General features: G+C 42.5%; 1 protein-coding gene across 2 annotated transcripts; it reads left to right on the top strand.

Moving 5' to 3' along the window:
- The first annotated feature begins 34385 nt into the window (after positions 1-34385).
- On the top strand, positions 34386-43105 carry Slc35g1 (solute carrier family 35 member G1). 2 transcript variants are annotated; one of them, XM_035441862.1, is made up of 3 exons: positions 34386-34667; positions 38292-38469; positions 40361-43105. In XM_035441862.1, exons 1-3 carry the CDS (start codon positions 34478-34480, stop codon positions 41106-41108), a joined length of 1116 nt encoding a protein of 371 aa, XP_035297753.1. In that variant the 5' UTR covers positions 34386-34477; the 3' UTR covers positions 41109-43105. The 2 variants fall into 2 exon arrangements, with proteins under 2 accessions (XP_035297753.1, XP_027263232.1); XM_027407431.2 differs by having other exon boundaries at positions 38289-38469.
- Positions 43106-72089: the final 28984 nt, after the last annotated feature.

The following is a 72089-nucleotide window of genomic DNA, read 5'->3' as shown; positions in this document are numbered from 1 at the left end:
CTTCCTTAACTAGACTTTTGAGCCACTAAACACTCAGTCCTCCTTCTGTCCTCTCCCAGCCCTTGTCCACCACTACCTTGCTTTCTGTTTGATTTTCACACAATCATGGTTATTTTTTGCTGTTCAGAAGAATAACCTTGGATGAGATGAAATGTTACAGGATGTCCTGTGTCAGTGGCTGAACCCATTCATTCGTGGATGGACCCATTACTGCTGGGCAGTGAGCTGCATCCTGTAGCTATTTTGTGGTGAGGCTGAATCCCCCTTTGTAAGGATGCCAAGAAGGAGGGACACTGCATCGGGGGGGGGGGCATTCTCACCTCTGCTCCCACAAGCTGTCTTCTGGCTGTTGAGTCTTTCGTCCGTGAAAAGGAAATTTGGACCAAAGAATACAAACTGTTTTCATTGAAAACAAGTTGGTCAAGCTATTCAGCCAGTCTGCCCAGACATGAATCACTGGCAGTTAAAGGCAGGTTAAAGGTAATAATATTGCTGAAATGTAGCCTTTTAAGGCAAGTGTTCAACAAAGGCAGGAATGACTAGCACTGGATGGCAGTGACGGTGGGTGGTCCCTACAGCAAGAATTACAGATGGGAAACCTGGAGGCCAGACTCAGTCCAGACAAATCTTATTGGACCTGTGTGCACTATTTTTAAATATGATTAGCTGGTGGATTTTAAAATCAAATTTCTGGTTTAGGTTGAAAAATTTTGCAGCATGGCCTGAAATTCTGCCTAGTAAAAGAAATAAGGCTTCCCACTCCTCCCCAGCCCCACCCCTGTATCCTGGCACAAGGGGCATTGGCTTGCAACTCTTGTCCCTTAGTGTTTTAGTGCCATCTTTTAGGATACATTTAATAAGATATTAGAGAAATGATTAATTATAGCTCAAAAATAATTTCTAGACAAGTAAAGGAAACCTTTGAAGATGAACAGATTCTTTGGGTGTCATAAAAAGATAGTTAAGCTTCAAGTAAATGTGAAAAGTTGATAATGTAAATCATATCTGAGATGAAAAGGTCAGTCAATGTGTATTTGGGGACACTTGTAATATCCCAGCACTTTCAGTGTGCACCCTGAATTTCCCCACAAGCGCTGGTGATCACTAATTGTGCTGCAGGTTACTTCATGCTTTAGTTGTGGTTTAGATTTGTCTCTTTATATGTGGTTATCATTACAGCTGAATAAATGTGATTATGTTCTTAGTTATAGCTATTCACGACAGCTTGGTTTCTGTTTTGGTTCCACTAGAATATCAATTCACAAAGAGTAGACCTCTCCAGTTTATCTCCAGAGCTGAGATGATTCCTGGTACAATGGCAGATACCCAGTGACTGTGGGCTGCACAGATGGATCCCTGCATGTATGTGTGTGTGTATGGAGTCAAGTATCGAACCGTCCATCTGAGGGCTGTTAGCTGAATAAGCCACTCTCTTCATACTCAGAGAGAGCTCACTATAATTATAAAGCAAGATACAAGCTGGGCATAGTGATGCATGCCTTTAACCCCAGCAGTCAGAAGGCAGAGTAAGATGGATCTCTGTGAGTCTGAGGTCAGCTGGTCTACCTAGCGGGTTCCAGGACAACCAGAGCTACATAGTGAGACCCTGTCTTAAAAAATAAAATAAACATATAAAGAAGACGATAATGTAAGAGTTTGTGTATGTGTGAGTGTGTTTAAATTGACAAATGACTAAAGAAAACAAAATACTTCAAGAGAAAAAGAAAAAGAGCACTGAAGAAAACATCACGAAGAAGGTGGATTTGACACAGACCTAGGAAGAAGGATAGGATTTGTGGGGCGGCAGGGAGAAGTCCATTTAGAGCAGGGCAGAATCTGTGACAGAAAATATTAGTGAAATAGTTTGACAGCATCCTAGAAAGCCTTCCTGCCAGAACAAAAGTCTAATTTGATGGGCGTGTGTATTTGTCTTATTAGAGGTTGCTGTGCAAGGCCCTTATACTTTGGAAGTTCAGTGTCATAACCAGGTGAAAGACAAGTCCTTAGGCTGGAGTTGCAGAGGTAAGGAAGAGTCTGGGAGGTTCCATAGCTTAATAGTTAGGAGTATCAACTACAGGAATGGAGAAGTCAGGACAAGTTTGATTGCAAGAGCGGGAACTCAGTTTGAATTCCTTTGAGCAAAAGAACTTTATTAGACCATAAAACCAAAGTGCAGGGGGGAGGGGGAGGGAGGATGACAGAAACACTTGGCAGCAGAAACTCAAGTCTACCTGGTCTCCATCTGCTCTTGCTGCTTCTCTACGAATCCACCTCCTTTATAAAGGAAGCTAGAGCCATATCTGCCCACCTTTCCCAGACCCTCATCCTCGCACTCTGACCCCAGCGGTGACAAAAATTTGCTTGCTTCATGCCAAATAGCAGTCACACTGTTTTACAGGTGCATTAACATTGAGTAAATAGCACACTTCTAAAGTCACAGGATCACCTCATCTCAGAGCTCCATAAATGCCTTCGGGTCTCACAACCTGATCCAATGTATTAGTCACTTCTGGCAATATTCCCAACAAGCGATCTTTCAACAAGCACTTAAAACACTTACGTCCCCTTCAGGAACTCCATGTCACTGTAAAAATGCTCCAAGCTGTTACAGTGCTGTTCGTTACAGTCAGTTAAGATCTACCACCAGTTGACTGCGGTCCTCCCCTTTGTACATCTCAGTACCTCAGATGCTTGAAGAGTTCATTCGCCAGTGAGTCTTCTCAGGCTAAACTTCAATTTACTCTCATTATTTCTTATGTGTCATGGATTTTAAGTCCTTTTGGACTTTTTCAATGGCCTCTTCCAACCTCCAAGAAGTACTTATTGCGTACTCTTTTCAGTTAACTAGGTGTGAGGAAGGAGATGGCCAGGAAAGCAGGTTCTTGGCCTAATAGAATGTAGACTCCTAAAGAGGGGTAATCCCACTAAAGGGCGACCTACATGTTTTCAGTGTCACAATTAAATGTGAAAGGCTTCATGTGTGGTCTCACCGGTATGGTTTGTATCTGGAATGTCTTTGTAGGGCTTGGTCCCAGGTGATGGTACTATGGAGAAATGGTGGCAACTCTAGGAGAGTGGAGCTGGGAGAGTGGATCAATGGGGTGTGGCTTGAATACACTAGGAAGCTGGCCCATGCGCACTCAGGTTCTCCCCCTCCTCTCTCTCCTCTCCCCTCTTCCCTTTGCCCTCTCCCCTTCTCCCTCATCCTTCTCAGGTGCAGGAGATAAGCCACTGTCCTCTACCATCCTCTTCTGTCACAGTGTTCTGCTTTCCCACAGTCCCTAAACAAAGGCACCAGCCAACCAAGGACAAAAGTCTCTGAAGCCAGGAGCCAAAATAAAGCTTTCTTCTTTTAAGTTGATTGTCTGGGTATTTTGTCACAGAAATGGAAAGCTGACTCACCCACATGGGAACAGTGGGTGGCTAAACACACCCCCAGATTGATTTGCAAAAGGTGCAGTCCTACTTTTGAGTAAGAACTGAATTTGTGACCGGCTTTTCACAAATAGCCAAGAAGGAAATGCTACCTCACAGACACTGTGTAGCCTTCCTCTGGTCTGGCTCCATTCACTGCCTATATCATCCTGGCTCTCTTTTCTCCAGATTCTGTGGGAAAAGATTTCTCTTTCCTTTTTAGGGGAGGTGTTGTTTTGTTGTTGTTGTTAGCCTATGCTAACTATACATAACAATAGCTTCATTATGACATTTTCATCCATGTATATGACATGTTTTGATCATATTTACCACCCCTTGTTACCCTCTCTCCTTCTCAAGTAGCTCCCCTTCTATTTTCATGTCTTTCTCATGTTTGTTTGTTTTTGTGACTTATGAGTTGATTTGGGTGGTTTCTGGGAGCATGGAAGAGAGTTTGTTTACAAGAGCATGGGCACCAGATCAATGGCTACACCACTGAAGAAAATGTCTCTCTCTCATCAACCCTTGATTGAAGAGCCTTGAAGTGGATTCCCTATGTTTTTTATCTAGAATCATAGACATTTCATGTTTTAAATTAAGATCTTTGATTAATTTAGAATTGATTCTGTGAAATATATTTACCTAATTTCATTTTTCTCCAAATAGAGAACCAGTTTTCCCGGCACCTTTAGTTGAACAGGTTGTCTTTTTCCCAGTGTATGTTTTTGTCTCCTTTTGTCAAAAATTAGATGGAGTTGTGGTTGGAGTGATGTTTCAATTACTAAGAGCACTTGCTGCTCTCGCAGAGGACTTGGTTTGGATTCTCATCACCCACATGGTATCTTACAACCTGCTATTATTACTCCAGTTCTAGGGGATCCAATGCCCTCTTCTGACCTCTGAAGGTATCAGGCATACACATATACATGCAGCCAAAACACTTACTAGCATAAAATAAAAATAAATGAATGTTTTGAAAAATAAACCTCTGCTGTCAGTTAACTTCTGAGTTCTCTAGTCGACCTCACTATTCATCCAGTCTGTTCTTATGCCCGTACCGGGATGTCTTTATCACTACAGTTCAGTTGTATAGTTTGAGGTTGGGTATTTTAATACTCCCAGCTGTGTATTGTTCAGACACTTGTGGTCTTTTGGTCCATATGAATTCTTGCATTTATTATCTGTAAAACATAATACCAGAGTTTTGATGAGTATCACATTAAATTTGTAGATTAGTTCTGGTGTCAGACTAAGAGTGATTTAATAGGACGAATTTGGTATTGTTTCTTAGCTATTGTAGAATAATTTAAGAAGAATTGGTGTGCAGTCTTCTTGAAAACTTGCTAGAACTCAGCAGTGAGTCCATCTGGTCCCGGGGAGGCTTTTGATTACAGCTTCTAGCTCATTGCTTGCAATCATCTACCTAAATTATTTCTATCTTCTGCCTTTAATTTTCAGAGATGATATGCATTTAGAAATCCTTCTGTTCTAGATTTTTAGAGTATATGTTTCATGGTTATCCCTATAAGAGCTTCCGGACAACAAGGGGAACCATCAGAAAAGCACACAGATTCTCCACAAAACAGGGGAAAAACCCGTTATCAGCTATATTTTTGACTAACAATTGACTAACAATTCAGAACTCACAAAGAATTGCAGAAATTAAATAAGGAAGTAAAACTGCCAATCAACAAATGATAAAATGAATTAAATAGGCAGTTTTCTAAAAAGAAAACAAAACTCTTATAGCAAAAAACTACTTTTAGAAAGTATTCAACATCCCTAGCCATCAGGAAAATGCAATTCAAACTAATTTGAGATACCACCTCACCCCCAGTGAGTGGCTATCATCAAGAAATCTGACAACAAATATTGGAGAGAATGTGGGAACAAAAGGAACCCTTATTCACTGATGGCTGGGATGCAAATTAAAATAGCCATTATGGAAACCAATTTGGACGTTTGTCAAAAAATTAAAAATAGAAATGCCATATGACCTAGCTATTCCACTCTTGGCATATCCAGAGAACTCCACACCCAGCCACAGAAATAGTTGCACCCTCATGTTTAAAGCTACTCTATTCACTATAGAGGGATATGGAAACAAGGGAGTGCAAACAACCTAGATACCCATCAACATCTATGTTGAATGGATAATGAAAACATACATAAAATAGAATACTATTCAGCTCTAAAGAAAAATGAAATCACAAAACTTTCAGGAAAATGGATGCCTCCACTTCTAATCCCCCAGTGCTAGATATCCAAACTTTTGTACAACCCTGGGAATACAGGGAACCCTGAATTGACCAAGACTTAGTGGCTCCCACCCAAATTCAAAGAGGCATGCTCCCAACAGAAACTTAGTCTGTAGAAAACTGTTTTCCTGCCTGAGTGTGTGTGTCAAGCTAAGATCTGAAAAATGAATAGCAATTAGATAGTAATCCAAGTAAAAGGAAAGGAAGAGAATTCTAAAGAGAAGAACATGCCATCGTTTATTTTTAGGGAATTGTGCAGTTCATTTAAAATGAAATTCTACCAAAAGACCTCTAGTTTGTATGTTTGTAATGCCTCAAGGAAACAGCTCTCAATCTATTGAAGCCAGTGGTTTCTGGCTAACTAAGATGCACTCTATATCTTATTAGCAGAAAAACAATTGAAAGTATGTTCTTCAAAGAATAATGGCATTTACAGTACTTGGTTACAGCAAGCATTGCACCACTTATACCCATGGCACAGTAAATGATAGGTGCATTCCAAGAGGATGAAGAAGGAAAGGGCTTCAAAGGCAAAAGAGGAGAAAGCTATACAGATCCTTCAACACTAACACCACTGATTTTGGAGGACTCAGGTAGAAGTTGGTGTCAGCTCATGCATGGAAGTGCCACCCCTGGACAAGCACTCAGTCCAGAGCGTCTTGTTTGAGTGGTGACAGTCTTACCACATGCTGAAGATGATAAACTCTGTTACAAAAACTGTCCTTAGCTATCGGTGAGCAAAGCCTGGGGTGTCTGAGAATTTGAAAGAGTCTTTTGTGCTGCCTGTAAAAAGGTCTTGAAACAGTGCTTACCTTAGACAGTGCTCCCCACTTATGACTGTATTCAGATTTGGCAAGAATGATTTATTTCATTTGACTGTCATCCACTGAGTCAACTGAGCATTCATAGCATTAGGGGCCATCATGACTTATGCTGTTCATGTATGCCCTTGCTAGTGTGTCACTGCTGTGACAAATGCCTGAGAGAAACAATTCTAAAGGAGCAAATATTTCTTTTGGCTTATGATTAAGTAGTTACCTGGGAGGCAGGGGAGGGGGTGGGGAAGCTGTAAGGCAGGGTACCATGGCAGGTAGGTGAGGTAGGTCAGGGCTGTTACCTCGGGGCAGCCAGAAAGAAGCCAGGACAAAGAGACAAGAAGGAACAGGGTATTTTTTCAAAGGCATATCCCCAATGATGCATTTCTTCCTTGGGAGGTCATAGAACTATGCCTCTATCTGTGGATTAAAGATTGGCCAAGACCCTCAGGATATAATTAGCTTCCAGTGATTGGAAACACAGGTCTTCACCACAGTGGCCTTTAGCAGGACCCTTCACATCCAAACTGTAGCAGAGAGTGGCTGCCCTATTCCACAGTGGCCCTTTTCTGAGTGAATTGATAATTCAACAACCATGCTTATAATAAACAATTAGAGATTATAAATTAGATCGATAGAAACATCTGGTGACATTTGGAACAATCAGATTCTCTCCTGGAAGTTAACTCTGATGGCTACCAAATTAGTAATTCTCAGGGTACAGCTGGAACTGAGCTCTCTCTCTCTCTCTCTCTCTCTCTCTCTCTCTCTCTCTCTCTCTCACTCTCTCTCTGTCTCTCGCTCTCGCTCTCTCTCTCCTCACAGATTAGATAGATAGATAGATAGATAGATAGATAGATAGATAGATTAGATAGGTAGACGGCCGGACCGACAGGTAGGAGAACCAAGAATAGAGCAGCAAAGACAAACAGCCTGAAGAGTTGGAGAGTTAGGAAGAGCTAGTGTTGTCCAGGAACCATATGGACCTGAGAGGAGTCCAAGGTCACCTTACTCATGCCATTTCCTCAGACACCCAGCTGTGTTTCTGACCTATGATTCTGAGATACATTCTGCATGTCCCTAAACCCCACCTTACCTCTTTTCTTTTGACACTAGCTCAAGTGAATCTCCTTAATGGGCAATCAGAGCTGAAGGACTATACAATGAATAGTTGAGGTTGTTTGCTTCCTGATAAGGCAGCTGGTAGCAGCTACACGCCCAAGCAGTGAGATTACAAGTCGCCAGGCCAGTTAAGATTATCTGCTCTTTACCAGGCTTGCTGTGACTCAGCAGTTTTCTCCTACAAACTCTCTCTGTAAAGTCCTGGGAAACCTCAGAAAATTACTTCCCTCTCCACATTCCCCAGGAAATTAGGGTGGCCTCTTGTACAGTCTCAGGGCACATGCAAGCAAGTCTTCTGACACCAGGATTTGCTGGAAGAACTACCAAGCCTCTGCCTGCACCGGACTGGTGGGATGGGAAGGGGGAGGCGGACATAGGCCATTAAAAAAAAAAAAAAACTTCTAATTCCCTTTCAATGCTGTTTAGACCTGAGGTGGACCGAACATTACAGAGGCACATGGCTGGAATACCTCTACTCAAGGGAGTAGAAAAGAAAGTCATCTTTCAATAGAGAACACGATCCATCAAAGTCATCACGTATGTGGTGTTTACTATGTGCCATATATTGTTTAAAGATATATATATATATGTATGTGTGTGTGTGTGTGTGTGTGTGTGTGTGTGTGTGTGTATACACACACACACACACACACACACATATATAATATCATATATACTCGCACACACACACTAATTTAACCCTCAAAGGCTAAATACATTGTTGTTCTAACATAACAAATGTCTTCAAATATTGGTGAAGCTGATCTTCACACCCATATTAATAATGAATATTTATTGATTGCACAGCTGCACAGTGGGTAAAGTGCACACTGCTTATCTGCCCCCACTTCCCCTTGGAGGTTATATCTTTTAGACTTTGAAATGTGCATCCAGTATGACCCAACTGTGTGCACAGAGTCAATGTCAAGAGGGCAAAAAGGAGTATTTCCAGGCAACTTGACCATGTTATCATATGCCAGAAAATGACGAGCAGCCTCCACATGATTTATTATCTGCAGTGACCTCTACACTTCAGGGAGCAAGGAACACAACAAACAGATCATTTCAAGGTTGAACCAGCTGCCAAATGCAATTACCCCAACCCGGGGAACTCCCAAGGAGGGTTGCTGGGTAACAGGAAGGTTGTTTACATGAAATGTCCCTTTTTTGATAAAAACCCCTCCAGGAAGATTTTTATTCCCTTATTTTTAAAGTTGATTTTGTAATTTCATCAGAAAAAAGTGTTTATTTAGTTAACTTATCTAACAACATGTAACTGCTGAAGTTACTTGTACAGCTGTTGTCACTTGACTGTTCTGCATTGGTTTTTAATTAGAAAAAAAAATGTGTGTGTGGGTAGGTGTGCATGTGTGTATGTCTGTGGGTAAGTGTGTGTGTGTGTGTGCATGTGTGTGAGTAGGTGTGCATGTGGGGGGTAGGTGTACATGTGTGTGCATGTGTGTGTGCATGTGTGTGAGTAGGTGTGCATGTGGGGGGTAGGTGTGCATGTGTGCGCATGTGTGTGTGAGTAGGTGTGCATGTGTGTGTACATGTGTGTGCATGTGTGTGTGCATGTGTGTGTGTGTGCATGTGTGTATTTGTGTGGGTAGGTGTGTGTGCATGTGTGTGAGTAGGTGTGCATGTGTGTGGGGGTAGGTGTGCATGTGTGTGTACATGTGTGTGCATGTGTGTGTGTGCATGTGTGTATGTGTGTGGGTAAGTGTACATGTGTGTGTGTGAGAGCATTTGCATATGCCACACTGGGATGTGTGAAGGCAAGAGGACAACTTTCAGACTTGGATTTCTCCTGCTTTGCTCAAGGTCTGTCTTGTTTCTTTTCTTTGGTGTACTATACTCTAGGCCATCTGGCCTCTGAGTTTCTGGGAATTTTTCCTGTCTGTGCCTCAAATAGCAATGGAGTGATGGGATTATAGCCTGTGTGCTAACATGCCCAGCTTTTTCATGTGGGCCCTGGGAGTCATTAGGTTCTTGTAGCAAATATTTCATTCACTGAACCATCTTTCTGCTCATGTTTTGTGTTTTTGAGACAGGGTCTTGCTACATAGCCTAGGCTAGCCCAGACCTCTTGATCTCTCTCCCTCAGATTTGTGACTGCTGGGGCTAGAAAGGAATGCTCCCACACTTAGCTGCCAGTTTAAATTTGTTTCTACTTTTCTTTCCCATCTTCCCATGTTTCCCAGTTCACATCTGCCTCCTTCTCAGTGATTTTCTGCTTATTCACTTCTGGAAACTTTACAACATCTAAGTAGGAGCTAGTTTATGGACCTGCAGATGAGTGATGAGATATCACTCTCCTCCCTTGCTATGAACTTTGTGATTGTCATTAGGGCTGTTCACACATATACTGCCGGTGTCTCCCCCCTGTCTTAATGCTTCCTGTAATCACATAACTTGCTTTAGCTACTAAAACAAGAGGAGTGGTGTGAATGTATAAATTCTACTAATAGTGGCAATACTATTTAGTGGAAAATAACAATTGGTGATGAAGATATAGAGAGATGGGAACTTGATACTGCTGGAGGGAATCTAAAATGGCATAGACCTTTGGGAAACATTTAATCATTCCCCAGTGAATTAAATGTGGGGCTGGGTGTGGTGCTACACACCTTTAATCTCAGTACTTGGAAGACGTGGGTAACTGTGAGTGCCAGGCCAGACAGGGCACGCTGAGTCTCTGTCTCAAAAACAAAACAAAACCAAAAAACCAAAAAACCCTGGAATTGTCATGTAAGTCAGAAATTCTACTTTATTTTGGGGGGGCATTGGTTTGGTTTGGTTTTTCAAGACAGGCTTTCTCTGTATAGCCCTGGCTGTCCTAGAACTCACTGTGTAGACCAGGCTGGCCTCAAGCTCACAGAGATCTGCCTGCCTCTGTTCCTCAAGTGCTAGAATTAAAGGCGTGGGTTACCACTGCCTGGCACAGCAATTCTACTCTTGGGTATACACATGGAAAAGAAAATAAGCATTCAATAAGTCTGTATACAAATATTCATAGCAGCTCAGCTACAATAGCCAAGTACATAAAGGCTATTATCTATCAACCAATTAATTGAGAAATAAAATATGAAGTATATAAGTGAGATATTATTTAGCTGCAAACTAGAATGAAGTACAAATATATGTTGTAATCACCAATAAAAAAGAAAGGCATAGTGGGTGCCTTTCCACGGGTCTTGCCAAGGTATGCCACTAAGCAAACACCCCACACCAGATGCAAAAGAGTTAGTGCAAGAGGTTTGTTGGGGGAGGGGTAAAAATGAAACGCCATGTCAGAGTGGGGACATGAGGGAGGCAGGGGAAGAGACAAGGAGAACAGGGAAGAGACAAGAGGAAGAAGAGAGGAGCAAGAGAGCAAGCTGTGCCTGGCGGTCACTTTTAAGGTGTGCACTTATCGCATAGCTGACAGTGGAAAAGTACCTGTCACCAGGAGATGACATGACTTAACGGCTTTGGTGGCAGAGGCAGGCTACTACCATAGTCCAAACTAACTTTCTTCCTTTTCATTTATTATAAAAATGTTGGGAAATAGGAAGGGGTAACAGGCGAGGCAGGGCGGGTGTTCTCTAGACTGCTTCCTGCTGTCTGGGGGCAATGGCATCTTTGGGGGAACTGAGAAAGCTGGCATTCTGGCCAAGTCCTGGGATAGCTAGCTGTTTCACTTGCTTTCCTGACTCTGTGAGACCATCCAGCACTTGGAAAGTGCAGCCCTGGTTGAAGCAGTCTGTGAGGCTGGACCACTTTAGGATAGCCATTTTCAAGCTGTTTGAGATACAGATTTTGAGGGGACCTGGCAGGATGCTGGCAGAAAATAAAGATACATTTTAGGGAGAATTATTTTTCTTAGATCCTAGTAGTTGAGAGAAGGGAGTCCCAAGAGGGGAGGGGAAGGTGGTGGAGACCCCACACTCAGAACAGGCAGAAAGTGGGGAAACTTAGGCTGTTGATTGACAGTACTTATCTGGGGTCCATTTGACCTGTGTTTGACTCCCTGGAGCTTACAACAGTTCTTTTGACTTTACAAAAAGAAAAAAAGTTTTAGACATATTAGCATTCCCACTGTTTGTAATCTGCACCCAAATCTACATTGTAGAAAAGGGAGCAGACTCACTTCTTTGAGTCATAGGGGAACCCAAAAATGATTCTTGTTAAAGGCATTAACACTCTTTCCATTATCCGGAAGATGATGTATATAGATTAGGCAGATGTTTTTAGCATAATGAGAAGCACTTTTAAATCTATACTTAGAAAACAACCAAAGGGAATTTAAAATCTTGGTCTCATTGGCTATGATAATAGCAGTCATACTTTACCAGAGCTAGATTAATATCCTATCAGAATTCTATTGATTAATGTTAAGACTATGGACTTTTGGCATCTTAACATAATAGTAGAACACAGAAAGAAATTTGAAACATGTTTTTTTAGATATACCTTAAATCACTTTCTTTTTTATCACCACTTAAGTTTTTAATCCTCAGACCTCTATAACTTGCATTTACACACCTAAATAGTTTACATTTACACACCTTAAAACACTTCAGATCCTAAAACATCATCTTAGAGCCTCACAAGCTTTATATCTTCACATAAACTTTACACCATTTTTCTATTTAATCATTTACCAGGAGACATAGGTGGTTGATTACTGAGGGCAGGCAGTCATTGTAGAGTGAATTCCTTTAAATAAAGGAATGGTAAAAAGTTACATTGAAATGTGTTTTATGAGTATATCTCTGTTTTGGAGTCTGGTAACAAGGTAAATTGTATCTAGACCCAGTAGTAGCTCTATGAGAGTTGGGCCTGTGGCCTGGATTTTACAGAGAACTGAGAAGGCAGCTGAAGCTTGGATTGCTGCTGCTAAACTGACCAAGCTATCACTAGCCTAGTCGTCAAATATCATCAGAGGTCAGAGATGAATAAATTTCACCCGAGTAAGCAGAAGTGTAGACCAAACAGCTTCCAAATCTAATAAAAAAAAAATGACAGACTTACTGGCTACCTTGACAGCTACCCCAGGTTCCCCCACAGTCACTGGGGGCAGAGGTCTCTGAGCAGCACCAGCCTTTGGCTGCCAGGCCCAGAGGATTGGACAGACTTTGCTGTGAAGTAAGAACTTGTGGTGAGGGACCAGCCTACCTTGTCTAGGCAAAGTGGGGCAATAAGTTCTCCAGTGTCCTGCTGGTTCACGGTTTGGACAGGGTCTTGGCAGCAGCTGAGGTAAAAAGTAGTTTCTTCACCCCGTGGTTGGCTTTGCCACATTTAAAGCAAACTCTAGGTGGAGGTTTTCTGTGCCCATCCATCTTCTTTGGAGGATATATGAATACTGCCAGGAGCTGGCATGTCTCTCTATCACGAAAAGGGTTTTTAATTTTTTTATATTTTTATTTTAATGCCATATTTTGCAGATCTCTGAAGCATTTGAGGACTGGCTATCTATTAGGTATATCTGAATAGACAGATTTTCTTGTTTCTAGTTACTTATTTTAGGTTTAACTTTGAAAACATACAAGAGGACTAAGTAAGGCTTATCCATGTAAATAATTATATTAGTACTTAACATGACTATAGTTAAAGAATTTGGTCGTTTATAGGATGACTTTTAACTTGTGTTCTTTTACAGTTTACAGTAATTCAGCAGCTTTCATAAGACTAGGACTTTACATTCCATTCCTGTTTAAGGTGACCGACCATTAAGTTGCCTTTCATAATTATCCTTAACTGTTTATAAGTTAGTAGCTTTTACAAGACTAGGACTTTATGTTCTATCCCTGTTAGGTTTAGCCTTAAGAATAATGACTTTAAATTGAAGCTCTTCTAGTATCAAAATAAAACTTCTTAATCATAGATAATGGTCTCAATAAAGAAACCAAAATAGCTGCTCCATGGGTGAAAACAGAACAAGTTTATTCCAAACTGCTGAGGCTGTTTCCTGAGAAGATGAGGAAAAGTACCCAACCCTGGGAAAAGAACCCTCTCAGGGGACCAGACATTTCATTGTAGAATATTGCCCTTTTTGTATGGCTTAGTTTATCCAGATAGCTAAAACTTAAAATGAGTAAAGATGAAACTAGGCAAATATTACTATAAACCTGGGTAGACCTTAGGAATCTATAAATCTTATTTATCAAATACCTTATTTATCAAACATATGTTGCCATTTATCTACATTCGCTAGAAGCTTGGTGTTGAACACTTGTCAAAGACATAAGTACTTAGATGTAAATCTCTAAACTGGCTTTTGTTAATCTGAATAGACATTTATAACCTTAAATTTTTTAAATCACCATATAGAGCATATTCTAAACCAGAGTTGAATCACATATACAGTATACTGTGACAAATATAACCTTACATTTTTATCATCATACAAAAGTCTATACCCATCCAAAATATCTGAGATTTGTTGCTCCCTTAGTCTAGAAGGAGATACAATGAGCAGAGAGCTCATTAGGACTAAGAAGTGTCACATGGTATTTACTCTTAAACCTTAGTAAAGATGGTGGCCAGCCATGTGCCAACAACATCCTGATGAGGTCACCAGCCAAGATGGAGGAGAGCCACATGATTGCTATATAATGCGTGTTTTCCTAAACAAGAGCTGAATTCAAGTTACATACACGCAAAGTTAAATCCAGGTTACATTCACACATATATAGCATTAAATCCAGGTCACATATACACACATATATCTATATGTGTGTGTGTGTGTGTGTGTGTGTGTGTGTGTGTGTGTGTGTATGTATTATACATATATATATATGTATATACATATTATGTATAATATATATGTATTATACATATATATATATGCATAATGTTATCCATGTATAAATGCTATAAATGGATATATAGCATTTAATTATAAGCCTTTTGTTATAAGTTTAAAGCCAAATTTTGTTACAAATTATACAGATTTTAAAACATACCCAATGAGCAATTTATAAAGCCTGAGATAAGAGTTTACAAGCATAGTCTTAAGACAGTGTGTGTGTGTGTGTGTGTGTGTGTGTGTGTGTGTAAGTAGAATGCAAAGAAATCATAGGGATAAAGGATTTTTAAGAGAGGGGAAGGTGAGCCTTAGAGGTAAGGGATTTGGAAGTGTAGGGGAGCAAGTTTAGGTCTAAGATATCTGGGGATCGTTTGTTTGTGGCAGTAACAGTTGTTAACAATTTGTGAGAATTTGGAAATTGAGTTTGCCAATTTCGGCCATTGATTTGTATCCAGGCCGGGCTGTTGTAATAAATCTGAGTCCATGGAGAAAGAGAGAGAGGGTGACAAGTGGAGCACTGTGGGAGTGTGTTCCTATAAGTTCCAAGAGAGTGAAAGTGATCTGCAGAACTGCAGATGGAAACGGAGATAGCATAGTGGGTCTGCAGAGAGAGAGAGAGAGAGAGAGAGAGAGAGAGAGAGAGAGAGAGAGAGAGAGAGGGAGAGAGAGAGAGAGGGAGAGAAAGAGATAGGGTGAGCCAGAGGGCAAGGACCGTGCTCGGTACAGTCCCTGCCCTCAGGTCAGAGGTGGCAGCCCCACCCCACCAGAGACCAGTTGCCAATACTGAATGGAAGACAAAGGCATCAGTAAATGAGAAAGCACATCCATTGCCAATGGAAGAGAGCAGATCTGTTGTGGATGGAGCTGGTATGTAGGATCCCATTGTGGCCAGACCAAACACCAGGAGAGCCTATTGAGTCTTGGCACCAATATAATGATAAATAGAAAAACAAAAGGCAAGGAAGAGACAGGTGGATAACTGTGAGTGCCAGGCCAGACAGGGCACACTGAGACTCTGTCTTAAAAAAAAAAAAAAAAAGGAAAAAAAGGAATTGTTATGTAAGTTAGCAATTCTACTCTTTCTTTCTTTCTTTCTTTCTCTTTTTCTTTCTTTCATTCCTATTTTGGTTTGGTTTATTTGTTTGTTTGTTTGTTTGAGACAGGGTTTCCTTGTGTAACTATCGCTGTCCTGGAACTTATGCTGTAGACTAGACTGGCCTTGAGCTCACAGAGATCTGCCTGCCTCTGTCTCCCAAGTGCTGGGATTAAAAGCATGGGCCACCACTGCCTGGCACAGCAACTCTACTCTTGGGTATACACCTGGAAAAGAAAATAAGCATTCAATAAGTCTGTACACCAACATTCATAGCAGCTCAACTACAATAGCCAAGTACATACAGAAACACTATTACCTATCACCAATTAACTGATAAATAAACTATGATGTATATAAAATGAGATATTAATTAATGAGATAAAAAATTAGATATTATTTAGAATGAAGTACAAACGTGTGTTACAACATAAATGCAAGTTGACAATCTTACACTAGTGAAGAAGTTAGACACAAAAGGACATTAATGTGTGGTTCCATTCATAAGAAATGCTTACAAGGGGCAAAGCAGATTGCTAGCTTCCAATAGCTGGGAGAGGTGGGGGTGGGCCGTGACTGCACAGTAAGGAGGGTATTCCATCTGGGCTTATAAGAGTTTTTCTGGCTCTGGACAGTGGTGATTGTTTTCCATAGTTGTGAATATAATAAATTCCACTAAATTACGATTCCATGTTGTTAAGAATGATTTTGTTAATGTTATATATATACTAGATCACACGTAGAAAGAGTATGTATTCATGAGCACACATAGTTTTCCAGTGTGATCACAGACATGTAAACTGATAACAACATCCATAAGCCAGACTGACACTGGTCTGATTGAAACACAAACTTCTGTGTTGTCATTTGTCACAGCAGCATAACCTAGCCATAGCCATCCCTGCTGTAAATTATTATATTGGCCTTGGTTCACCTAGCCTTTTCTGATGCCTCCTTTGTGCCAGATAGTGGGAAAACAGAGAAAAAAGCCTCAAGCCACTTACAAACTAGCAGAGGAAGTAAACATATCAATCAAAAGATGTTCTTTAGTATGATGGCAACATAATAGAAGTAGATTATAAGTTATGGTGAAAGCAGACAATGGAGGAGATTATGAGTTACAGTGGGAACACATAATAGAACAGATTATGTGTTCATTACAGAGGAGACACGTAATAGAGTAGAAAGCACATAATGGAGCTGGATTGAGTCACAGTGGCTGGACCAGCCAACTCTACCCTAAAAACCCAGAGAAATCTACCCAAGAAGGCTAAACTTGAATTTAAAAATTTAAGAGATGTGTAAACTTTTGCCTAGTAGAAAAAAAGGAGTCCACTTCAGGTTGGTTGAAGAGTGTGGCCTCTGTGCAACGATGAAGACTTTCAACAGCTTGGAATGCAGGGGGAATGGCAATCATTTGATAACAGGGTACCGGCAATGAGACCACAAAGGTTGGCTAGGATATGGATTTTGGACAAAAGCTTGTTACCAGTTCTTTCTAAGTTTCTGTTCACTCTATACAAGGAAATGAGTGTGTGCGCAGTATGCTAGCCTACAGCACACCTTGCCAAAGGAGGCACATCTTAGTTCATAGCAGCAGTCAGGGAATGCCTTTGGGAAAGACTACTATGGGAATTGGGGAGCATGTTAGAGTTACTAGTGCTGTGATGAAACACCACCATCAAAAGCAAGTTGGGGAGAAAAGGCTTTATTTGGCTTACACTTCCACATTGCTGCTCATTATTGAATGAAGTCAGAACAGGAACTCAAACGGCAGGATCCTGGAGGCAGGAGCAGATGCAGAGGCCATGGAGGGGAGCTGCTTACCAGCTTGTTCCTCATGGCTTGCCCAGCCTGCTTTCTTACAGAACCCAGGACCACCAGCCCAGGGATCACACTCTCCACAATGGCCTGGGCCCCTCCCGCATCAATCACTAATGAGAAAATGCCTTAAGGCTTGCCACAGACTGATCTTATGGAGGTGTTTTCTCAATGAAGCTCCCTCCTCTCAGATGACCATAGCTTGTGTCAAGTTAACATAAAACTAGCCAGCGCAACACTTGAGCTAAGAAACAGGATGATCAGATCCATATTTTAAGTCATGGTTTAGGAGTCAGAGCAGTATGAAAAATAAGTGTCAAATCAGAAAGATCTGGATATGGAGGAGGAAGAGGAGGGTTTAAAATGGCTCCCAGCCTGAATGGTTGGTAAAGGAAGGGACAGCCTGGCTTCGTACCATTATAAACCTGTTGATTGACTGTGCTAGATGAAATATTTGATCAATGCTTAAAATCAGAGCACTTATATATGGATTCAAGGAGAGGGCTGGACAGAATGAGAGATGTAGGAGCTATGGATTGACACATGAGATGGTTAAAGCCTAGAGGACGGTGCTCTGGCTGAGAGAGACAAGAAGAAATCAAAAGAGATGAGGGCATTTAAGGGAAGCACAGAGGAAGAAGAGCCTCTGCGAAACACTATTGGCATTTCTTTGATGCCTAATGGGATCTTCTCAACTGACTGAGCACTGAGACTCTTTGAAAAGAGCGACTCTTTTAATCTGGCACAATGCTCCATAAAGGTACCTCTGGGGATTCCAGAAGATTGTTCCCTTGTGCAGGCTGACACTTTTTGTTAAAATGGAATGTTTAAAAGATTATACCATTCAGTAATCCTAACAAACCCATAGTTATCTCCAACTATGCAGTATATTGTCATGATTTATTTATCTTTCTGCCCTTCTAACTGTGAAATCCCTAAGGGCCTCTGGTCTTCGTATCTGACATGGCACTTGGCATATGTCTGTGAATAAATATGTGAACTTCAGAGTTCAGTCCAAGGAGAGAAAGTGGTAACAGTTTTTGGAACTCAGGCCCAGTCTTTCCAAGGTTTTGCATTGGAAATGTGGAAAGTGGGCAAGAGATACATAGTCCTAAATGTGGCAGTGTCCTTCATATTAGTCAGCGTTGGGGATGATGCATAGACTATGCTTAAAATGTAGTCTCATACAGCAAATGGGATGAGCCAACAGGAACCACAGCTACACAGACGAATCTCACAAGTATTAGTGGAAGAAGTCACATAAACACATGCTCTTCTAATCCATTTTTGTACTGCCACAACAGCAAACTCAAGACTGGATACCTTTTTGAAGAATAGATTTTGTTTTATAGTTCTGGAGGCTGGAAAGTCCAGGTCAAAGGGAGGGATTTCTTGCTGCCTCCCCCTGTGACAGAAGTCAAAAGGGCAAGAGAGCACAGATACATTAGGGGGCAGAGGGCAGTAAAGTCACCCTTCTTAGGAACCCATTCTTCTAGTGACTAACTCACTTCAGGATGATGGCATTAACCCGCTCAAGGGGGCTGCACACTCCAGACCTGATCGTGTCTTGAAGGTCCCTTCTCTCAACACTGCAACACTGAAGATTACATTTCCAATGAACATCTAAGGACACACTGAAAGCATAGCAAATGGGAACCATGGAGAACACTTGAAGTTCAAACAAGCAGGACTAAGGCACAATTTAGTAGTCTAGAAAGCACTTGTCTTTGGAGGGTGTAGTGATAGGAGGAGCACATGGATGGACTTTTTGAGAACTATGCTCTATTTCTTGATCTGGGTCATGTTTACATGAGCAAGCTCAGTGTGTGATCTTTCATCAAGCTGTACCTTTTTTCAGAATGATTGACATTTCCACATGTTTTATTAAAATAATTACAGCACATAATACTACAAGGTATACAGAAACATTAAGGAAAGTTTTTGATGCAAGTGTGGCATTAAGGCAGTATTAAAACTACACTATCAAATAGTGGATTTCATAAGACACCGAAGAACTGGTTGATTCATAGGCTAAAGATCCCATATTTTCTGGGGGTGTCTCTCAGTGGTCCATACTTGGCTAGCAATATAGCAAATAAATAAATAGATTCAAGAAACTGTTGGTAACTATTATTTACATATTATGGGTTCTGTTAATACTATTATTACTATTATTGTTGTTATTATTATTATTATTTTGGTTTTTCAAGACAGGATTTCTCTGTGTAGCTTTGTAGACCAGGCTAGCCTCGAATTCACAGAGATCCACCTGCCTCTGCCTCCCAAGTGCTGGGATTAAAGGCGTGCGCCACCATCGCCTGGCCTGTTAGTACTATTATAAAATTGCTTTCCTTCATTTCATAATGTTCTGTTCCAAGAAGATAGACATTTTTGAAAGATACCACAGCATTAGTGCAAACCACTTGAGTGTAACTATCATTAGCAAAAGCTGGCAAAGGATGATGCCAGCTAAGTGGTCTCAGAGTTAAAGCCAGTAGATCAGGTGAAAAAAAAAATCCTGCTATAATGAGATATTCTCAGAAGCCAGAAATCCTGATAATTAAATGTCCTGCCTAAGTAGCAGGATAGAGTTGTCCAGACCACCCACTGAGGTGCCAGAGGACTTGAATTCTAATCCTATCTCTGCCCCCTTCCTCTCAGGGTGACTTTCAGCAAGCTGTTTGACATCTCTAAGCTTCACTTTTCTCATGTATGTGATGGAGATAAGGTACACACTTTAAAGAAAAAAGAGCGCTTGGATCTGGTGTATGCCATGAGTCCCTCATCTTAGCAGCTAGATATTATTCTTCCCTTTTATTCTCGAGTAAATGGAGGCTCAGTCGGAGATCATCGCTCATTTGAAGCCACAAGCTGGCAGGTGGTATAGACAAACTGGACTCCCAGGCCTGCTTTTAACAATTACTGAACTGCTGAACTGCCTGGTAACGTTCCCCTGGGGGTTAAGTGAACCCGATGCACCTAATTGTGTGTGACATATTTGGAGTATTTCATAAATGTTAATTATTAAATCAGGAACAGAGTGGAACCCAGATTTCAAACCATAACAAATGTGAGGTTGGCAGGCGTCATGCAGGGTCAAGTAGAAAGCTGAAAGCCGGGCATGCGGGCATGCGCAGTCTCAAAGCATCCATAAAAGAAAGTAAGTTCTCAGAGGAGGGTAAAGGTCCCGGGGTGTTAGGAATAATTTATGCACATCGGAGCCACTTTGCCGGTGTGGGAACAGATTGGAGGGGAGGAAAATGAGCAGTAACTGGAGAGAGTGCCAACACGGAAATAAGGAGCAATAAGGCCTGCGGGTGCCCTCTGCCCAGGAGACTGCAAGGGGGTGCAGCCCTCTGACTCATTGTTGAAGACACGGAGGCCAGAAGAGCTACGGAAGTTAACTGGAGCTCCCCCAACCACACATACCCAGCGCCCTGATCCCAGGCCAGTCTGTCAAACTGGGAGTGAACAGAGAGCCTAGGTCTGGATGCCCTGTTTGTTCAATGTCAGATAATCCCAGCATCAGTGTGTACCTTCCTCTGTCATCTCTGTCCCCATCCCTGAGAGATCAGGGGCCCCCTCTCTCTTTGGTTTCCCACTTAATCTCTGTTGCCCAGTGTAAGCACTTAGATATTAGATCTGTTACATTTTAAAAAATGGGATAAAGATAAATACATCAGGGACTAGAAAGGAAAACTGACATAAATATTTCAGATGAAAACTTCCCAAATCTGATAAGGGCTGTACACTCTGTCTGCAGAGATTAAACAGTAGAACCCCAGGTTCACATTTGTACGACTGGTAATTTTTATCAAGAAAACACTGAATGCCTTGAAAGGCACTAAACCGGGTTTCCTCTCCCCTCTTAGTGTTTCCTTCTTTGATGATCACCGTTAGATTCCAGGCCAGCTCAGGCTGCTGCCCAGGCCAAGCTCATCTGAAGCTGGATCTCTAGCTGAATTTTAGAACAGGTCCCCTGTTAGCACAGTCTCCTCCTTCCCATTTGCCACCCAGCAGTCAGAGCCAGCCTGACTGTCAGCACCCTATTAAGACCCATCGTTCACAGGGCATAGACCCACTCTCCTTTCTCTGAGACCTTTAAGAAGGGGCACCACTCAGGCATGTGGACCTGATCAGAGTCCCTGTCTCATCTGTTTGTCTGTCTGTCTGTTTATAGTGTTAATTACTCTCCTAATAAATCTCTTACCCCAAAAGACAATCTGTCTCAGAGTCCCATAAACCCAGAATGCCTTATTCATCTTCTCTGTAGTTATGAGCCAGAACTGAAAACAGGCTGACGCTAGGGCTGAGGGACATGGCTCACATGTCTTGGTGGAGATGAAGACCCAAGTTAACCGCAACTGTGGGTCTATATTCCCATGGAGATTTTTGCTGGTGTTTGCTTTGTTTTATTTTGAGAGGGAGTCTCCCAGTGTAGCCCAGGGTGCTCTCCAGCTCCCCATACTCCTACTTCACACTCTCTTGTGTGGGGGTTGCAGGTGTGCAGCACTCTGCCTGGCTACACTGATGGTTGATTAGCTGACTGCTGTATACTTTCAGAAGGGTTTCCTCTGGGAAATTTTACCCTCTTAAGATTAGTTGGGGGTGGGTGGGAGGGTTGCTAGAGATATAGTTTAGTTGGTAGAGTGCTTGACTAACATGCAAAAGCCCTCTGTTCAATTCCCAGTGCTGCATAAACCAAGAGTGGTAATGCATGCCCTGTAATCCCAGCACTGGGTAGGTAGAGGGAGAAGAACCAGAAGTTCTTGGCTAAACAGAAACCTCAAGGCCAGTCGGAGCTACATGAGCCCTGTCTTGAAAATAACTCACTAAGTAATTATATAACAACAACAAAAAAAAGACATTCCCATAATGGTTACAATTTTTACCATTCTGAATACAGAGCTCGGAGGTATTAGCATTTACATCACCATACAAACACCTATCCTTCCAACTCTGTCATGCTGTGGAAATTGCTTTAACTATGTAAAGGTGTGTTACATTTGTTTATGCTGCATTTGCTCAAAGACGTAAGGATATGGGTTTAATTATATGACAATAAGTTGCATGCGTTTCACCTTGCCTGCCCTAAGGCACCTGATTGGTCTAATAAAAAGCTGAATGGCCAATAGCTAGGCAGGAGAGGGATAGGTGGAGCTGGCAGGCAGAGAGAATAAATAAGAGGAGGAATCTAGGCTTGAGACGGAGGAGAGGAAGGAGAAGAGAACAGGGGAGAAAGAAAAGGGAACACTCAGGGCCTGAAGCCAGGCAGCCAACAGCCAGCCAAACACAGGAAAGAACAGGAAGAAAGAAAGAAAGAAAGAAAGAAAGAAAGAAAGAAAGAAAGAAGGAAAGAAGGAAAGAAGGAAAGAAGGAAAGAAGGAAAGAAAGAAATGTAGAGAGTCCCAAGGCAAAATGTAGATGAAAAGAAACAGAATAATTTAAATTAAAAGAGCTAGTGAGACAAGCATAAGATAAGGCTGAACACTCAGCTAATATTAAATCTCCATGTCATGATTTGGGAGCTGGCTGGTGTCCCCTCCCCCAAAAAAGCCTGCTACACTCTCATCTACCCAAACTAAACCATCCCATTAAACACTAGTTCCCCCATTCCTCCCTTACCCCCAGCCCTGGAAACCACTATTATTCTTCCCATCTCTATGAATTTGATTTTGCTAGAACCCTTTAACAAGTGAAACTATACAATGTTTATCCCTTATGTTCCATTTATTTTATTTGCATAAAGTTAAGAGTCATCCATGTTGTGACTTAGGTCAAAATTTCCTTTTTAATGCTAAATAATATTCCATTATATGGTGTATAACATATTTTGTTATCTACTTGTTCATCAGTGGGCATTTGAGTTGTCTTCACCTGTTGTCTTTGTGAAAGATGCCTCTATGAACCTTGTGCACAAATGTCTGTTCAGGTCCCTGTTTGGAGGGAATTTCTGAATTGTGTGGTAATTTGCAGTCTAAATTTTTTGATGAACTGTACTTGTATTATTCTTTGTTGTTACACGTCCAGAGTCAGTTTCCTATTTGAACTATATAGTTTGCCCTTCAAGTGTAGTGGTGTACATTTGTCCTAAGTGACCTCTCTTTTGTTTTTGTTCCCTCATTAATAACAAGGTTATTTCAAAACTTGATCTTATGTTCCACTCCACTAACTTTCTCAAAACAGAAACATTAGGCTTCACTCTTTGGAACAAATTGCTGTTTCCTAAGTCATTCAGTATATTTATACTTAAATGGATAAGAATCTATACTTTCATGGGGAGGGTGTAGGGGAAACAGTCTTTGAAATCAATATCAAGACACCGCTAGTATAGCTGTTTTGGGGCATGCTGGTAGTCCCAGCTACTCAGGAAACTGACTGGGTGAGTGGGTGAGTTTCAGTCAGTGTGGGAAATGTACTAAGATTGTTATCAGACTTAGGGTCACAGCCTGCTCCCCAATAAACAGGGTTTGGACACTTTTACTCAGACCATTTAAAAGAGTCAAATTAATAGTAGAGAAAAAAAAACAGAAAGGGGTTTTATTCATTGTAGTCACTTAGGAAAAAGAAATGCAGCTTCTTGTTAAGTCCATCTTCAGGCTAATAACATGAAGCTAAGGGTATGCGTTTAAAAAGAAACAAAAAGCAGTCTAGATAAGGTGTGGTCCTTCACTTATCACTCACAGCTTCAAATTTCTCTTGCAAGACTGACTATTTCTAAAACTTTCTCAAAGAGAAAAGTCCCTCCTCTTGCTCCCCCACCAGGGCATCAACCTTGTCTTCCTGCAAATCCTGGTTTGTGGGAGTTTATTGCTTCAATAGTGTAGTATTCAAAGGGAGAAGCACAACCATCTCTTTAGATTATATTCATTCTTGCAAGGCAGGCTGGTTACAAGACTTGCTTGAGTAAATGAGTTTAATATCAGCCTAGGCAATAGAATGAGACCTTGTTTTTTGTTTTGTTTTGTTGAGACTGGGTTTCTCTGTGTAACAGTCCTGGCTGTCCTGGAAAGCATTCTGTAGACCAGGCTGGCCAAGAATAGGCAGAGATTGCCTGCCTCTTCCTCCCAAGTGCTGGAACTAAAGGTGTGCACCACACCGGCAAGATCTTGTTTTTATTATTTAGATAAAACCAGAGTGTCCTCCTGTTCTATAGAGGATGACTGATACAGTGCTCTGGGATAGCAACCTCCTGACTGGATTCTGTCTCTTCCTGTTTCATAGGTGGTGATGATGGGGAGGTGCAGACAATGGCAGGGTGGTTCCCAGTTTCACAGCCACCATCTCAGGGTGTATATTTTTGTAAGCTGTCTTAAATATTTTTCAGACAAGGCAAAGTTATCTGTTAGTCAAGTTAGAATTGAGGCAGGCACTTGCTCTAGTTTGCTCAGGACAGTTAACCATTTTGTCCTACAGTTTTTAAAAGAGTTCCCCATGTTAATCTAATTCTAAAATATAAAGACAATTTCAGTTGGAGGATGAATTTCCAGTTTAGTCCAGCTAATACTCCTTGATCTTCCAGAGAAGTTTCCATGTTCTGCTCTTAGTCCAAGTTCTTGCATCTCATTTGCTAACAGCTCTATATAGCAAGCAGAGGCACATTTCATTTGTCTCTGTCTGTTGAAGGAGGTAATCAAGGCTTCAAGGATGCAAGAAGACTGAGACCACGATGTCAGACAGAACTCAGGTTCTTGACTTCAAGTCCGGTGCTGTTTCTGCTGTGAACTGGTATGTGCCAATGTCTGTATAAAGTTTAACTTCACTCCCTCATTTGGTAATCCAGTTGGTTCCTGTACCTAGAACAGTTTAGGCACGTTCATCCTTGCCCAGAGTCTGGGCAGGCATTGAAAGCAAACAAAGAGATGGGAAAAGGAAGATAAACATAAGAAGGGTGTTAGCAAATCCCAAGACAAACGATGTAAACCTTTGACTTTACTGGGTTGTGTTAGATTATTTGAATCTGACTTCTGGCCAAATTAAGGATGGAGTGGGCAGCAGCAGATGAAAGAAGAGCGAGAGAGAGAGAGAGAGACAGAGAGACAGACAGAGAGAGAGAGAGAGAGAGAGAGAGAGAGAGAGAGAGAGAGAAGCTAATGCATTTTGAAGAACATACACACATATAGTCATACACACACACACACACACACACACACACATATTCAAGTTCTGCTCTGCCTTATAGATATATTTTCCCTTTGTCAGATGGGACAAAATATGTATTAATCAAGTTAGAACTATGAGAAATTGAATATAACTCTTTTCCATCAAGTACTATAAAACATGTTTAGGGTAAGGAATTCAAATCTTCTTATCATCCCCCAGCTTGTAAGACCTCTATGCAAATGTTTTAATCCCTTAACCCAGTAAAATCTTTGTTTATATAAAGGCCCACTGATGTATTCCAGTGACAGATGGAGATATATAATAGTGATTGACAGATTATAACTGAAGAAAAAGATCAAAGGGAATGTTTTTAGGAAATATTGGAAGTTTAACCAACAAGGGAACTAAATCCATCCCTGACTTAATACAGTTACAAAAAGTTGACTAATTTTGCCAGGCATTGTGGTTCATACTTTTAATTCCAGCACTGGGAGGCTCAGTGAGTTCAAGGTCAGTCTGGCCTATAGGACTAGTTCCAGGTTAGCCAGAGCTACACAAAGAAACCTGTCTGGAAACAACAACAAAAAAGAATAAAATATAATTAAATTAAATGAAAAGAAAAAGTTAGGGACTCTCCAGAGGATGCTCTGGGGAAGGAAACAAAGATCTGGAGGCCATTCAGTAATCTTTTGTCTCAAAGGTCACTGTATCTTTACGAACTGGGATCTCTTCCACCCATGGCCTTAAGAAAGAAATGTCTGATTTTTTTTGTACAAAAATCTGGCCTGAATATGAACTAGAGGATAAAATGTGGCTTCTATAAAAAAATAACATTATATTGTCCTACAATTTGATTTCTATATAGGAGGGAGGTCACTTACCATAATTTTCAGGTTGTCTGCCTCCATTTGCAGATGAACCCATATTGATTGTGGCTATTGGTCAGTCCAAGTCTAACAAGGGAGGGTCCCAGTTTGGAAGTTTGTAAAGGCAGATATTTCTATTGACTCAATCCTATTGATCATGGATTCTAACTGCCACTCACCTATGATAAAGATATCAGAGGGTAACCTTTAAAAACAAATGTTCTGTTGGTATAAGATCCAATATCTGTATCATCTTTATCTATCTATAGCTGTATATTTCTTTTTCTGTTTCCTGTCTCAAATGCATGACCCAACAGATGATAAGACTTCTCTGGACAAATCTATTCAGGTCATAAGGAAGACAGGTGCTTTCAAACCAGCCAGTTGTCATTGGACTCAACAGCAAGCCTCTTGTCCGATGTAAATCAATGGGTTCAGTTTCACAAAGGAACAATTGTTTTGTGTACATTATTATTATCTGGTAATTTAAAGATGTCTGTAGTAAAAACATCTACATGGATGCTCATCCAGGGAGACAATAGAGGGGACCTCTGTCTAAAGTTCTCTCGATAGTAACACAGCATTATCATAAGCCAAACCACTGCCATCTTCATAGATCAGCTGTGCCTGCTTACAAAGATGACCATCCCTGGGCTTGTTGAATGCTGATGCTCTTTCATAGAAGGGGTGAGTGAGGAGAGTCCTGGGTCCTTACTAAGTATCCAGCTTCTCTCTCAGCCAATTATGTGCAGGCAGAACACTGTATACATAGTAAATAAATAAATTGTGATGATATTTAAAAAAGAAATGAACCAGTAAATAAGAATAAGCATTGGAAGGATGTATACATGGAAATTGTTTTAGTAAAGATGGATTTATTATATATGAAGATTAAGATGGCTGGATGTTTCTAGAACGGGAAAGAAGACTGGAAATCATTTGCAAGTTATGAAGTTCTGAGTAAGTTACTCAAGGTACATAAAGGATGAGATTCAGAGATGATGTATATGGTATTAAAAGTTTCTAAGGTCAAAGATCAACAATTACAAGGACTGTCTAAAATCTATGTCTAATATGTCTAAACAAAGTTTGTTTAGTAGTACTAGGCATTAAAATATTTATTTTACAGTAGTATAAAGTACCAGACACTTATAACTTGATCTTCTAGGTGTTTAATAACTATAGTTGGAGGCTATTCCTGCATGGTCAGAGGAACAAAAAGGAAGAATATTTTCACTCTTGCCCTCTAAGATCAATGAAGTCCTAGGGGACTGTGGACAGACTGCCAAAGTGTTCTGTTGTAATCAGAGAATCATTTATTCTCTTGTTCAGGGAGACCATAGAAAAGACCCCACTCAGTTCATTCTAATCAGTGTCCCATCTGGGAAGAGGAGGGTCAACACAGAGGAAAGATTTCTGCAGACAGATTTTCTTTGGGTTGCCAGCTTACAAAAAAAAAAAAAAAAAAAAAAAAAGACACAGAGACTTATTATTAAGTATGAATGCTTGGCCTTAGCTTAGGCTTGTCCCACTAGCTCTTATGACCTTAATTAACCCATATTTTAAAATCTATGTTCTTCTATGTGGCTCTGTACTTTACTCTGTACTGCTCATCCTGCTTCCTCAGTGTCTGCTTGGTGACTCTGCCTTTCTTCTTCCCAGGCCTCTCTCTGTCTAGAAGTCCAGCCTAGGTATTGGCCATTCAGCTCTTTATTAAACCAATCACAGTGACACATCTTCACACAGTGTAAAGGAATAGTCTATATCAGATTTCCTCAATGATTCCAAGCAGAGCCACTGTCAGGTCAACGCCTTTGACTTATCCTCACATAGAAGGACAACTGGTAGAAGAAAGACTAGCAGAACCTGAGGTTCCTCTGAAGTTCGGTGATCCCTGAGGGCCAGATCCCCACCTGGCCTTGATAGTCTCAAATACTCAGCAGGAAAGTATAACCGGAGACTAAGAGAACTGGTAAAAGTTCAGGGGATTGCACTCCCCAGACACTAGATAGAAATCCACAAAAGAGATGCTATTTAGACAACTATATCTCACTGGTATTTTTACCCTGATAAAAAGATGTTGTCCAGACAGGCATGATGGCATATGCCTTTAATCCCATCACTTGAGAGGCAGAGGCAGGCAGGTCTCTGAGTTCAAGGAAGTGGAGGTTCTGCATCCATCCATCTTCTTTGGAGGAGATAGCAGTGATGCCAGGAACTGGCATGTGTCTCTACCATGAAAAGCTTTATTTTTATTAAATATTTTAAATGCCATGTTCTGAATATCTAATAGATAGAGGACCATCTATCTAAAAGGTATATCTGAGTAGACAAATTCTGATTGTGTTTAGTTACTTATTTTAGGCTGAACTACATAGTGAGTTCCAGGATAGCTAGTCCTGTGTAGAAAGAGACCCTGTCTCAAAAAAACAAACAGAAAGATGTTGTACAGATGTAAGACTTCAGATCTTGGCTCCCTGCAATACCTGCCCACAGTCAAGAAAGACAGGCTCACTATTGTTTTAACCTAAAAATTAAATGGTGGCTAAATAGCTCTTCTCATTCTATTTAGAAGCCACATGGGAAGGCCATCATTCCGACTTTATCTGATGAACAGCTAGCAAGGGATATGAAAGCACATTGAGGCTTCATCACTCTGGAGACCAACCTTAGAGGACAAAGAAAAGTGAGGAAGAACAACAGATGGAGGCTTTTGTGAAACCATCGTTCAGTTGCAACCTCCAGCTCACCCCTGCATGATCCAGAAAGCCCCATTCCTGTCTCTCCCTCCAAACCCCATCATCTCAGACAGCCTCTGAACAGAGGAAAGGTGCCAAAAAGCCCAGCTCCAAATACTTAGCGGCAACTCCAGCTTCCTCCCCTGAAGTTGCTAACCGCTCAAGTCCCTGTGTAAGTGCTTAGCTTTTGACCATGCTTGGGCACAAACCCAGCTTGTGGCAGACACATCATCACCCCCTCACCTACAACCTATAAAGTCTCCCTGCTTTTGTTTGTGGGCATGGATTCTCTGGCCTCAGTCTCTTGAACTGGAGAATCCACCCAGGGGGTTGCTTTGCTCACACAGACCTGTTATTACATTTTTTTCAATTCAGCTTGATCTAGCTTACTCCTTTGGCAGAGAAACCTATTATTGGGAGCAAAAAACCTATTTTCTTGATGCCAAAAACCCAGGAGGAACTGAGCTCCCCTACCTAGTGGTCCAGATTCTCTGGCTGCATGAGGGTGGGGGTGGGGTTCCTCCCTTTATCTTTCCTCCCTGCAAGACATAACTGACTTTCAACTGGGGGGTAAGTCACCTGTTTTTCAGCCACTGCCTAAAGAGGTACCAGGTACCTCTTCTGGGTCCAGGACCCCTGAAATTACCTGCCAAGCCATGGCCATGCCAGGGCAAGCCTGGTCCATTCTAGGGGGGAGTCAGTCTCTGCTCTGGGGTGCCCTTGGGTTTGGAAATGTCCTTCCCAAGAGGCTGCCCCACTCCCATCGCTCAACTCCAGGCTATCACATGGAATGCCTTGTCCTAGTCTTTGGTCTCCAGCACATACTTAGAAATGGGCAACACTGGGTTCTAAGCCTGATCCTCAGTCACCCCTGGGGTGTCTGCTGTGAAATTTATCCACCAATTGGGGCTGTCCCACACCATATGCCCAAAGCAAATGGTTTGAGGTCCCTTATGTCCAGGATTTTTGAGCTCTATACTCCCACCCCACCCTCTGTAGCCAATGCTGAGCAGCCCAGGTTTTGTTGTCCAGGTTTGTGGTGGCTCTAGACACCTTTTCACCCAGGGACTGACCCTGGGCCCTCAAATTGTTTAATTGTAGTCATGCTTAGTATTAATATAATTAATTACATGGATAAGCCTTACTTAGTCCCCTGTATGTTTTCAAAGTTAAGCCTAAAATAAGTAACTAGAAACAAGCAAAATTTGTGTATTCAGACACACCTAATGGATGGCCCTCTATTCAGAACATTCAGAACACAGCATTTTGAATGTTTAATAAAAATAAAAAGCTTTTCATGGTACAGAGACATGCCGGCTCCTGGCAGCACTCCTATCTCCTCCCAAGAAGATGGATAGGTACATAATCTCCACCTGGAGCTTGCTTTAATTGTGGCAAATCCAGCCATAGGGCATAAAAAAACTGCCTTTCACCTCAGCTGCTGCTAAGGCCCTGTCTAGAGTGTGGACAAACAGGACACTGGAGGGTCAATTGCCTAGGCTGGTTCACCCAAGTTCCTACTCCACAGAAAGTATGTCAGATCTTCTGGGAACCTGGAAGTCAAAGACTAATGCTGACCTGGGACCTCTGTCCCCATTGACCATGGAGGAACCTGGAGTAGCTGTCTAGTTAGCCAGTAAGTCCCTGTCATTTTTAATGGATTTGGAAGCTGTTTGGTCTGCACTTCTGCTTACTCAGGTGAAATTTATCTTTTTCAGATCTGATGGTGTTAGACTAGGCTATTGTAGCTTCACCAGTTTAACAGCCTTACCCCAAGGCTACATACAACTACCTTGGTAGTGCATTAGTTACATTTCTTGTTAAAAATACAGACAGATTTGCCTTGTTCACAGGCACTATTCGTAGTAAAGGATAAACAGGTTTCAGATGTAACTTTCCACTAAAGGAACACAGAAAATTACTTAAGATGTATAAATGCAAGTTGTAAAGGTATAAGTAAATGATTTAAGGTATGTAAAGATGTTTTAGACTTCTGTCTATTATTACATTGGGATCTCATTAGTTCAGACTTTTAGCACTGATAAACGGAGTTCTGATAAACTGATAAAGCACTGGCTATTTACTATTCAGTTATAAGCGCAAGGTTTTAAATTTCCTTTGTTTGGAGCTGGGCGTTGGTGGCGCACGACTTTAATCCCAGCACTCGGGAGGCAGAGACAGGCAGATCTCTGTGAGTTTGAGGCCAGTCTAGTCTACAGAACGAGAGCCAGGACAGGTTCCAAAACAATACAGAGAAACCCTGTCTCAAAAAACCAAAAAAAAAAAAAAAAAAATTCCTTTGGTTGCCATCAAGTATAGGCTTAAAGGTGCATTTCATTGGGCTTAAACATGTATCGGGCTCTCTAGACATAGGAAAAATGTTTATGCCTTTTAACCCTCTATGACACAGAGGTGTAAATCTGCTCCAGTTGTTTTACAGACACCTGCATGTTCCCGGGGAAATAGTGTTGCTACTCTGCTAATGAATCTAGCCCGGTGGAAATGAATATGGAGTCTGTCTGAAGAACTTCTCCAGTACAACCAGGGTACATCTCCATTCCATTCTTTCTGTCAGTCTTCACTCTTCCCATGGCTAGCACCATTCATAGAGCTGGTGGCAATAATCTTTTTTTTTCCCCTAGCACCTTTGCCTTCTCTGCCTCCTCCAAGAATGGATTTGTAAGGTCTCCGGGGTGGTGGTTAATGGAATGCTTCTTCACCCATACCTCCTGCTGAGTATGAGCCCACTGACTCCTGACTCCCCCTCTACACAGGGTTCCATGCCAGCAGGAAGTAGCCAGATTTGAACCAGCACCAATATACACAAAAAGATTGGGATGTGTAGTTGGAACCTCCAGGTTGCTCCTGCATGATCTGAGAAACTCCATTTCTGTCTCTCTAAATCCCACCCACTCAGAGAATCTCCAAACAAAAGGAAGGCACCAAAAAGCCCAGTTCTGCATTCTTGGCGGCTACTGTAGCTTCCTCCCCCTGAAGTTGCCAGTCCCTGCCTAAATTGCTCAGCTTTTGATCATACGTGGGCATAAACCCACCTTGCACCTATAACCTGCTTTCGTTTGTGGGCATGGCTTCTCTGGCCTCCATCTCTGGGACTGGAGAGCATGTCTAGGAGTTGCTTTGCTCAAATAAACCTGTTGTAACACTTTTTTCAATTTGCCTTGATCTGGCTTACTGTGTCAGTGGAGAAACCTATAATGGGGGGAGGATGCAGAAAACCTATTACTCATAAAAAGAGTCTAATATAATTTGATTGGATATTTTAAAATCCTTTCCAGACACCAGTCAGGGACTTTTTTTTCCCAACATCTGAGAGTTCATCCCTCTGGAGAGGTACCCCAAAACTGCCAACTCAACACCCTAAATTCAGTTGAAAGAAGCCAGATTGGCCATTGCCTCAATCCCGTAACAGCAGTCAGGGTTACTTTACCTCCTCAGAGAGAGGGATGATAAAAACAGTAGGTAAAAATTAGCTAGGCAATTTAGGCTAAAGATGCCAAAGAAAAGAAACTTCCTTCCCCCAACCCTTTCCTTTTAAAGGCTGTACTGGAACTCCTTATCTGATCAGGCTGGTCTGGAAATCGAAGAGATCTGCCTGCCTCTGCCTCCCAAATGCTGGGATTTAAGGCCAGTGTTTACCTTACTGGGTACTAGTCTTTTGCTTATCTAAAGGTCTTGGGAATATCCTGGAATTCTTGGTAGTTTCATCTTGCCAGAGGCCAAAGATGTCAACTATTTGGGGAGCTCTAATTTTTGATCTAGTTTGAAGATGATTTTAGGGTTACCTCTTTAGGGAGGTGGGATGTTAAAGTAGCAATGAAAACCTGTTAAGGGAAAACTCTTGGTCCAAGAATAGAATCTCAGACCTGGGTGCAAGCCTAACATTCCAATAATTCATAATAAGCTCCTGGCCAAAAAACCACCCCTAGCAAGGAGGCTCACCTTAAACCATGCTGATGAAATAGATGCAATGATTAATTCTTTGTACTAGGGGCCTAACTCAGGCTTACTGAGTTAACCATCTCTTAAATATTATCACCCCATTGCAATTTCTTACTCCAAGATGGGACAGAAAAAGATCCAGCATCTTAATTAATTTGAAGGAGTGTTTGTTTTGTTGTTGTTTTGTTTTAAAGAGGAGGTTTTGTAATAAATAAATAAATAAATAAATAAATGTGTTTAGGAGAACAGAAGTCTTTTTATCTCCACCATTTTGCAAGACTTTTATGAAAATGTTTTAACCCCTTCCCTCACCCAGTAAAACCTTTGTTTACACAAAAGCTGTATCCCAGGATGTATATCGATGACCAAGGGTCAGTATCCCAATTAACCTTCCTCCTTCATTTCCTGAGGGCCAATTTTTTTTTTTTTTTTTAAAGACAGTAAGACTGTGAGGTCTGACCCCAGCCAATGGGGGAAAAGTTACAGTCCCATCTGAGTGGAAATAAAAAACAAATCTGCTTCCAGTCTCTGTGTTCCATCTTCCAAGGGCACCCTCTTAATCAAAAGTGAACTTTACCTAGGCCAGACCCTTCAGCTGGAGTGGTCTCTTTGTTTGCCACCCAGAACATAACTTCTAACAGAACAGAGACAACCACTTGTCTCAGTTTGTTGAGACAACCCCCTTTGCCCTGCAATTTTTGTTTGTTTGGTTTTGGTTTATTTGGAGACAGGGTTTTTCTGTGTGGCTTTCCTGTGTAGATCAGGCTGGCCTCAAACTCAGATCATCCTGTCTGTGCCTCCCAAGAGCTGGGATTAAAGGCATGTGCCACCATGCCCAGCTATCCAGAAATTTTTAAAAGCCTGCCCTTTCAATCTTATGTTTCCCTATGATTACTACTTAAATTCTATCTCCCTTGGTCAAGCCTCAGTGTGTTTAAAACCTGACATAATACTTCGAAGTCCCCACGGCATTACAGAGATGATCTGCAACCAATAAACAGACGCCCAGTTTGTTTGTTTGTTTGTTTGTTCGTTTGATTTCATCCGTTCATTTAGAAACAGCATCTCACTGTGTAGCCTTGGCTGGCCCTGAACTCACAGAGATCCAAACGCCCGCTGCGAAGAGCGTTGTGCCACCACACCCAGCCCTAACACACAGTCTTCCTAAAGCAGCCGAAGGCCCCAAGACCCGAGGCGCCGGAGCCAAGAACCAAGCGTCCCGCCCTGTCTGGGCAAAGACAGAGGAGGACCAGTGTGCAGACTGCACAGGAGGGAGCGCCGCAGGGCCAGCTGTGGCCACCGCAGCCCGACTGCACGAGCGCAGGCTGCAGGCTCCCTGGGGGCGGGAGGGCAGCGGGGGACAGGCGCGCGGAGCCGGGAGCGGGCGCACGCGCACACGCACCGGCGCGCCGGGGGCCGGAAGAGCTGAGCGGCCCGGCGGCGGCAGCGGGCGGGCGCCAGACGGCGCGCGGCTGCCGGGAGAGCGAGGGCTGCGGGATGGAGCCCCTTGAGGGCGCGGCGGAGCTCGCCGCCGACGCCGTGGAGCTTCGCGAGCCGGAGCTGCGGCTCGAGGACCCCGCGTCCCCCGGCGAGGAGCAGGCGGACGTCGAGGCGGCGGACGCCCCCGGCGGCGGCAGGTGCTGGCCGTGTGGAGCCTGGGTGTGCGGCGGCTCGCCTGGGGATCCGGGTGAGTGCGGGGCTGGCGGGCTGGGCGGGCCGGGTTCTCCGCGTACCCGCGGGATCCCGGACCCAGAAAGTTTCCAAGTGTTCGCACCCCCAAACTGTGAGACGAGGGCAGGCCCTCGCGGTCCGGTGGCGGTCAGAGGTGAAAGGTCACCGAAAGGGGCAGGCAGAGACCTGAGAGGAAGCCGACCTGGGACCCTCTTCTTGAGGTTAAACAGATCTTCCAGAACCAAGTTGGAAAGACTTGGGTTTTGAAAGTGTTTGTCCCAGGATCTTAGCATCTCAGAGAAGAGAGTTGAGTGGTCCACTTGTCCTCAAGCTTTTTGGGATGGGAGGACTTTTTAGCTACTACTGGCTTAAAACAAGGTATGCCTTGTTAGAAGCCCCGGCGAAGAGCCCTTGACTTTTGTTCAAACTCCTCTTACAAAGGGGTAAAGTCAGGTCGTGGAAGATGAGGGCTTCAGGGCTTGGGTCTCACCCCTACTTCCATCTGCCAAGGTCTGGTAGGGCAGGTCCAGACAGTACTAGGTAGGGCTCTGCTTTTGCCAGAGACTCTACCTAGGGCCCTTTCCACTTCCGTAGCTTCCCAGAAGGAGATCTTTTAGAATCTCCCCAGGAGATCTTTTAGAACCAATTTAACACCTTTCTCTATCTGAACCCTGGAATATGTCCTGGGGCTCTGTGTCTCTTGTCCCACCAGTTTTCTTTTCCCCTTGGGTGCATTTTTCTGAGTTTAGAGAGAAAAATCTTAGGGAGATAATTGTTGCTACATTTCTGTCCTAAAAGCCAGGAGAAGTGATTGGGTTTCTGATTATGTTTCCATGGGCTTGGGCTCCAGAACTTACTGGGCCGCTCGTGAAGAGGTCAGTTTCTCACCTAATCACCCTATGGTGGAATGTCATTTTGACCTAATGTGGAATTGGTCCTTGCAAACCCTTTAGCTTCCCATTTGTGCATTAGTGAGGGGGTCTGCATACCCAGGCAGCACATGGCAAAATGTCAATCCTGTGTGAATGTCAATTTCAAGGCAAGATCTCAAAAACAGCTATTTTTGAGAAAGAAAAAAAAAAAAAAAGAAAAGAAACAACAACCACAAACCACTGTACTGTTGGCAGTGGACTTTTAACTGGTTCATTTTAGACTCTTAAAAATTTTTTTAAATTTTTTTTTTATTTTGAGACAGGGTCTCCAGTTCAGGTTGGCTCATACTCAGTACTCCTGCCTAAGCCTCCTTGAGTCCTGGGAGTAAGGGCATTCAACATGACACCTGACTTTGAGACATGATCTAAGTGGTTTCTTAACAAAACTCATCTTCAAGTTTAGGTCAGAACTGGATAACCTTACCAGGCAGTTTACAGCTGTCCAGGTACCTGTTTGCTGTAAGAACAGTGTGGATCTTGAACTAAAGGGAGAGATGTTATTTTAGCCTTGTGCCTCACACTCTCCTGCTGGAGTGTATGCCTCAAACCAACTTTCTTACAAAGTTCCAGAAGTTCTGAGGTGGAGCCTGGAAATGGAATTTTTAAGTTACTCTGGTGATTCAAAGCCAGGTCCAAATCACTGGCTTAAAGCCGAGTATGGAGAAGCCAGTGAGCTGGGTTTTTACTTTCTTCTGGAAGTTGTATGGTGACCACTTCACTGGAATAGTTGAACTTTCAACTTGGCTTGTTTGGAGTGATTAGACATACTCTCAGTGGATATGAGTGTGGAGGTATATGGTATGAGCAAATCTCTTTACACTGCTCTGCTCTTTGCCATTGTCACAGGGAATTGAAATGGTCAGTTAGTAAGAAACAGGTCATAACATCCTTGCCTTCATCAGCGGTCAAGTTTAGTTCAACTTTCAGTTACCTGCCTGTCCCTAACCAGAAAACACCAATCTTAAATATTCCTTGGTTTTTATTTGTTGCATGGTGGCACTTGCCTTTGGAGGCAGAGGTGGGTGGGTCTCTTGAGTGGGCAGCCAGCCTGATTATGTAGTGAGTTCCAGGATAGCCAGGGCTACATAGGGAGACCCTACCTCAAAACCAAGTATTTTTTTTTCTTTTAAATAGTTTTAAAGGAGAAGATTCATTTTTAAAGTTAAATTACACTGTTATACTAACTAGAGAAAAAGCCATTGAGTTTAAGTTGGAGAAGACCCTTGGACTAGTAAACCAGGAGGATGTTTTCTGTCCTAGGACTTTTCATTCTGTTCTGTCTGAGGGTGGAGGTTCAGTTTAAGAAAGCTTGTTTTATTTGGACCTAAAATTTGTAATTTCAGAAGCCCAGCTCTCAGGCTGACCACAGCCAAGGCATGCATTTTGTGGTGCTTCTGCCTGGAAGTCTTCTGAAGTTTCCTTCTGGGGGCCTGAGTAGTAGTTCATTCCCACAGTGTCCCAGCACAGGGGTAAAGGTATCGTGGGGGAGGGGCTCCAGCATCAATAACAGAGCAACAGTTCCAAAGCAGTCTCTCCAGCTGTGTGTCTAGAACAGGAGGTTTCTGAAGAGAGTGTCCCTGATGCAAAGGGCAAGCTTTACAGTGTCACTAGAAAAGCTGTCCTCATACCTTGGTCACGATTTGCAGTCACTTGTGGACAAAGGTATCTGATGTGAGGGTGTTGAAATATATTACCTGGTGTATCATTTATCAGAGAAGGGCATTTTAAAAAGAGGACATAATTATGCAATAATGTTCCATAGCTGAGTAAGCACTTTGTACATTCTGAGAGTGGAGTGGCTGACCAAGTTCAAAGGAAATTGCAGCGTCCACAGGTTTTATGTCTCCAGTGGACTCTTAATTGCCAAGAGTTAATTGTTTTCCTTATCACTGTCTCCTTTTCATGTTCATTAGGTGAGAGTGGTGTGTGTCTACACACTGAGTGTGTGAGTTGTCCTTAATGCTATACACAAGATGTCAGTAATCAATTACAGATTTGAAGACCTGCAGAAAGCATGAATTTCCTGGTTCAGATTAAGATGGGGCAAAATTAGCAGCTCACGGTTACACAACAGCGAGACCTCCAGTTTAATCTTCTTGCCAGTCATGTTAGACCTTGTCTTCCCATGGAGTTCTCATAGTCTTTCCTTCACTAGACACTTACTCGGGTTGCGCGTGATCCAGGCATGGACAAGATAGCTAAGGTCCCAGCCCTGGAAAAGCTCATAGGCTTATGGGAGAAGTCAGATGATCAACAAATAACCATATGAAACAGTTGTGAACTGGTTTCCAGCAAAGCAGCTTTCTCCCTGAAGCTCACAGTGAGAGGATGGAAGGCCCTGTCACTGATGATAAGGACTTCGCTTCCAAGTGTTTCTTAAAGATCCCTCTCATCATCTTAGCATGATTTTCTTGACTTGTAAAGTGAGGGATGATTAGTGAGCCAAAAGGAATCCATCTTTTATGGGGAGAAATGACATTTTTTAAAACGTAGTTTTAAATTGTTGTCTGGACCTATGGATTCTTTGTAATGGGTAGGGAAAGCGGTACAAGGCCAGGGATGCTAAGGTCTTACCTGTCTTCTCCTAGCCGTAGGTTAATATAGTGTATCTTTTGATACAGTGTTATCTTTCTCAGTTTATTTCTAAGTGAAAGTGATGAAACATACTTGGAAGCAAGGACTAACCAGAATTTAATCTTTTTCAGAAGCCAGGAAGAAAGCATCCTGCCCTGGACTTGGCTTGTTTTACACATTGCTGTCGGCTTTCCTTTTCTCAGTGGCCTCTTTGCTTGTTAAAAAAGTGCAAGGCGTCCATGCTGTGGAGATCAGTGCGTTTCGATGTATGTTCCAAATGCTAGTCATTATTCCTTGCTTAATATACAGAAAGTAAGTATTTTTCAGAGTGCAGTAGAGGAAATTAATAAGTGTGTGTGTGTGTGTGTGTGTGTGTGTGTGTGTGTGTGAATCTTTTGAACTGCCTTAATATTTTTTCTGTAGTAACTGGTTTATCATAGACCAGTCTGTTCCCCTTCACCCTGATTAATGACGTGTTCTCAGGATCTACTCAGAGAAGGCCCTTCCATAAGTACAAACCACATGCCCATCAGAGGAGGAGGGGTCCATGTAGTTGTTCACCCTTTTTATTTGAAAACAAAATTCCAGGTGTACCACCCTCCCTTTACTTTGGCATAACTGGAATTTTGAAGATTAAATTATGGGAGTTATGGAATGTCAGGTTTCTTTCAGTGGGACAGACTGCCCTGCCAGATCATGCTGGTAAGATGGTGGTCTTACAGAGGGTGGCAGGTAGGACCTTGAGCAAGGTCTTTGGCTGCATTGGTATTCAGTTTCTTACCCTGTAAACTAGAGGGAGTGGTGCTGTCAGGGCTGTGCCCCAGAGCAGGTTGCAAGGGTCAGATAAGAGTTATTCTTGGTTAGAGTATTTTCTGGAGACTTCAACATACAAGTACTATTTTTTTACTGTCACCTTTCTCCTCTCCCTCCATACTTTATCCATTTTCTTCTGTGTAGAATCTGTCATTCTCAGTAGGGCCGAAATCACCCCCTCCCCACCCCGTAACTTACACATACCTTCCTGTTCTTTGAACCCTGGGAGGAGACTAATCGGGTCCTAACTGGCTACCTGACTCTTTGTTTGGAAGCTGAAGATGCTTAAACCTCAAATCAAATTTCCATTGCCCGCCTCCAGAGCCTCCCTGTATCCAGGCCATAATACAGATTCATTTAGAATAGTGTCATTCTGTATCCTGAGAAATTGGTTAGAAAGTGACAGTCTGCAAAGATTCATATTGCTAGCAATCCCTATGTAAATGTGTAAGCCAGAGTGCTTCCAGAAATAATGGTGAGCCTGCACCGAGTCCTAAAGGAGGTAATAGCACTAGGTTAGCAACCATATTCTCCATTTTTCAATAAAAATAGTCAAAGCCAGGAAGTATTTTGAAAATCTCTGGCTCTAGTCTGTTTTGATGTTGTGATTACTATCATGGGACATTCGTAGCTTTTCTTCATGCATATGGGCTGCAGATTTGTTCTGACTGTAGATACACAGAGTTCATGCTTACCTGGAGGAAGTTTGCTCTAGCAGGAGCCAGTGAGTTTTACCTAGCTAGGAACTATCAGAGTAGGTTCTGAGTGTTTAATTGGAAAAAATAGCACTAATTTTATGTATCAAACCACTGCTTTTGCTTTTTTTTTTCAGTGTATTTTAGTGCATAAGAACAGTGAAAAGTTATCCCATACTCAGTGACTGAATTCTAGCATTGTTCAGCTTTTCTAAAAGAATTGGTACAATGGAGTATACATTGGCCAGGATTAAGCTTCCTCGTGTAATGCTGCAACATCTTGAAATTATGTTTATTATAAAATGATGTGTTTTTATCATAGAAAATTTGGGGGAAAAGATGTGATTTGACTCTTAGGGTATAACGCCTCTTAACATGTCATCCTTTTTGTCTTTATTTGTTTTACAAGAACATATGTGGGAAAACAATTATATTTATCGACTTTTTATCATGTTGTTTATGAGGTTAAGTGTTCTTTTTTTTTGCTCCTGCTATGAACACTTTGAATTATCATTACCTATACCTAGAAAAACATTTTTAAATGATTCATACTGTTCAATACTAGGTAGAATTTACTGTTACTCCCTTATTTTTAGTATAATGTATTTTAGAATAATGTCTGAATAAACATTTTGATTGAAAAGCAATGCCAAGTTCATTTAAAATGCATTTTTTTTCTTCATTTAAATTTGCAGATCTGGGTTTATAGGTCCCAAAGGCCAGCGACTTTTTCTTCTTCTCAGAGGACTCTTTGGCTCCTGTGCCATGATCCTTATGTATTATGCTTTCCAGACGACGTCCCTCGCAGATGCCACAGTTATTGCATTTAGCTGTCCAGTGTTTACGTCAATATTTGCTTGGATATTTCTCAAGGAAAAGTATAGCCTTTGGGACGCTTTGTTCATGTTGTTCGCGTTGGTTGGAGTGATCCTTATCGTGAGGCCGCCATTTTTATTTGGCTCCGACACATCAGGGATGAACAAAAGCTATTCAGAGCACATTAAGGGAACATTTGCTGCAATTGGACATGCCGTGCTAGCTGCAATGACCCTGGTTATCTTAAGGAAAATGGGAAAATCTGTGGACTACTTTCTGAGCATTTGGTATTACGTCATACTTGGCCTTCCTGAATGTGCCGTCATCCTCTTTATCATAGGAGGATGGAGTATCCCCTACTGTGGGCTAGATAGGCTGTTTCTCATACTTATTGGGCTCTTAGGTTTGGGGGGTCAGATATTCATTACTAAAGCCGTTCAAATAGAAAAAGCAGGACTCGTAGCAATAATGAAGACAATGGATATAGTCTTTGCTTTTATCTTTCAGATTGCTTTCTTTGATAATATGCCCACCTGGTGGACAGTGGGTGGGGCTCTCTGTGTAGTAGCCAGTACTACTGGAGCAACCATTCGAAGATGGATCCAGAGTTCCACAGTTCAACAGTGAAATGTCACTGTTGAAATCTATATTTTTTTTCAAGTATGCCATCACCCAGCTCAGACTTCTTACACACCTACACACATACCTGGAAAAATCTGCATTATTGATTGATTATATTTAATAAATTTCATAAAGTACCATTTTTGAATATGGTATCTTTTAAATTAAGAGTAGCTAGTCTAGCCTAGCAATTTTTGGATAGCTTTTAGTTTTGCTTTGGCTTGTTGGGGTTGAGGTGTCATTGAGAAGACAGCTCTTTTGAGGAATTTCAGAAATTTTTATGAATACAATTTTTAAAATTTATTTTTGACACAGATAGGATGTGGGTGAGAGATACTCTATTTTAGCATTGTAGATAAGAAGCTTAATGTTGACAATGCTGCTATAATTAGTACTGTGTTAATCCTTCATTTGCAATATAATCACATTTAGGATGCCAAAGCTGAAACTTGGTACAGGTGCCTACTTACTGATAGGAATATAAGTGAACCAGCCTTATTGTCAAGGATTTTATAGATGATCATTACACTTTGAACTCTTATTTGTGCCTTTTTGTTTTGATGCTGGAATTTTTATATGTACTCTTTGAACAAAGCCTTTTGCTTGCCCATATGTGGTTAACAGTTCTCTCTTTCAGTAGATTAGTAACTCTGGCTATTGTTTTGAATTTTTCAATTGTCTCCTGCTTTATTGAAATTGCACTTTTTTTTTAGCATTCCAATATTTTCAGTCTTAAAATGATGAGAGAGAAATCTTGGGGTGACCAGTGTGCACATTCCCATTGTTAGGTGTTTACACTTGAGATATGATAACTTTCTACAAATTCTCTTTGAATTCATAGTATGATGCCAAATACAGTTTTCTCAGGATTGTGCTAGGTTGGGCCATAACAAATTGCCCAGATTATACCATTTTCATTTACAAAAACTGATAGTTCTAGAAGGTTTATCCTAATTGCCCCTTTAAAGTATAGGTCTGTTATATTAAACTTATTCCTACAGTCTTCTTCCATTTTGGAATGATATGTTATAATGCTTGTGATATATGAAAAAGATAAAGGCCAATTAATGCACAGTTGATTGACTTTCACAGTTTCTTGCATATATAAAAAAGTCACAGGTAAATGCTAGTCTTTGACTGACAAGCTGCACCATGATACTAGTGTGAACTCAGACAGTAGATTCTAAATGTGGAGCGTCATCAAGTTCCTACTCTCCTGTGAAAGGAATGATTGGGAGATTGGACAGGGTGTCTTTGTCACTTTGGATGCCTTTATGGTAAGGTCATAGTGGGTGCCACGTCTTACTCTGCCAGACACCCTCTATTGTTATCTTAAGCTGCAGAGTTGAGGAGCTGTGTGTTCTTTCCCAGTCTCCCCACAGTTCTTCCAAAGGCAGGAACTGGGTTCCTGGAACATACATTCTGTTAAGAGGATCTTCTCCAGTAGTTCCAAAGAGGAACTTCAACTTTACTGCTTTTAAAGACTTTCCACCTGACATCCTAGATAATATTTATTTAGCTGAGTCATCTCAATCACACTTGACCTGACTCATACTCTTGGAACTTAGATTTGCAACAGTGCCATTCTACCAGCATCTCAGAAAATATAGTCAACAACAGTCTTTTAGAGTTCAGAGCTATCTTAGAGATCATCCTTTGGGACCCATGCTCCATACCCAGGGATGACAGGATGGAGACCTGCAGTAACTGGGTTTCCATGGCAGCCTCTTCTCACTTAGTTCCACTTACGGAGAGTTAGACACTCCTGGAGCCACTGACTAACTTACACAATAGCAGAGTCACTGGGACTGGGGAAGATAAACCCATTTGGAAACATGTTTTATTTCAACTATATCTTAAGTACTTGAATGTCACAGTATGTGGCTGACATTGGAGACAATGTTTCTTATCCCAACCTTTACAGGGTATGATTTTTAAAAAATGTTCAAGTGGTATACAAGGCTATGTATGTGTTGTAACAATTATGGGGGGGTATGTATTTTCCAAAGATTGTTGTTTCTATATCTTGCAAAGGAAAATATTTTTCCTAACTTGTTTTTGTTTTATAAGTAATAAAATTATAAAAGAAAGTGATATGTTGGTTTTGATGACTACAGAAAAATGTCTCATAACTCATTTCTCAACTGGGTGCTTCAGATTTTATTTTCTATGGGTGACTGGCTTCCATCCATTTAGCTAGGCTATGATCTTAAAATTTCAAACTTTATCTCTGCTTCATATACAGTAAATACATCTCCAAAATAAAGAGTAATCTGGCCCACTGAATTAACTAAGCAGAGCTCACATGGGCTCACAGAGACTAAAGCTGGAAGCACAGGACATGCATGGGTCCGTACCAGGTCCTCTGCATATATGTCATGGCTGTTAGCGTGCTCTTTTTGTGGAACTCCTAACAGTGGGAGTGGGCATATCTCTGACTCTTGCCGCTCTTGAGACCCTTTTCCTCCTGTTGGGTTGCCTTGTCCAGTCTGGATAGGAGGGCTTTTGCCTTGTCTTACTGTATCTTGTCCTGTTTGACTGTTGTCTCTTGGAGGCCTTCACTTTTCTGAAGGGGAAATGAGGGGCAGTGGATATTGGGGAGAGGAGAGAGAGGAGGTAAGTTGGAGGAGTGGAGGGAGGGGAAGCTATGGTTGGGATGTATTATGTGAGAAGAATATTTTTAATTAGAAAAAACTTTAGAAGGACAGTCATTGGTTCAGAAACCTTCATTATTCTAGACTCCCTCTATTCCCCAAGTTTAGCAGTTCAGAGCTTTGCTGTCTTTAGATAATCTAAGTCCTGTGGTGTGCTCTTGCTGTCCTAGGAATTCATTCTACCCTCACATGGCCACTACTGCCAACCCCGTCATTATACCTGATTTTGTGCAACTGTATTTCTAACTGAGCTACCTACTTAAGGCTTTGAGCTTGACCCCGGTGTCAAGGCAGGCCATTCTTTTCGAAGTCCTACTGTTGTCACTGTGGTTCTCAGGAAGCTGTGGTGGCAGGTAGTTCACACTGTCGTGCCCATCTGGCCCCACTCCCTCTTCACCCTGCTTTCTCTGAGCACGAAACACTTGGGTCAGCCTTCCCCTCAACTCCGATTTGTGAGAAGAACCCCTTTCCCTGCTCTCCCTATGGTCTTCCATGCCCTCAGAGGTCTACTGGCCTCCATGGCTGAACTGGGACTTCTGATTCTTCCATTGCCTCCAGCGTTTTCACCCTCATTAATCCCTCTGAAGAAGGCAGCAAAGTACTGGGTTAGGCATCTGAGGCTGGGTGTGGTTTTGTTACTTCCAGTGAGATAAACAGTGTACCTGGGCTATTTTCATTTGGTAAATAGAAATACCATTGTCCAAATCCTTCTAACTAGTGAGTGTCATAGACTGTAGGCCAAAAGAGAAGCACAAAAGAGTAAGTGTTGAGCTGTGGTCAGAACTATTCACTGTCTTGAAAAAGATGCCTCCTCTGGGCCCGTCTTCCTCAGGAGCCTTCCCAAGACCTGCAGGTACAAATGTCTCAGGATGCAAACATCCATCAGCCCCTCCTGTAAGCACAGACCTGAGTGGATGGATGGATACCCTTTCTGTTCAGGCTGAGCTGCCCACAGAGGGCTGCCGAGGGTCACTGCGTCTCTTTTCTTGTGCATAGTTCTGACAGTTTTCCCAGTTGGCTTTGGTGCTTGTTCCCAGCAAGAGTGATGTTTGACTCTGACTTGGGGAATAGGCCTCACCCTCCATGTGCTTCCTTTGTATTGATCTTTGTTTATTCACTGAATATGACAAGTCTTATAGTGGCAAGAGAGCTAATTTCCCCGATACTACCCTATCCTCTCCTCCAGGTATGTGTAAGTTCACAGTGGTTGGCATTAAAACTGGTTCATAATGGTATCATTTGGACATGCAATACCTGGACACTACCCCCAAGCATGATTTTTTTTTTTTTTTGGTCCTTTTGGTGTTGTATATAAAATCTAATACAGCCACCATACTTACCCAGAATTCTCCAGGATGCCTTACCAGTTACGTCCTATGCGACCCAAAGAAACAGTCACCTAGGCCATAGCCTATTTGAAACTGGCCTTGGAAAACACCACAGAGAACCATGATATGTGGTACTCCCTTTTATCTAGAAATTGGGGGTAAGGGTCACAGCATTCGGGTAAAGGACAACCACATGTGCTATCAAGGCTGGACAGGTAACGATGGCAGCCTGCCTGCCCCACAAGGGCAGATGCTGTGATTTCAGGAAATACCGCCAGTAGAGGAGAGCCTGACTCTTCTAACCTTTCATGACTCATAACCATTCATAGTCCTAACAGGTGTAGCCATAAAGCACAGGAACTAGCCCATATTTCTGATTTGTTGCCAGGCTGAATTCAAGAAAATATAGACCCACCTTTGAGAAAAGGTAAACATGGGTAGGAGAAAATATGTTGAGGCGATCAAAGTTCTAAGCCAAGGTCATGTGTAGCAGCTGAAGACTGCAAACTCGGGGCCAAAGAGAACAGGTGAGCCACGAGGTCTGTTCCTGGTGCTGTAAGTACCCAGCTGCTCTCACAGGTGATCAAAGCAGTCAAAACCCAAAACACACCAGAGGGATGGAAGCGGAGGATCCAATTATTTGGGGTTCTTTATGATTACACCGTGTTAATATTAGAATCAAACTCAAGCATGAAGTCATATTCAGACTTCCATTTCTAATTCAGTCTAACCATTTCTCTCATGTGATGCTACCCCCTGGGAACCCAGTTGCACTGCTGTGAGGAAACCAGGATCACGTACAGAGACCACCTGAAGAGGAGTCTTCACCCCTCAGGCCCTTCTGCACCGCAGCTGACAGCGCACACTGGCTTGCCAGACAGGGAGTGTGCGCACTGGGAATGGATCCTCCAGCCCTCAGGTAGGCTACCCCAACCAATGCCATGTACAGAACATACAAACCTTAACCCACTGCTGGATTCTCAAATTGCAGATTTATGAGAATAAAAAATTGTCGTCGTTTCAAATTACTAAAAAAAAGATACAAAAAATGTTTGAATGTATATGTAACCAGTTATACATGATCACAATTATATACAACAAAACTTCAATATAAAAAACAAAATCATGAAAAAAGAACAAAGAAGCTGGGCGGTGGTGGCGCACACCTTTAATCCCAGCACTCAGGAGGCAGAGGCAGGTGGATCTCTGTGAGTTCGAGACCAGCCTGGTCTACAAGAGCTAGTTCCGGGACAGCCTCCAAAGCCACAGAGAAACCCTGTCCTCGAAAAACCAAAAAAACAAAACAAAAGAAAAAGAACAGATTAAGTTGTCAAAAGTTAAATATATAGGGATAAGAATAATAAAATAATAAAATAATCAAACCAAATCTTCTCTAATGCCCAAACTATTTTAATAATGACACTGAGAATGTTGGTGTGTCTTACACTCTTTCATGGTTTTTTTAGAGATTACAAGATGCAAAAAAAAAAAAAAAAAAAAAATAGAAGAAGCTAGCTCTTACCTATTAAGCTAAATTTGTAGCATGTATATTTATATATAATGGTTTCACTTTCATTTGGGGCAAATATTTTTTATTTATTTGACAATTTCATACATGTAAATGGTGTATTTTGATTGTGTTACCCTCACTACCCACTCCTTCTGAATGGAAATGCCTTAATAAAATATTGCTATTGACAGGAAACAGTTTGCTTGTGTGTTTGCAGTCCTTGGGAGTCATCCCAAGATTTTATGTCTAGTTTGCAGATGCTCTACCACTGAGTCATATCCCCAGCCCTGTGGTAGAGGGTTTTTTGTTTTTAATATTAGTTTTGCTTTGAAATATGGTAACTATATACAAAACCTACATACACAGAAGCTCTTTGGCATCTTCAATATTTTTAAAAGATATTCCATTTTATTTTATTTATTTGTTATATCTTGCAAGCACTAGATTTGCTGCAGCATGAATTGACCAATAATTTGAGAGTAATGGCACAGGGACAAGATGTGTGAGAACAATGCTAAGGGCTGGGGTGTAGCTTGGTGACAGAGCGCTTGCCTAGCATGTGCAAGGCCCTCAGCCGCATCTCCAGTGTTCCAACCAGGGATATCAAGTTTGAACTTGAGAGAAGTATGGAACACAGAGAAGTACCTGTCTAAACTAGATACATTTTTTACCGATATTCCCTTAGAATGGTGAGTTTGAACAGGTCTGAATCTACCAAAGCCTTCCAGTTATCCTTAGATCTAAAGAGAGCAGGGAGCACAGAGCAAAAAAGTCCACCTGGCAGCAGCCATGGGGTCACATAGCAGCATCTTCAGAGGCTCCATATTTTGTGCCTTGGGTCTTTCAGTTGTGCTGTGTAGACACTAAGGACACTTGGACACTTTGGAGCCTGTGTTCATAGGGACAACTGTGAAGCTGTTTGGTAGCCTCTATTAAATATACAAACACACATACTGCACACCCCCAATACTCCATTTGAGGGATTTATCTTCACTTATGTACAAAATGGCATATACAAGATTATTCATTGTGGCCATATTTTTAATAGCAAAAAAAAATTGAACAAGCCTGATGATATTCTTCAGTGGGGTACTGGCTAGATAAGGCATGGCACATATGTGAGATAATCTGGCACACAATTAAACGTATATCAAGACCAAGGAAGCTTTTCATCCATGCTTGCAGCAAGCCTCCAAACTGCTAAGTGAAAAACACAAACAAGGTTTGTGCTCATTTACACATACAAAAGGGACCATTTCAGGAGGACACACTGAAGGCGTTGACATTGGCTGTCATTGGGACAAGGGACCTGGTGACTGAAGGGTGGAATAAAGATGCTTTTCACTGAATCCCTTGAATATTTTTCAGTTTGAACTATGTAAAAATAAATTGGTGAAATAAAAACCAAAAGATTTTTCTTGAGATTTTATTTAAAAAATAAGAGAAAACGTCGAGCTAGAGGCATGCACACACTTGGGGGATCACTTACTATAATTTGGGGCATTGCTTTGCTCACTTTTTTGAATTCTTCATGCTGTCTCCTTCCTTTGCCTCACACAGTCTACAGACCAGACTTCATCCCATAGAAGAAAATACAAAAGATCAAGCTGAGTCCCTGATGTTTAATGGGAACAGGTACTCCAACGATGTACAGGAAGCATGGCTGTCCCTTACACAGATGTTTAATTTCCTATAGAAAACATTTCTCTCCTAGAAGAGACACAACTTTTGAGTAAGTCCCACACAGACCAGGAGCTCCTTGACATTCTGTCATTTTTAACCCTTGCCAATTGGAGAAAGGCCAGTTGGGAAGCTGAAGTTCAAAAGGTTGGAGGGTGTTACCTACCTGGTTAATTCTGGTTCCTTCACTTAAGTGATGAGCCTGGGCCACTAGGTCTGCCTGACTCAGAGATCTCACTCTCCAGTAGCCTTGGCACCTCCTCTCTTGGGATATCATTTAGGCTAGAGAGTCACTAGGGTGACTGTCACTGTGGGGAAGGATCATTTCTTTGAGACTGGGGATATATGTGTCCTTCCACCTCAACCTTAATATAGGAAGAGATAGCTGGGAGACAATAGAATAGGATGGATGACTATCAGTATATATATTTGTTTTATTTCTTCAATATTTGTTCCTTAAAGTCAGCCAATGTCAAGAAGCCCATCACTGCCAAACCCTCAAGTAGTCATACCTATAAGGTATACACACTATATAGTCAGCAAGATGCTGCCTGAGAACTTATTTGTGGATTGGCTTCTTTATGCCTTCAAGCAAGAAAGAATGGAGTTATGCGAAGTCACCACACACACAGAAGTAAACTCTAGGCTGGCTGCATTCAGCTACCACTGATGCACTAAGAATGATGCTAAGGGTTCAGAGTAGCATGGAGAAGCAGAGAAGCAGTCAAGCTCAGAAGTGGGGATGGAGAGCAGAAATGGCAGGCTTGTCCCTGTCCTCCAGATGAGATGCACTAAGATGGCACACTCCCAGCTCTTCTCCCACTGGAGGCATGACACTGATAAATTTTGTACTCTCTAGACCCTTAATTCCTAATAATTTTTTGTTGCTGTTTGGAGGGTTTTTTTTTTTTCTCATTTTATTGCTGAGGAACTAGTGACCTGGAGATGTCAAATGACTTGGCCAAGGACACATTGTTAACATAGGAGGAGCCTAGGTCCTAGCAACCCTAGCCTCTCAAACTCCAAGCCTGTGCTCTCAGGCTGTCATCTTACTGCTTCTGCTAAGCCTAAGTCTTCATGCTTCAAGCTCAATACTCCTCAAGGCTCCATGCTTTTTTATTCTCACTTGGCATATTTTTTTTTTTTTAATATGAGTGACTAATTCAGGGTACTTAACTTTTATTACCCAAATCTTTACCACTCTAGGAAGGTGTGTCTTGTCTGTCTCAAAGAACCCTTGACCTCCTTTGGGGGGGACATGGCTCAGTGATTAAGTAATCAAATCTTTATGCAATCTAATAGCATAATTATAAAAAAATACCCCCCCTTTTTTAAAAATCATGTTATTAAGTAACCATGTGATTATAATTTGGCTTCTCATATATTTTAAGTGCAGAAGACAATGAAATAATCAAATATTGAATACCTGGTTCTCTTAACTGTTACAATTTTCATTTAATTTTAATAAAAATTTATCTTTGCCCATTATTAAATTCTCTGTATTTGATTTTTGTGACTCTTCCTAGGGAGGGAGAGTCTTACACCCCTTTTTGCTGAGTGATATCCTTGCATTAATCAGATTAATTACAATGGCTACTGCACCCACAACCCTCCAGATCTCATCCACTTTACAGACTTGTGATTCTTACATCCATCAGCATACTACAAGATGCTGTCTTCTGGGAAATGCCCCCCACTGGTTCCTGTATTTGTTTGAGTCCTTGGGCGCCATCTGGTGGTGCTGTCTTGGGAGGTTGCAACTCCTTTGGGGAGAGGGGCAAGGCTTGGGCCCCAGTTGTGGCTTGAGCTCTCTGATTTTTCGTCCATCAAGACATAAACAAATGTTCTGCAAGCTCTCACCGCCATTGCCATTGACTGTGCTGGTCCAGCCTCTGTACCTTCCCGTATTGCGATGGATTGGACCCTCTAAATTCTGAGACAAAATGAACCCCTCCCTTAAGTTGCTTCTGTCACATATTTTGTCATGGTGATGAGGAAAGTAGCCAATACAGGAGAGGAGTTGTAGCTCTCCTTCAGTGCTGGTCCAGGACTCCAGCCTCCTCCTAGCTGCTGTTCCAGACGTCTTAGCATGTAGCTTCCAAGCTTGTCAATATTCTATGTGCACAGAGGCTTGGATGTGGACAAGCATCATCACCCACATTTTAACATAACTGAAAAGAAACAGAGTTTTTCTTTATGCTGAGGAACAGTGAAAGGAATTTGGGGAACATGAAGTAATGGTCTTGCCACATCCCTGCTTCCAGGAGGAATGGCCCAAACTCCAAGAAGCCTAAAAAGCCAGTGAGGATCCTAACTTAAGTTCATTAGTCAGGTGTGTCTCGTCAGTCTGATCTGGAACAGAGTCACAAAGACACATGTGCCACAGAATAGTCCAGGGTGGTGCCCCGGGACCTGGCTCTCAGTGCTGGCTCTAGAACTACCTGTCTACACTGGTTACTATCAGTCCTCATGCCCGGTCAATCTAGCTGTCCTGTCAAGTCTGTGAGATCCCTGCTCTCCTTCCCAGCAAGATTTCTATTCCCTTCAATGATTTGGCCCTGAGCAGTGACAATCTTCCTGTGGAGAGCCTCTCCACCAGATCCTACGGCATTTCCAGGCAACATTCCTCCGATGACATCCCCTTGCATTACCTGCTGTAGTTAACTTCCCAAGTCCCTGTGAAAAAGCAAGCAGCAATACAAAGCAGGCATTTAAGGCTAAATATATAGTAAAGGTGGGACATCCTCATGAGTGAAGTCTGGACAATGGAATCATATCTAGGAGTGGTTGATATAGAGAGATCCCACTCAACAGCTTGTCAACCCATTCACAAACAAAAAGTAGGACCCTGCAATAGTGCTGCTCAGTAGAGTGAAATTTTGAATATCCTGGAAGCCATATTGCATAATGTATCAAAAATCAGATGAAATTGCTTTTAACAATGTTTGACCCAGGCCCAATATATCTAAAATATTACCCATCTCAATATATAATCAAAACAAACCTTACTAGTGAGATGGTGTATATCCTGTTCGTTATTCAAAGTTTAGAGTCTATTTCATATGCTTGCATGTCTCTATTAAGACCAGTCACGTTTGCAGTGTTCAGTGGCCACGGGCAGTAGTTACCATGTTAGACAGCTCAGATCCAGCAAATGCAGCGAAGAGTGGCAGGTGCTGCAGGCACAGTCTCATGAGCCTGCCATGAGTAGCACACATGTCAAAGCTCCTTCAACATTCTCCATGGTGAACCTCTGGAAAGCCCCCATGTTACATGAGAAACACAAAGCTTAGGGAGTTCCTGATATTTGTGTGAAGTCACACAGACAGCAGAGGACAGAACAGGCCATGCACGGGTCTGTTTATCACATAACACCTTCCGATCTCGTTCTCACTCGGATAAGAGATGCCTTGGTCTGCAGATCAGAAAAGAACCTCAGCAAAGCTGAGAGGTGTTGGGAGAACAGCACGAAGGTCTTTGCACCCACAGATCTCCAGAGAAACTAGGAAAGTCAAGCATGCAGGATTGTCTTTCCAATGAGGAAGAAGTAAAACCTGTTATTCCAAACAAAGCTGGGGATTAGAAGTGATCAGTGCACACCTTTAGTCCCAGCACTAGGAAGCAGAGGCCATGTGACCTCACGAGTGTAAGGCTACCCTGGTCTACAGAAGAGTTTCAGGACTACCCGGGTTATTACACAGAGAAACCCTATCTTGGAAAACCACCCTTCCCCCCCCCCACACACTGCCCAAAAGGCCTAGTGATCTTACCTGTTGGATCAAGCCACATCAATCTTCTATAACCAGGGGTGGGGCTAATAACCTAAATGACCTTTACAGCAGGGGTCTCCCCAATTTTCCACAACCAGAACCAGAGATACCTAATAGTCTAAATGACCCTTTACATTGTCTATATAGCCAAGGGCTCCCCCAAGTGCCCACAACCCGGATCAGAGGTGGCTAGTACCACAAATGACCCCTACACTATCTGTATGACTGAAACCAGGCCAGACAGACCCCTCCTTTGGTCCTTAAGCTACTACAGACAGCCTATCTCTAGAACCCATCTTCTTGAAAGAAATGACATGTACCCTGAGTAGAGTTTCAAAGTAATTATGCTTCCTTGTGTTGTGCACCAGGGATTGCGTTACACCAGGAAACTTAATTTGTTGGGAATAAACCGCCTAGCATTGGAGTCTCTGGGAATTTGATCCAGGTTGACGAAGTCAATGTGATCCATGACTTTATTCTCACATCTGCCCGACACTTTCAAAGACCCCTGCCCCCCCACACACAGAAGAATGGCACAGCTCCCAGGAAGCATGCAGCCAAGCCAGCCATCCCCTGTGAAGACAGGAGATGGCTTACTCTCAAGTCAGAGGTGTAGACATGGGTGCTGATGAGTTCCCCAGCCAAAACACTCCCAAGAAGCTGTGCTGAGATGAACATTCAAAGACAAAAGAAGCACTACATCCAAGAGAAAGGTATTTGAGCATTAACAGGACAGAGTTGGTGACATAAAAAATCATAACCTTAGTAAATGAGCAGTGTCAATAAAGTGACTGCAGGTGGACATGCCTGGGGTCATCATTGTGATGTGGGGTCAGCAGCCTGGAGCCAGGGCAGGACAGGCAGCCTGGTCAACTCTAGAGGCAAAGCTAAATGAGCCAATGGCACTATAGAGGAGGTTGGGATGTACAACCATCTCAAATGTCAGTCTGCGACACAGCCAGGAAGTGGTAGTCTATACAGGCTACCAAGAAGGATGCGCTTAGCTGGGACAAGCTCAAAAGCCCATCCAAAAGCTTTCAATGAAATGAAAACATCCTGGCAAATTCATTTAGTGTTTCTACTGTGCCCTTTCTCTATTATTTATGACACAGTAGTGGTAGTGGGTAGTCACTGTTTGGGTGGCTTTGTCTTTCCCCTCTTCCCTTAGCAAATATAAGTTAGCATGGGACCAGTGAGATGGCTCAGTGGGTAAAAGCCCTTTCTGTCCAGCCTGACAACCTGACTTTGATCCCCAGGAAAGTAGAATGACACATTTGATTCTCACAAGTTGACCTCTGACCTCCACACAAGTGCATGACAGTGCTCTAAAACACACACACACACACACACACACACACACACACACACACACACACACACACACACAAGATATAATATAATGTTAACATAGAACAATTCTATATTAGCTCTCCAATGTTACAGGTCTTTGGTATTAATGGCATTTAAAACCTACAAACCACTGAGAAAGGCCCCACCTGTTCTCATATTTCTTTCTATTAATAATCCTAGGACATATACAAATATAACACACACACACACACACACACACACACACACACACTCAGGAGTGACTCCTAAAGTAAGACTATGTGACAACTTATTAACTTACTTCACAGACAAAACTCAGGATTGTACAGTAGTGCTGCCCAGTAGAAATATAATGCACAGTGCATGGAATTTTGAATTTTTTTAGGAAGCCATATTAAATAATGTATAAAGAAATGGATGAAATTGTCAAAAAGACTTTAAATACATAGGCACATACACATTATCCCAAATACATATATACACATCTCCTCAAATATACATGCATATATACGTACTTACATTTGTACATACATATTTTGAAACTGGGACCAGGCTGGTTTTGGATTCACTATTTAGCAAAGATGACCCTGCACTTCAGATCTTCTGCCTCTAGGATTACAGGCAGGCTGCACCACAGATCATTATGAAGTAGTGGGGACTGAACCCAAGGCTCTTTGCATGCTAGGCAGGGACTCCATCAACTGAGATACTTCCCTAGCTCACCACACATCACTGATAAACTAAAATTTCTTCATGGAATAGTTTAGAATTAAAATGGCAAGGCCAGGAATGCCAGGGAAATAACCTAACCTCTGATCAGCCAAGAGGTAGGAAGAACTCTGGTGACTAGGTCATGTTGATAGACCAGCTGTCTCTTCCAGAAACCTTTAGGGGACATAGGCAAAGCACTGTTGTCCTCAAATAGCCTTGCTTCTAATGCACTGAATTGTAGTAAGGATTGCTTCAAACAAGCAGACTCCATCTATTCCAAAATGAAAAGACACTTAAGTATGAGGTAACCAAGAAAAGCTAGAACCATATGTAATAAGCTGTGATAAGAGCTACTTCATGCCATAGTAAAACTACAGGATGGTCATGTAAACATGATAATAAAAGGAGCATGGTCTAATTAATGGCTAACAAACCCTGCCAAGCCCTCAGAACAGCAGCCCCTTCAAAGTCAAAACGACAATCTACAAGGCTAACAGACAGTCAGACTAGCCGGGCAAGGAGAAGAACCGAGCCTCCAAAGCTGACCATTCCCGTAACTGACCGAACACTGTGTAAACTGTGTGTGATTGTCTCCGGGTAGGCCCCAGACATGTGCACATTGTATGTGGGTCCTCCATTGCCTCAACGTGGGAGACACTCAGAGATTTAAATCTTAATGAACATGACCTGTCTTTGTTCATTGTCCGACACAAGTGCCATAAAAACTCCCTGGATAACCAGCCCAGTGGGTTTGTTCCTCTCCCAAGAGTCTCATCTGGAGTTTGCTTGCCTTGCACAGATCTGCTTTTCACGACAGGTCTTTAGTCTTCCTAGTTTAGTCTCTCCTGCTCTAGAATAAGAACTATTAACACATTTTTATTAATTATATTTGTTCATTGACAATATCATAAATGTATGTAACACATTCTGATAATTTCATCCCCATCCTCTCTTGTCTCTCTCCCACACCTGTCAACCCCCTCCCACCCTTTTAAGAACCTTTCTCCTGTGCATGTCTTTTTGTTCTGTGACCTGTTGCTGTTGCCCAGGGTCTTCTCTGTGACTATGAGCTTAGAACTATCCCATGTAGCCCGCTGGGCTCACCTGCGTGTACACAACTGAAGACAATAACTCTCCCCTCCCTCACTAGCAGCTAACAGTTCAGCAGGAAAAGGATCAGACCTGTGAGCTCCTCCTATCCATGACTGACAGTTGGCAGGGCCACTCCCGTGAGGGCCAGGGCTAGCCACTACAATTGCTGTGAGTTCATGATTGTGATAGATAGCTATGTCCTTCCCAGAAGATGGCATCTGTGGCCTTCTCCCTGTCTTCCGGTTCTTACATCCTTTCTGTCCTGTCTCCTACAGTCCCTCAAGCCTAGAAGGGGGTGGCATAAAAGTGCTGTTTAGGGCCGAACATTCAACTTTCCCTCATTCTCAGCACCTTGAGCAGCCATGAGTCTCTGTTTTCACTACTGTTCACTGCAGATGGGAGGCTTCTCTGATTAAGGCTGAGCAGAGCCTTCATCTGTTGGGCATGAACTTAATTATTTAGGAATTATTTAGTTTGACATCATGTCAATTTCTGCTAAACATTGAGAGTAAGTTTCCCCCAAGGGCTATGACTCCCCAAGCCATGGGTTGTTTTTTCCTTCTTTTTTAAATCAGACATTTCTTTTTGAAAACTCATCGTTCTCCAGCCGGGCGTTGGTGGTGCACGCCTTTAATCCCAGCCCTTGGGAGGCAGAGGCAGGTGGATCTCAGTGAGTTTGAGACCAGCCTGGTCTACAAGAGCTACTTCCAGGATAGGCTCCAAAGCCACAGAGAAACCTGTCTCAAAAAAACAAAAACAAAAAAAAAAAACAAAAAAACAAAAAACAAAAAACAAACCAGAACTCATAGTTCTATTGTCTATGAATTTCATTCTACCATTCGGTTCACAAGACAAGGACCCAGAACTGAGCCAAGTCTTACTCACAGATCCTGTCCCCCCCCCTTTTTTATTTTTTCTGAACTATTAGCTGCTATTGAGGGAGGGGAGGGAGAGTCATTGTCTCCAGAGCCAAGGACTCACCCTGTTATTCCTGATTTCATTCTGAAATCAAACCAATCTCTGCAGGCACACCGCAGCATTTCATCAGTTACCACCTTTCCTGGGACTACCAAATGTTCTTTCCTCCAGCTTCTCGAGTTGGCAGCTGAAAATTAAGCAATTGAGCAATAGCTTTTCCACCCAGGGAAAGATGAATTAAAACGTGTTATTGGACTTTAATGTTTTCCCTCCGGTAGAATCTCTAGTAAAACAGTATTGCTTTCTTTCCATTTAGTCCCCTTGGAAGGCCAGGGGATTTCAGCTTCACATGTACAAGGTCTTTGTTGGTGACCTTGGTGACTTAGCCAAGGTTATGTGAATGTAGTGGAGATAAAGCCATGTTCCAAAACTGGCTTTCAAACCAATTTTGCTTCTTTTAATTTTTCTTTTTACTTTGACAACATTTCAGATTTACAAAAGCACAGTAAGAATTGTATAAAGAATTCCCATTAGCCTTCACCCAGATTTCCGGAGTTAATATTGAGAGTTGAAAAGGTGGTACCATGTTCACACAAGTACAAAATAGGGTGGGCTGAAGTCCACAGACAGGGGACTGAGCATTCAAGCAGAGTTTCTGTGTGGAAACCCTGAATTCCCAGTCTTTGCGATTACACATTTGACTGGAAGGTTGAGGCCCAGCCAGACTGCTGGGACTGCTCATCGGTTCTCAACACTGCTGTGGTAGTCATGGCTCACAACCATGCAATTCTATCCATATAAGTTACTTATTGCCATGCCTTGCTGAGGTTCTTTGTGCAGACTCACACCGGGTCCCTTCAAAGGGCTGCCTGGAGTCTCCCTCTGACTATGATTTTTCTTCAAAGATAACAATATTGTGTCAAACAGGAAAGATTTAAGATTCAGAAATCATTAACAGGAAAGTTAATTTAGTGAGTTGGTTTTGTGTGTCATATTAACAGAGTGTTGATTTAAGTATTTTCCTGATAGGCCTCAGGGTGTGTGTGTGTGTGTGTGTGTGTGTGTGTGTGTGTGTCCTTGTGCCAGTGTGTGTGTCCAAATAACTGAGACTAGATGCTGGGAATTCCCATAGTGAACAGTTTGATCTTACCAGTAGATGTCGCTACAGTCTGACATTATTTTAGAAACTCAGACTGATGAGCAGCTCCTTGGAGTTTGGTGAGAGGGGCCACTGGCTCTTCTTTATCTAGACAACATGATCTTCTCCCTTTAATAAAACACAATAAACATGTAATAAAATTCACTGTGTGAATGTGTGAGTAAAAAAAAAACCCAACTTGTCTGGGATATTCTATCTTCATAATTGAGCTATTTTAATAGGAATACCGGAGGAAAACCTTTAATTTGCAAAATAAAAGTGAGCTCCGAGACTTAACGAGACAAAGACAGAGGAAAGCAGCACAGCTCAGAGTCTTTTCATGAGAAGGTGCCTGAGCATTCAAGCAACTCAACTGACAGACATCGATGTTCCTAATCATGCGTAGGCACTGAGCCTGTTCTATTAGAAACATGGGAGATGTGGTACACAGAGCTCTTTGGGAAATGAGACAAGAAGAGCCTTTGCTCTGTTCTCCATCGATGGCACAGAAGAAAAGGAGAGGTTTTGGATACCAGAGACAGACAAAAATTCTAAAGTTGGAGTGAAGGAATCAAGAAACAATTTCCATGCATATATATCTGTAAATCTCTCTCTCTCTTCTCTCTCTCTCTCTCTCTCTGTCTTTCTCTCTCTGTCTCTCTTTCCCTCTCCCTCTCCCCCTTCTCTCTCACACACACACTTAAAAAGATGAGTTGTAAGCCTTCTCACAGGTTTGAAACAATGAACAAATGTGAGTGTCGGTAAGTGCTAGGCGGTTAAGTAGCACATCCTCTACTGAGTGGCCTCTCTTAAGAGCTCTAAACGAGGCAGGAGTTGTTTAGAGTGAAGCCATCTGAATGATTGGTCGTGTGATGGGTTAAATAATTTATCCAAGGCCATTCGGTTAATGATGGAAATAACTAGGTTCACTCTGCCTTAGATAATTCGATAGAGCAACAGGGTAAGTCTTGCTGACTGAGGAGTAAATCTTGGAATCCATATCTTCAACTGATTTTCCCTAATCACTTATCTAAAAACCACCTTAGTAAAGCCTTCCTATGAGCAAGGCATTCTCTAGGAGAGTCAGGGAACTTAAAAGAACTTAGAACTATTCTACCAAACACTGAATGGAAAAAAATCAATATAATGAAGCCCAGCGCTATTCTGCTCATAGATTGGTGACTACCCCAGAGAACCTTCATCCAGTAACTGATGGAAACAGATGCAGAGATCCACAGCTAAGCATTGGGCTGAGCTTGAAGAATCTTGCTGAAGAGAGGGAGGAAGGAAGGATTGTACAAGTCAGGGGGATTAAGAACATCACAAGGGAACCCACAGAAACAACTAACCTGTGCTCATAGATGCTTATGGAGTCTGGACCAACAGCTAGGGAGTCTGCATGGGACCAACCTAGGCCCTCTACATATGAGTGACATTTGTGTAGCTTGGCTTACTTGTGGGATTCCTAACAATGGGAGAAGGGGCTATCTCTAATACTTTGGCTAGTTCTTGGGTTGCCTTGCCCCCAGCATTAATACAAGGGGAGGATCTTAGTCTTACCTCAGCTTTATATGCCATGTTTTGTTGATACCCATGGGAGGCCTGCTCTGAAGAGAAACAGATGAGGAGTGAATGGGGATGGGGTTGGGAAGAGAATGGGAGGAGAGGAGGGAGGGGAAACTTTGCTTGGGATGTAAAATAAATGAATAAATTTAATTAATAAAAGATTTTTAAAAAGCACTTAGAACTGACTGCAGAGGGCAGCATTTGGAGATGAAGGTGAACCCCAATAAAGGTCACCCTCTATACAATTTAAAAGTGTTTGAGAGTGGCTGGGAAGATCAATTCGTCTGTACAGTGCTTGTTTGCCACCCATGCATGAGGAAGAACCCATGCAAAAAAGCCTGGGCATGTTGACTTGTTGCTGTAATCCCAGCATTGAGGAAGCAGACACAGGAGGATGCCCCGGGCTCACTAGCTGTGGCCCAGCCTAGTCAGTGGACAGTGTCTGAGGAGAATTACACTAGCCTCCACATGCACATGCATGTAAAGTTTACATTGTAAACACACAGCAATAGCTACACACACACACAAACACACACACAGAGGGGGGAGGGAAAGGGGGAGGGGAGAGGGAGAAGAGGGGAGGAGAGAGAGAGAGAGAGAGAGAGAGAGAGAGAGAGAGAGAGAGAGAGAGAGAGAGTCTGGGGAAAGCTGAAAATGTTTGGACTGCTGTGAAGAATGTTCTAGGTTGAGTGATATTTCTGGAGGGAGAAGAGACTTCAGAATTTATGCATCTTATTTATTTATTTAAATTAGAAACAAGCTTCTTTTGCATGTCAATCTCAATTCCCTCTCTCTCCCCTCCTCTCCAGCCCCCCACCAACCACCTATCCCATCCCCTTTCTGCTCCCCAGGGAGGCTGAGGCCTTCCATGGGGATCTTCAATGTCTGTCATATCGTTTGGAGCAGGACCTAGACCCTCCCCCCTGAGTCTAGGCTGAGAGAGTATATCTCTATGTGGAGAGGGCTCCCAAAGTTCATTTGTGTACTAGGGGTAGAATTTATGGATCTTATTTTCCAAAGTGAAGCTCATCTCTAGCTGACCCTCAAGATTGAAGACTCAGTACAAAATTTACTCTTGTTTCTTGAAACACTAGTAGCACACCCCTCTTTTTTGAAATCACGAAATAGATGGTTTTTCACACTATCTATAGAGGAGGCTGAGGTGCAGCCTTGGCTTGCAGTATTAATGAGTTATGCAACTTGATTTCTTCTACAGTCTCCCTGCTTCTGGAACAAGAATACAACCATGTGAGTTGAAATCCCAAGGCAAATCTGAGGGCTGCCTGTGTTTGTTAGCATCTCAAGGCCAGGACAATGTCACTGCTCTGTGTTCTTCCTCAACATGCAGATATTTTCTGGCTCCCCCCAGGGTGTTAATTTCTGCCCCCACGATACTTGATACATTTGCTTAAATGTCTCAGTGCACTTTGTGTTTAGAAGTGCCCTTCCGGAACTCCATCTCATCCCTGGGCAGCAAGTTAAGTCTGGTTGGGTGTTAATTGCTAAGGGAATAGCCTCAGAATCTTGCCTACACATTTCACCCAGGGGCAGTCAGAAAGGGCTGCTTGGAAGAAAGGATAGGATAAATGTCTCTAATCAAGAACTCAGTGGCTGAGTCCACAATCTGTGGAGTGTTTTTTCCAGAACTGCCATCAAAAGCAGTGTAAATTCATTATGAAAGCCCCAAGTAAACAGAAAACCTTTTCCTAACTAGCTATAAAGTGTTCAAAACATTCAGCCCTACCATATAGAGTGAAGTAATGGAGAAGTGACTTCTTTTTACTTGAACTCGGGAGAGGTGAGGGTTATTAATTTCCAGTATAATATTGGCAGAAGAGTTCAAATCAGCAGGAGGTACTGGATTTATCTATATTCTACCTACCTACTATCTATCTGTTATAATATTTACAAATATAAATGTTTAGTATTTCCTGTGGCCCAGGAACTCAATTTTTTAAACATTCTCCTTAAAAAAAAACCCAGAAAAATTAAAGATATAGTTTTTTTAATAATTTACAGCAAAGCAAAACTATTGCTTTAGTTGAGCACATTAGGCTAAAAGAGCTACCAGCATAGATTAAAATCTATGAACATATTTCACAACTATAGGTATAAAGTAAAAGAAAATTGTTATGTAATATTAATGGACAAGAATGCAAAGCAAAGATGCAATGTGTAGAGTATAGATGAATGTATACTCTCTTACACACACACACACACACACACACACACACAGAGGCACACTGTCACACACACGTACACACTCTCACAGACACAGACATGCATACAGTCTCTCTCTGCTTCTCTCTGTCTCTGTCTCTGTCTCTGTCTCTCTCACGCACGCGTGCTAGTGCGCGCGTGCGCGCACACACACACACACCCCCCTGCACAATGGCTCTCTGGTGTCTGTAGTCTGGCTGTACAGAGTGTATCTGACTGGCCTATCATTGCACTGTCACTGTGTCTGCTGTTGCTGTTGGGAAAATAACTGGTCTCTAAAACGATGCCATGGACACTTAAGACTGCTTTAGCAGAACCTGAGACAGGCTGAGGGTCTGCCTGAGACTTAAGGAGTCAAGGAGGCGTATATTCTTCAAGAAGTGCCAAGAGGGAAACTGACCAGAGCAGGAAAGCGGTGAGCTAGTATGGGGCTTCTGATGAGTCTAATACTAGGCTGATCCCAGGAGAGCCCAGACTCACTGCCCTGTGAGATCTCTACCCTCAGAGCAACTCAGGAAGTGGGCTTGGGGAATCTGTGAGCCCTTGACAATCAACACACTCAGCATCTGGGCACTAGGTGCAAAGTAAAGGGGATGTGGGCCGGTCAGAGGTCACAGGCCCTTATGCTCTTTAAGCCACAAAGGGGCAATGTGGGGGCAAATGACGTCACTGTTGTGGCCTCGCAAGAGCCATCTAGGAACAGCTTTTCTTCCTATTGACTAGATGGGCTTTTAGCATCCACAGCCAGTTTTAGCTACATCTGTAAATGCAACTCTTCTGGAAGCATGTAGTTGCGGCTTACTCACACTTCCACGGAGCGCAGACACTGTGACTAAACACTCCTGCACCCAGGTACCGCAGTTTACAGACGCTGGGCACTGGCTCCTGGCTGGTTTTAAGGACTACATCAGTATGGAGGACTTAGGGTTGAGTCCTCACTACCTGGCCCTCTCGGAGGATCTTCAGGAAGTGTGTTCCAAATTTAGCAAGAAAAAAAGAGAGAGAAAAAGGAAAGAGGAAGAGAAGGAGGAGAAGCAGCAGCAGGAGGGGGATTTTCTTTAGTTAAGACTCTAATTTTTGTCTGATTTTTAAGAAAGTAGATTTAAAAAGCTACTTCAAGCTCTCTCCCTGCTGCCTGCGCCCCCGAACCCCCAACTTTCTGACAGGGCAAAGACAGGACAGGCAAAGGCCCATGGAGGCAATGTTCTGAGTTTAGAATAGTTTTGAACAAGATTTCCTTGGTCTCATGTTTCCTACAACAGGTATTCAGATTTAAAATAACTGAAGGGGACCACCAGGACCCTGTCATTTTCTCAACTATCTTCCCTGCCACCCTGAAGTGTGCGTGCAATGATGCGATTCATTCAAAATCCAATGGCGCCCCTTGTGCTTTGGAACTCGATGCCCTAGGATGCGCATAGCCTGGGTCTTCCCTCCCCCCCCCTTTTTAAAGTCTTTATTGGAATGATCATCCATTGATTACATCTGTAATCTCATCACTCGGGAGGCCAAGGTAGAGGGATTGTAGGTTTGAATCCAGCTTGGGCTACACAGAAGAGCCGGTCTCAAAGAGATTTGACACTAGGAAGGAATTAAGCAACAGTCAATGTGGAGAAAGACCTCACCACCGAGGACAGGGGTAACTCGCTGAAGCCCCCGTGGAAAAGGACGGGGTGACTATATGGAAAATGGCAACCAGAGCTGCTCTAGGACTCAGCAACCCCACTCTGCATCCTTACAGCCAGAGGAAACAGCAATCGGGATCTCGAGATATGGTTGGTTATCACAGCGGTACCCACAATAACCAGCTAAGGAGTTCACCATGTGTCCTGCTCAAGAAGGGCGATGGCCTGGGCTGCATTTTTTTTCTTTTTTTCTGACGTCTACACAGGCAAGTCTTGGAGTTAAGTCCAAGGAAAAGCAAGATGTTACTCAGCTATCCATGGCTGCCGTTATCCTTGCAGGATGCACACACACACACACACACACACCTTCGATGTTAAACTGACCTGAAGGAAGGGTGTCGTTTTCAAGCTGAGAATTTGGAAGGAAATGTCTTTCTTTTTCCGTTAAAGTGACCTGTGCACATGCTAAAGGAAAAACCAAAGCATAACAAAACATTGCACAGTATAGAAAAATAAGAACCCAAACTCCTGTTTCTTCCAACGTTTCTCATTCTGGCTCCTTGCTCCATTTAGACATCTGGTTTCTGGGTCTTTGATTGACTTCTCCCTGTAGACACACCAGTCAACTTGTGACTTACCTAAGAGGAATTTGGAGGCTGAGTAAGGAAAAGAAAGCAGTCCAGGTTTATTTCATTATGGTCAGATGCCGAAAATAAATCCAGATCATCATTATGTGCCCACAAAGAGAACAACTTGGCACCGACAGAGAGGTATTTCATTATAATTTGGATGGGTTATGGCATTCGGTGTTTTGTTTCATTATGTTTTCATTTATTGACAGGCCAACATGGCCACAGAGAATGTGGAGTCCCTGCCAGTCCTTTGGTGACCTCCAGTACAGTTAGAAAAAAGAAAGAAAGAAAATTAGTTGAACAGAAAAGATGTCAAGATTTGCTTTCATAATCAGCTTCCATGTGATGTTGGGGAGGAAAACTGCATCTTATTATTTACTTAAGCCCATTTCAAAGGCCTAGGCTCAGCCCTGGCTACGGCCTTTCGCCTCACTTAGAGTGAGTCCCTGTCCCTCTTGTCTGTCCGTGCCCCTCCGCCCAGCTTCTCTCCTACTGTAGGGCCCATCCTTGCTTAAATACCTGTATTTGAGGTGTATTCTCAGTACTCCCTTAGTGGACTGTCTATTCCACGGGCCAGTGAGCTCACTAGAGGGCAAAAGAATGCAAGAACAACCCTGTTTATTCATGTGATGTCCACACCAATAAGTCCTATGCAGCATTAGGACAGTGATAACCAAAATGCCAGATGTGAACAAGCCTTGGTAAGGATGTAGAGGAGTGAAAATTTTGCCAGTGGGAGTGTAACATGTGTTCCCTAGAGAAACAGACCCTGGAGAGTGGATATATGCCTGAAAGGGTAATTCCCTGGAATGGTTGACATGATAGGTGGGCAACAGGGCCTTCTGCAAGCTTGAGAGGCAGAGAGTCCTGACCCTGCTCGTCCAAAAAGCTGGATGCCTCTGTGGGCTCAGGCTCTGTAGGCCCACTGGGTTTCTGCAAAACCTTTGCTCTTCAGTGAATGTTGCAAAGCTGAAGATGCAGCAACAAAAACAAGGTTATATGCACTCGGGAACAGAGAGAGAAGGCAGGCACACCTCTCCATACTTCTTTATTTCCACCCACCTCATCAGAAGGTGCCACCCACTCTGGGCAGGGAAGTCTTCACCCCCTCAGTAACTTCTTCACGAAAATGCGCCCACAGACCCACTCACAGAAGAGGTGGTTGCATGTCTGGTCCAGCGCTCAATCAAAATTCACCATCACGGGGGCCTGGAGATATGGTGCAGGGGGTAAGAGCTCAGAGGACCCAGCACTCACATCTGGAGACTCACAGCCACCTGTAAGTCCAGGTCCAGGGAATCCAATGCCTCTGGCCTCTGTGGGCACCTGCACTCGTATGCACATATCCGCACACCAACAGACACACAATTTAAAATTAAAATCTTCACACAGAAACAATCATTTCAGCCAATATGGAAAACAGCCTGGTACTTCCTAGAAAGAGCAAATTTGTGGTTGCATTTAATGAGACAGCAACTCCCAGATCCCCACCCAAGAGAGATGGAAACGTGTCTGTACAGAAACTTATACTTAAGTGTTTATAGCAGAAATTCATAGTAAGCAAAAGCTGAACACAGCCAAAGCATCCAGCAGTTGATGAATGATGCAGTGAAATTTGTTGTATCTATATAGTGGAATAAAAAGGACTGAGTATTGACCTGTTATTATGCAAACAAACCCTGGAAATACTCTGCCAAGTGAAAGACAACTACCAGGGACTACATGTAAATGTAAATCTTGCCTGTAAAAGGGTCCAGATTGGGCTGATCTACAGAAACAAGGCAGGCTGGTGGCTCCCTAGAGTTACAACTGGGGGTAAATGGTGACTGACAGCTAACGGGCACGGGGTTTCTATGAGTTCTGAAATAAACTGTAGTGGTGATCACGTGACACTCAATTACCTAGAAACAGTGTGAAGGGTGTGCATTAAAGGTCAATGAAGCTGTCACTACAGAAGAGACGGTTAATACTACAACATGGGGCTTCTAATGTTACAAAAAAGTACAGTTTATGGTATGTGCTAAAATGTGGAGCAACAGTTTGCTTTTCCAGAAGGATTTGCAGGAAAGAGAAACCTGCAGGAGAACAGGGACTTTGTGGCACACAAGCCGTGAAGAAAGAAGGCTACTGTTGAATCTTCTGTCTCCCCAGGGGTGCAGTTTCCAAGGGGAGGGGAGGTAGACTCACTTCCAATAAAATTCTCTATGGCTTGGATCTTTTGAACCCATGTTAATGTTTTCCCAAATCCAAAAAAAAAAAATTTATACCAAATGAAGTTGGTAGGAAAACTAAAATTCACACACAGGAGTGAAACTGAACTATAGATCAACATATGATGAATACACAGATAAAAACAGCTGACGCAGGACTGTATGAAGTTTATTGCTGAAGCATCGTAAGTCTATCTTCATCCTTGCTTAGTAGGCTCGTCACCAGCAGAAGAATGGCTTCAAACTCTGAAAGCATTTTGTGCACACCATAGGGGGAAGGCAGCAAATTGCACAACTTGTAGCTAAGGATTTTGAAACTGGAATGTTTGCCACTAGAAATGGAATATGCAAATGTGAAATGGGGACTTGGACTTAGAGGAAAGCCTCCTAGAGGCATGCTGCCAAAATATATGTGGACAATTCTTCTATCTTACCGGCTGGAAGAGTCCAGACGTTGCCCAGTGAAAACATTGGCAACACAACTCCTGTACCTAAGCCTTGGGGACATTTCAGAAGAGGAGGCAGAAAGACCTGTAAGAGCCAGAGGAACAGGATGTTTGTTGTGAGGTTGTGTCTCTAGGAATGTCAGAAGCCACACCCATAAAGTCTCACCAACATGGCTGCCTAAACATGAGCTCAGCAAGGATGACACCAACAGACATGCTGACAGGGGAGGTGGAAATCTCATGGGGCATCAGTTCCAGACAAAGAACTGCAGGCAAGAACGGGATGCTGAATGGAGAATTCGTCTTCCCCAAGGAAGAGGCACAAACTGGTTTTCCAATACCAAGTGGTCAGCCCTGAAATCATACACAAACAAGAAATTTGATACTGACTGGGCAGGACGTGTTTATATATTTAGGAATAGGCATACATGCACACACACATAATATGTGTGTAACAGCATTTAAAGACATAGAGACCAAAAAGAAAAAACAAAACAAAACAAAAACAATAACAACAAAAGAAATAGAGACCATTAATTTGAGAGATAGCAAGTGTGTGTACGGGAAAGGTTGGAGGGAGGAAAGGGAAAGGGGAAATGATGTAATTATATTTTAATTACCAAAAATAAAAAGCATACTGCCACAGCCCAGTGACAATAGTACACTTAACATCTTGATCTTCTAGGAGATCCCCTTCCAATTAATACAAAGCTTCTTGTGTGTGTGTGTGAGGGGGTGGGGGATGGGGGTGGTGGTGGTGGTGGTGGTGGTGGTGGTGGTGGTGGTGGAAATCAACCAACTTTGAGTCAGAACAAAAATCCAGGAGAGTGCCTTGTCCGGAGAAGTACCCCCAGCAGTGGTAATGACCTGTTCAAAAGAAATCAGCTTTGGAGGATTCCCCAAACTGGCCAACTCAGGGGTCATTTGGTCATCAAAATAAGTATCATTAGTGATATCTTTTAAAATGTTTAAATAGAAACCCATGAGCCTGTGATGATATTAATTTTAACCAATAAGTTAGGTATATGATATATATGCTAGATAGATGTTAGATAAGTAGACAGACAGATAGGAAATCTTTTCTTAGCAGTCCATGGTCAACTCTCGATTATAAACAGGATGATGAAATTAGAAAATCAGTATTTGGCAACTATCACAATAACAAATTCAGCCAAGAAGTATCACTGAATGGTCACATGGGTGTGTGTTTGGGGAGGAATACATAGTCACATGATCTCAGAATAGCGTTACACAAAACACAAAACATTTGCCAAGTGTGGAGAGAAAACTAATGCAGTCCAGAAAATATGAGTCAGATCCCACTTTAATCAGGCGACGAAGTTTAATAACAGCATTAGACAAACTAAGATTATATAGTGCTTTGAAAGATACATTTGAGTACACATACCACTTCTATGGCATCCTTACCAAGACGCTAAGGCATCTGTCTGCTCAGGGAAGCAGTGGACAACGGTAGGGATGTTCTAAAAGTGCCTTGGTCATTGTATTAGCTACTTTTCAGTGATAAAATATGATGACCAAATGTGAAAGAAAGGGTTTATTTATTTAACTCACAGTTCCAGAGAAATGGAGTTCACATGGCAGGAATGAATGAGAAGACAACAAGATGTCCTAGTTGTAGGGAAATATACACTAGGGGTGAAATTGATCTTTTTAACTTTACCATGGGGGTGGGAAAGTACTGATTCAGAGGCAGTAAAAAGTCCAGTTTTCCAGAGGGTCAGAGTGATGAGCAGGATGTAACTGAGAGGCCGATTATTGGGCTTGACAATGGGAGTGACTCTGTGCTTCGGAAATGCCCCAAGAACAACAGCTGTGAGTGAGGAGAAGGTGAATGCCTTCCCCAAGGGATCGTCATAAAGGCAGAAATGTCACACTTTACTGTAGGCAATAACTTTTTTTTTTTTTTTGTATTTCAAAAGTGAGTTACTGGACACTTCACACACTGATGCACATCTGTCAGAAAGCAGTGTGATCATGAATGCATACCCAGGTTTCTCTTTTTATCCTAAGTCATTCCCAGCTCCAGAACATTGCAATGTAGTCTGAAGAATATTTCAGATAGAAATACAAAAGGGTTTTCTAGAGAATATTCTTAAACTCAATTTGTCTTCTACTTCATGCAGACACAAATTAAACAGCCCCAATGCTTTCTCTGCTGTTACTCATATGGTATCCTTGCTGTTAGTGACACTGTTGTACCTGTTTTATAAGTCATTAGGGTACTGAAATACATTGCATGAACTTAAAAAAAGACTAAGTTCTCTAGCAGGATGTGGTAGTTTGAATGTAATAGGCCGCCATAATCTCACAGGGAGTGGAATTGTTAGGAGGTGTGGCTTTGTTGGAGTGCATATGGCCTTGTTGGAAGAAGTGTGTCACTGTGGGGGTGGGCTTTGAGGTTTCCTATGCTCAGGATACCGCCCAGTGGCTCAGTCAACTTCCTGTTTCCTACAAGATGTTAGGACTCCTTCTCCAGCACCATGTCGGCCTGCTTGCCACCATTCTCTCTGCCGTGATGATAATGGACTGAACCTCTGAAACTGTAAGTGAGCCACCCCAATGAAATATTCTTTGTAAGAGTTGTCATGGCCATGGTGTCTCTCTTCACAGCAATAGAAACCCTAACTAAGACACAGGGTTTGGTTGTCCACACCTCTAATCCTAATCTCTAATCTCCCTCTAATGGGAGGCAGAGACAGGAGGAGCATAGCATATTTGAGTCCAGCCTGGTCAACAATACATGGTGACACACTCTCAAACAAACAAACAGACAAAACTAAAGATTTTAAGTTGTAAAGATACTTCCTCGTTCAACTCTGTATACTCAACATTTTCTACCACATGCTGACCAGATGCTGGGATTATGTTATAATTGAGAGAGAGAGAGAGAGAGAGAGAGAGAGAGAGAGAGAGAGAGAGAGAGTGATCAGTGTATTTAATTGTAAGATTAAAGGGCACTTGCTTCAGGTATAGCTGGATCCAGGGGCTCAATAATCACATGACCAAGCTCTGTCCGTTCTCTCCTCTCCCCTCTCCTTTGTTTTCTCTTGATCTCTATTTTCCTTTATGTTGGCTCCATTCTTTCTCACCAGCCAACGGAAACAAAATTCTTTTCTTTATACACTTTACAACCTCGGGTACTTTTGTTCCAGCACCACAGACAGACATAGCACTTGCTGAGGTTTCTAAAACTGGGCAAGTTTATGTAGTACCTGATTTTTGGCTTCTGACAAAAACTCAGGAGACCTAGAGGCAGTGGTGGAAGTTGGCTGGAACCTTCCAGATGGGATGTGCTCTCAGGTCACCACAGCCCTTGTCCATGGTTTCCTTACACTGAGCACAAGTTTCTCACTTGCATGTCCTGTGGGTTACCTCAACACAGAAGTTTGTGATAAGTGGAGGGGACCTTGGTAAATCCCTGCAGTTTCTTGTGATAACACGTAATGTTTCCCACCTTAGCCCTTCTTTGCCCCCCCCCCCCCGTTTTCAATCTTTCTGTTCCTGGCAAACTAATTAATCAATTAACTAAAGAATAATAAAAAACAATTAAAATTAATTTAATTAAAAACCCTGAACATGTATGAATGGGTGTTTTTCCTGCGTGTATGTGTGTGCACCATATATTCTCAGAAGCCAGAAGAGGTCATTAGATCCCCTGGAACTGGAGTCACAGCTCTTTGTGAGCCTCATGTGGGTCCTGGGAATTGAACCCTGGTCCTCTGGAATAATAGCCACTGGTGTTAACCATTGAGCCATTTCTCAGGTGTTACAATCAATCTTTCCTCCAAAAGCCACTGAGCCCGGCAGCCACATGTGAGCTTTACGCCAGCCGCCTGCCTGAGTTAGGGCCCAAATAAATCATCTCTAGGTGGCTTTTTTACTATTCTACTTTTACTTCCTTTTGTTTGTTTGTTTGTTTCTTTTTTTTTTTTTTTTTTTTTTTGAGACAGGGTTTCTCTGTGGAAACCCGCCTGCCTCTGCTTCCTTCAGCAAATCCTACTGGCGTTGGCCACCACAACAGGCTACTCTATTTCCTCCTGTTACTTTTTTTTTCTTTATCATCTCAGAAGTACCGAGTACAATGCCCAAGAGTGCCAGGACAGCGAGAGCATATGGAAGCTGCTCCAATGCCTCTCAGCGGCCGACAGGGCAGGCTGTGGCGGCAGGTTTCCCTCTTTGTCTGGGAACCTTGGGGCATGGGGTGATCCCGCTCACTGACACCACTCGGGGGTCTTTGTTCTCAGCAAAATTTTATGCAAAAAAGAAAAGAACTAAATAAAAAATTGTAATGACGTAAAGGGATTCAGAAGTTGGACAAAACTAAGCTTGTGCCTGACGGTGACATAGCAAGAAATTAGAAGTGTTTTACCAGCCTGCTTGAGTTTCCCTAACCCTGCATTGATTGGAATACGCTAGCAGCAAAGCCGCGGCTTATTCTCATTGCCTTCTACCGTACAGCCTCACAGAAACAGTCCTGGAACTTCATCTCTCTAAGGACATTGGCTCCGCATTTTTGTTATCTCCGTTCTTGAGGACTTTCAGAAACGTAACACATGCTGGATGTGGCAGGTGTGATGCTAATTTTAATATGGGTGGGACCCTGCCAAGCCAGCTATTTCAGAAGGGCTTGGGGCTCTGTGTCAGAGCCTCCGGCTGGCTGGAGCACTGCGCTGCCTGAATGAAACCCCATTTGGCTGTGAGTTCACTGAGCAACCGCCTCCTTCTAGCTGCTTAAATCCCCTTGAGCGCTGAGTGATGAAAGGGAAAAGGGAGTCCGCACCTGTTCCAGCTTTGGAAAGAACCTGAAATAGAGTGAGCATCTCTTGCGAAGGCTCAACAGCATTTGCCGTTCAACAGTCAGTTCCTGTCTATTACATAACAGAAATAGGATGACCTTGCCCTCAATCTAGGCACCACTTCCTCTAAGAAACAAAAACAAAGTAAAGTCACAGGAAAACCTTTTATTTATGTCTATGGTTGCTTTGTGTGCATTATGTCCGTGTACCACTTGCATGCCTGATACACTCGAGGCCAGGAGAGGGCACCAGGTCCCTGGCACTGGAATTACAGATGGTTGTGAGCCACTGAGTGAGTGCTGGGAATTGTGGGAATGGACAGCCCACCTGCCCATCCCCCACCCTGTCCTCTGGAAGAGCAATCATAGTTCTTAACCACTGAGCCAGTGTCCCAGCCCCACCACCCTCCTTCTCAATGCAAGGGAACTTTTGGGCACTTCTGTGTAGATCTGGAATGAATGGGGGGAAGTTTCTTCTTTTCTCCTGACATGATCCACTGAAACGATCCCACTATATTATTTCTTGTAATAATAAGATAGAGCTGACTACATTTTAATCTTGTATTCTTTTCAAAGTAGAAGAATGAATGAAAAAAACAAACAAACAAACAAAAAACACGACAGGAATGTAAAGTTTTGCTCAGTGCATGCAATTACCACTAAAACAGAGTTTGGTTTAGCACAACAGAACACAAATGGACCAAGAGACAGGGCAAAGGGGAGAGAGGAAAAGGGACAGAGATTTGGAGAGGAGAGAGAGATAATGAGTGAAGAGGCTAGTGGTGGTGAAAAGGAAACGATTACCTTTTTCTCAGACCACTGCTCAGGTAGAGAACACACCCCTAAACCCATGCCAATATCATGCCTCTTCAACCCCAGCTCCAGAACACTTGTTGGTTTTGATTATGGATGCCCTGTGCATAACTGGTTTTCAGGGGAGATCATTTCCAGGAGTTGGAGAGTCTTCACAGCTCTATATAAACTCTCCACTCCACTAGCATTTCTTGCTTCCTGACAAATGCTACATGAGATACAAAAAATGATCAGATCCAAGGAAGGACTTCTTACATCAAATCTCAAGTAACCAGACCACTGGAATATTTTGCATGTGACCCCGTTTCTTTCATGTTAATAAATTCAAGTTACATAAGTAGAATACACCCAGACTCATGTGGTCTGTGGGCTGCATGCACCTCAGAACAGCTACAAATTTGGCCAACAACAACAACAACAAAAAATCAACATTATGGAGTTGCTTTTTCTATGTATTTTGTGTGCATGACTCAATCATATGGTTCTCAAGTCTGAACTTTGTGGAGGACAATGTCATGTGGCAATG

The sequence above is a fragment of the Cricetulus griseus genome, chromosome 3 (assembly GCF_003668045.3).
Source record: "Cricetulus griseus strain 17A/GY chromosome 3, alternate assembly CriGri-PICRH-1.0, whole genome shotgun sequence".
Classification (NCBI taxonomy): domain Eukaryota; kingdom Metazoa; phylum Chordata; class Mammalia; order Rodentia; family Cricetidae; genus Cricetulus; species Cricetulus griseus.
The sequence above is the reverse complement of the archived record's forward strand: the minus strand, read 5'-3'. Positions and strand labels throughout refer to the sequence as shown.

Bases quoted from the DNA above. Each gene is read 5' to 3' on its own strand.
- Slc35g1 (XM_027407431.2), top strand. From the start codon at position 34,478: ATGGAGCCCCTTGAGGGCGCGGCGGAGCTCGCCGCCGACGCCGTGGAG. The intron at 34,668-38,288 runs GTGAGTGCGGGG...AATCTTTTTCAG, and splicing joins CGGCTCGCCTGGGGATCCGG to AAGCCAGGAAGAAAGCATCC. The intron at 38,470-40,360 runs GTAAGTATTTTT...TTAAATTTGCAG, and splicing joins CCTTGCTTAATATACAGAAA to ATCTGGGTTTATAGGTCCCA.